At 42.7% G+C, this 70,638-nt stretch overlaps 4 protein-coding genes across 6 annotated transcripts in view; 2 read left to right on the top strand and 2 right to left on the bottom strand.

Annotated features, from left to right (window-relative positions):
- The window catches only part of SFXN4 (sideroflexin 4), a 14,802-nt gene extending 7,281 nt beyond the window's left edge, over window positions 1-7,521 (top strand). The window contains exons 8-14 of the mRNA XM_082222703.1: window positions 77-160; window positions 260-322; window positions 1,052-1,139; window positions 2,575-2,690; window positions 4,265-4,350; window positions 5,184-5,301; window positions 6,590-7,521. Of these exons, the coding sequence (XP_082078829.1) occupies window positions 77-160; window positions 260-322; window positions 1,052-1,139; window positions 2,575-2,690; window positions 4,265-4,350; window positions 5,184-5,301; window positions 6,590-6,667 (633 nt within the window). The 3' untranslated portion in view covers window positions 6,668-7,521. The remainder of the gene's footprint in view (window positions 1-76; window positions 161-259; window positions 323-1,051; window positions 1,140-2,574; window positions 2,691-4,264; window positions 4,351-5,183; window positions 5,302-6,589) is intronic.
- Window positions 7,522-12,433: 4,912 nt separating this feature from the next.
- Window positions 12,434-24,526, bottom strand: DENND10 (DENN domain containing 10). Of its 3 annotated transcripts, XM_082222702.1 has the most exons (10): window positions 24,378-24,492; window positions 23,534-23,651; window positions 22,688-22,884; window positions 20,712-20,791; window positions 19,420-19,568; window positions 18,005-18,116; window positions 16,862-16,962; window positions 16,019-16,126; window positions 15,174-15,268; window positions 12,434-14,567 (listed from the first exon to the last, which is right to left on the bottom strand). In XM_082222702.1, the coding sequence occupies exons 3-10, from the start codon at window positions 22,718-22,720 to the stop codon at window positions 14,391-14,393; spliced, it is 855 nt and encodes a 284-aa protein (XP_082078828.1). In that variant the 5' UTR covers window positions 22,721-22,884; window positions 23,534-23,651; window positions 24,378-24,492; the 3' UTR covers window positions 12,434-14,390. The 3 variants fall into 3 exon arrangements, with proteins under 3 accessions (XP_082078828.1, XP_082078826.1, XP_082078827.1); XM_082222700.1 differs by lacking the exon at window positions 23,534-23,651 and having other exon boundaries at window positions 24,378-24,526; XM_082222701.1 differs by lacking the exon at window positions 23,534-23,651 and having other exon boundaries at window positions 22,688-22,904; window positions 24,378-24,511.
- Window positions 24,527-27,348: 2,822 nt separating this feature from the next.
- On the top strand, window positions 27,349-53,751 carry EIF3A (eukaryotic translation initiation factor 3 subunit A). The gene is made up of 22 exons (XM_082222556.1): window positions 27,349-27,507; window positions 31,078-31,268; window positions 31,607-31,743; window positions 32,076-32,239; window positions 32,920-33,119; window positions 34,031-34,239; window positions 34,408-34,579; window positions 35,026-35,130; window positions 36,515-36,613; window positions 38,253-38,369; window positions 39,714-39,899; window positions 40,355-40,702; window positions 41,802-41,906; window positions 42,004-42,117; window positions 42,708-42,830; window positions 44,018-44,171; window positions 45,324-45,508; window positions 47,881-47,975; window positions 49,365-50,263; window positions 51,087-51,255; window positions 51,712-51,905; window positions 52,497-53,751. Exons 1-22 carry the CDS (start codon window positions 27,459-27,461, stop codon window positions 52,724-52,726), a joined length of 4,245 nt encoding a protein of 1,414 aa, XP_082078682.1. The 5' UTR covers window positions 27,349-27,458; the 3' UTR covers window positions 52,727-53,751.
- Window positions 53,752-61,016: 7,265 nt separating this feature from the next.
- NANOS1 (nanos C2HC-type zinc finger 1) lies at window positions 61,017-63,110 on the bottom strand. The gene has a single exon (XM_082222709.1). The coding sequence runs from the start codon at window positions 62,807-62,809 to the stop codon at window positions 61,949-61,951; it is 861 nt and encodes a 286-aa protein (XP_082078835.1). The 5' UTR covers window positions 62,810-63,110; the 3' UTR covers window positions 61,017-61,948.
- Between the last annotated feature and the right edge of the window lie 7,528 nt (window positions 63,111-70,638).

The following is a 70,638-nucleotide window of genomic DNA, read 5'->3' as shown; positions in this document are numbered from 1 at the left end:
TTAATTTGTCATATATTTATTAGTGGATGTGTTAAGTAACGTTGAGGTTGCGTGCTTGTCATCCTGAATGTTGCAGTTCCTTTTCCATTACTATATCGCTGGAGTCAGCTTGGCAAATGGGAATGCTCCAAGACAAGACGAGAAGAAAACTACAGAAATGGTAAAACATAGCTATGTATTTTTAAAAGGCCGTATGAGGTGAATTGTGCCAGCATTGTGGATAATGAATTTCTTCTGATTGTGCGTTTGTTTTTTATAGGTGTTTTCACGAAAGCAATTACTTCTCTCCTTTGGGGCAATCACATATGCCTCCTGCATGGGAGTACGTATTACCAAATTTTATACCATATTCCCTTCGGGGGGGGCATTTGCCTTTTTACAGTAGACTGCTTTCTGCACACACTTGCACCCCCCATCTTTCCTCCATTGAAGCAAGCAAAAGAAGCGTTATCACATTCCAGCCAGGCAAAAACATCTGAGGGTCTCAGAGCTGGTCTAGGGAGAGCAGGTGTGTCTGGGGGTGGTGTATGGCCTGGGAAGGCTGCCTTTGCCTCACATTTGCCCTTTGATGGGCAAAAGGTTCCTGCATTGTAAGCGATTGGACTAGGTGGCCCTTGTGGTCCCTTCTAACTCTACGACTCCCTCTCATGTTTTGAATCTGACTTGCTGTTATACAGCAGGAAATGCAAGGCCAGATCCACACCACACATTAAAGCACCACAATATCACTTTAAACGGTCATGGCTTCCCCCAAAGAATTCTGGGAGCTGTGATTTGCTAAGGGTGCTGAGAGTTGCTAGAAAACTTCTAGTCCCTGCCCCACCCCCCACTTCAAGCTACAATTCCCAGAGTGGTTTAACAGTCAATCCTTCTTCACAGAGAGAGTGGTATTAATCTAGGACCTTGGAGACCAGAGTTCAAATCTCCACTCAGCCATGAAGCGCACTGTGTGACCATGGGCCAGTCACAGTCTCTCTGCCTAAACTCCCTTGCAGGAAAGGTGGGATATATATGTTGTAATAAATAAAAGAATACAGCCTTTTGTCTCTAGGCTCTTCCTCACTACTTTGTAACTCGTTATAATCTGAGTCCTTCCGGGCAGCGCGCCTTCAGGAACTTCATGCCTGGCCCACTCACAGGTAAGAAAACAAGAAAATCATTCAAGAACCTTTCAGATGGAAAGCTGTTCTTTCGAACTCTCCATGGTTAAGACGGGGAATGGGCACTTGCTTGACTTGATGGTTTTACTTGCCTCCAAACAGGATAAAGCAGGCACGTCCAACAGGTAGATTGTGATCTACCAGTAGGTCACTGGACGTCAGTGGTAGATCACTGGCTTCCCCCACAGAAGCTCAACAACTTTGAGCTGAACCCCCCCCAAAATGGGTAGATCACTGCCAGATTTTAATTCAGAAAGTAGATCTCAGCCTCATGGGAGTTGGCCAGCCCTGGGATAAAGGATCTAAACCAGGGAAAGGCAACCTAAGGCCCGGGGGCCGGATGTGGCCCATTCGCCTTCTCAATCTGGCCCACGGACGGTCTGGGAATCAGCATGTAAGTAGAATGTGTCCTTTTATTTAAAATGCATCTCTGGGTTATTTGTGGGGCATAGAAATTCGTTCATTCCCCCCCTCTCAAATATAGACTGGCCCCCCACAAGTCTGAGGGACGGTGGACCAGCCCACAGCTGAAAAAAGGTTGCTGACCCCTGATCTAAACCATTCACTCGCTTTCTCGTGGGCCTGAGTGGTTGGATGGCAAACAGGAGTGGTGGCAGTTTACTACCTTGCAGCGCAGGGGTTTGGTTGGAAACTGGTCCCTGTCCCCTTGAGCTGGTGGCAGCATTGGGATATTAAATGTTCCAGGAAGTGTGCTGCAGATGAGTAACCATAAATTTTCAAGCTTCCCAGACATGGAAAGCCTGCACATGGTTGTCCTGCCTTGATAATGGACTGGATGAGAGCCAAAAAAACTGAGGCTCAATCCTGACAAGACTGAGGCACTGTTAGTGGGCAGTTCCCTATACTGGATGGGTGGGAGGTTGTCTGCTCTTCATGGGGTTACACTCCCTCTGAAGGAGCAGGTACATGGCTTGGGGGTACTCCTGGGTTCTTTGCTCTCTCTTGAGGCTCAGGTGGCCTCATGTTTTAAGGATACAGTCGTACCTTGGATCCCGAATACTTTGTGAGTCAAACGTTTTGGCTCCCGAACGATCAAATACCGGAAGTGAGTGCAACCGTTCTTTGGAACCTGAATGTCCGATGTGACTTCTGTGGCTTCCGATGGGCTGCAGGAGCTTCCTGCAGCCCATTTGAAGCCATGCCTTGGTTTTCGAACATTTTGGAAGTCGAATGGACTTCTGGAATGGATTCCCATCAGCTTCTGAGGTACCACTGTATTGCCATCAAGCCTGAAAGTAATCCTTTGGGAAGTCTAGCTTCTTGTGAGATAAATGGACTTGGCAGCAGCACTCAGAATTGCCTGAATATGCGATACAACGTGCATTCAGTGTGAACGTAAAAATCACCAGTGACCTGCTTTCAGACAAATGTTTGTGTTCCTTTTCTTTTGCAGCCCTCTTGTGTGCGTTGAATGTGATGGTAACTAGAAGCAGTGAGTATGAGAATGGGATTGAGGTCGTGGACAGCCAAGGCCAGGTCATTGGGATGTCTCAAAAAGCTGGAGAAAAGGTAAGAAAAGCGACAGGTATTTCATTCTTCCCCTTCTCAACCTCTCGTGGGGTGGGAAGCAATGTCCCCAAATCTGGCACCTGTGCTCATCAGCTGCCCCTGACCACTTTGACATAAAAGAGCCTGAACTGACTCAGTCCTTCCTTCTCCTTCTCCTGTCTGGTAACACTTAGGGATTCCTCCTTGATTGCCCACCACCAATGCCTCCTGCGGCTGTCTGCTCACTTTTCTCATATTTCATCCATTTCCCCAGCTGCCTTTTTCAGAGGGGTGCGTTCAGTATGCATCCCCAGTGGGGACAAAATCTTGTTTGTCTCTTTCTCTGTGGGACACCTGGGACATGGCTATTTGTGGTAGAACCAAGAAGGACTTGGCTGCTTGCTCCATAGCTGACTATGCTGCTGGCAAGACTGGCCTTGGAGATGGCTTGGTGGTAGAGCATCTGCTTTGCATGCAGAAGGTCCCCGGTTCAATCCCCAGCGTCTCCAGGTAGGGCTGGGGGAGACCCCTGTCTGAAATGCTGGAGAGCAACTGTCCAGACAAGGCAGTACTGAGCTAATGTCCCATATTGTGACTTTTTCACAACCCAATAATCCCCTACCCAACCAAACATTCATCACATGTTGTTCGTGTAATGGAAACCCCTAGCTGCAATGGGGAAACAGGTGCTTTAGATCCCAACTCCATCAGCCCCAGTCAGTATAGCCAATGATCACGGTCGACGAGGGTCGTAATCCATCTGGAGGGCTGCAAGTTCCCCAATCCTGACAAGCTTTTCCATATTCTAGTGCACCTCACTTTGACAAGGGAAGCTAAGGAGCATAGCTGTCAATTTTCCCTTTTCTTGCGAGGAATCCTATTCGGAATAAGGGAATTTCCCTTTAAAAAAGGGAAAAGTTGACAGCTATGCTAAGGGGGTGCCTTAGCAGATGACGTTGTGGTCTAAACCACTGAGCCTCTTGCACTTCGAAGGTTTGTGCTTCGAATCCCCGTTTTGGGGTGAGCTCCCGTTGCTCAGTCCCAGCTCCTGCCAACCTAGCAGTTTGAAAGCACACCAGTGCAAGTAGATAAATAGGTACCGCTGCAGCAGGAAGGTAAACAGTGTTTCCGTGCACTCTGGTTTCCATCACAGTGTTCTGTTGCACTAGTAGGGATTTAGTCATGCTGGCCACATGACCCAGAAAGCTGTCTGTGGACAAATGCCAGCTGCCTCGGCCTGAAAGCAAGATGAGCGCTGCAACCCCATAGTCGCCATTGACTGGACTTAACCGTCCAGGAGTCCTTTACCTTTTACCTTAGCAGATCTGCATTTAGGATAAATTTAGTAAAGTAATGAGAGAGAGAGTTCAGGTAAGTTCTGCCACCTTAACTCACTTCGTTGACTTTCGTTTTCTCTCCCGTTTTCCCTCCCACCCCCATTGTGCCACTTTGAGCCTCTTTTTAAACAAATGCACCTTCCTAATATTTTTGTATGTTAGAAAAAAGCAGGATTGTTAGACAGATTGCAGCATAAGTACACAAATCTGTATTGTGACATTTACTTACCTCTGTGTGTGTTTTCTCACTCTCCCTAGGCTGTGGAACAAACAGCGCTATCCCGAGCAGTAATGTTTGGTACAGCAATATTTTTGCCAGAGGTTGCTCTTCAGCTCTTAAAGCGGTAAGGCATCTTCAGCATAGGTCCCTTAAACAAAACTCTCATTGCCTTGCTACTGGGGTGGTCCGCAGCTATTCTTATTTCTGCCTCTTGCAAGTTTCTTCACATTTCTTGGATCAGAGAGAGAATGTGGCGTCATTCTCGAACATGAGTCCTGCCCCGACCTGTCGCCCTCCAGATATTGTCTTCCCCATCATCCTCAGACATCATGACCAGAGGTCAGGGATGATGGGCGTTGTAGTCCAGCAACACCTGGAGGGCCACAGATTCGGAGACAGAAGCAAGCCACTGACTTTTAGAAGTCTGCATCTTCTCACAGCAGTAGGCTAACCTCAGGGATTTTCTCACATTCTGCAGAAGGTATCGTGGGTCTCTAACCTGAACACTTTTACCTTGAGCATAACCATGGGAATGTTAACTCACAGGTGGTAAAAGCCTGAGATAATAGAACACTTTGTACTTTGACCCAGGAGAAAGACCATAATGTTCCCTTCAACTTAAATGCCTTGAAGGATGAGACAACTGTCCCTACAGTGTTGGATTAGCAGCAGCTCATAGCTGTCTTCCTGAGCTATTCTTCCAAATGTCTTCCAGCACTCCTGCTCCTCAGAAAGCTCAGTTGGTAGAGCATGAGACTCTTAATCACAGGGTTGTGGGTTTGAGCCCCGTGTTGGGCGAAAGATTCCTGCATTGCAGGGAGTTGAACTAGATGATATTCGTGTTCCCTTCCAACTCTACAATTCTGTGATTCCATACAAGAGAGCTTGTGACTGGTTATACAGACCCTATATGGTACCATGCTATATAATAATCTACCCATGCAATCTCTTTTGCAGCAGAAGCAGTTTACTTCGAAATCCATTTGTTTTGAATCCGCTGAGATATGTTTTGACAGCTGCAGTTCTTGGAGGAATGGTCCCCGTTTCGCTCAGTTGGATGCCACCGATTGGCAAGGTAGTTCTTGCGTTCTGTTCTCTTTGCAAATCTCTGCTGGCAGTCTTAAGGGCAAAAGGCATTGAAAGAATCAGAAAGGCAGAAATCTACCCAAGCTGGGTTTGCATGTGGCTCCTTGGAATTTTCCTTGTAGCAGCTCCCAGTGTCCCTAGAATGGCTGTGTTTTAAATATGAGTTGCTATGGGGAAAAGAGATAAGAAAACCTGGATGGAGCACAGGGCCTGATATGATGACTAAGTTTTCAAATACTTCCACATAAAAGGTGCAGATTTGGCATAGGGGGTGTTGTGTCTCCTGAAAGTCAGATACCTTAAAAGGGGGGGGGGAGGGACCTTTGAAATAAACATTTTGTGAATCTAAGTTTGGTCTCATTGAGGGGCAGTATTTCAATATGAGTAGGAAAATGAGAGTACCCCTAAACTTTTAGAAAAAAGCACTGCAAAGCACTATTATACCACTTTAAACAGTCATGGCTTCCCCCAAAGAAGTTTGTTAAAGCTGGAGTAGAGTCCCTAAGTCATTTGGATGGTGTCTTGCACCCTTCCTTCTGGCAACTCTTGCACCCAAGCTGGTGCCAAATGTATTGCTCTGCTTTCCTTTGGACCACTTCAGCAAAGCCAAGATGGGGGACATGTCATCTGGGCAGCCTAGGACCTCCATAGACACTGTGCAGGCCTGCTCCCCAGCGACGTCACTCTGGTATTGCTAATGCAGCAAAAACGTGGGAGGGCAACAGTTACAAGCTTCTGGTCTCTGCAGCCACAGCTCTGCACCCCCAGAGGCACACTCCATTGCCTCCCGAGACAGACAGCTACCAACAACAAGTTTGTTAAGGGTGCTGAGAGTTGTTAGGAGGCTCCTGTTTCCTCACAGAGCTACAATTCCCAGAGTTCCCTGGGAAGAGGGATTGTTAAAACACTCTGAGAATTGCTGATGGGGCCTACCTCTCAAGTTAATATAGGGGTTTGTCTCCTGTTCTAGAGACTGTATTTGCTAACCTGTAACTAGAAACAGCATTGAAATGTGGCACGTCAAACTGAAACCCTTTCCTCAGTACATTTATATGTATTTTCAAGAGGGATCGACTTCTGAGTAGTTCTGTTGTCTTCAGTGCTAATGCTTCAGAGATTCTAGCATAAGATTTGTGTTATACGATTCCTGTAACACACTTATTTTGTGTGATGATCCTAATGGAAATATATTGACTTATCCTTGTGCAGAGAGCTGTGGTGTACATAAGAACTGGTAATAAGTTTGAAATTGTGAGAATTTCATGTCTGTTTTCCAGATAAAAACAAGTGATCTTGAACCTGAAATAGCCGCTTCCACGGAAGAAACAGAAGTCTTCTACTACAAAGGACTTTAATGTGGGCACTTGATAATGACCAGGACTGCTGTTCCTGGTATATCGAAGTTGCATATTCAAACTTACAGAAGTGAACATTTTGGTATCTTTCACCTAGGAAGCTGATGATTATGTTGAAAGATATGAATCAACATTTGATCAGACCCATCTTCTGTATATCTGTTTAATGCAAAATATCTACCTTCTGATGCAATCATGTATGAAAAGAACAAACTACATTTTGTTGAGAAAACTCCCAACATATTACTAATGCCCTTCAATAGGGAAAAGGTTTAATTGTGTGAAATACCTGTGTGTATCCATTGAAAGCCTGTGGCAGAGAACAAAAGGACAATTTAAAGTCCCCCCAGGCACCCAGTGATGCTTTCAGTGACTGCCAACTTCAGAGGACCTCACTAAAGAGAACATTATGTGATCACTACCTTCTGGTGAAATTTAAGCTGCTTCCCTGATTGAGCTGGATCCTGGTTAAAGCTTCAGAAAGGCTATGCAAATTGTACTGTGGTTTACCCTATGGCAAGAATGTTGTAGCTTGTGGCGTGGGCCCCACAAACTTCCCTACCTCGTCACAAAACCGTTCACAGCTTGTGGCTTGGGAGCCGCTTTCAATAAGGGAAGTATTTTCTGCATAGAAGGAAGGTGCTTAAAGTGCTGTGAGAGGTGTTTGGGGTAGAGGAACTAGAGAAGTAGCAGCCAATATGGCACCTGCCAGCTGTTGCTGTACTACAACACCCATCACCCTAACCACTGGCCCTGCTGGCTGCAGCTGATGGGAGCTGGCATATGGAGAAACACTTGGGAGGGCAACAGGTCCCCCCCCCCATTCTTATCTATTAAATATTCATACATGTGCACTTTTTTTTTTATAATATTTTTTATTAGTTTTACAAAAGTTTTTATAACAGACAAACACAAAAAAGAAAACAAACAAACAAACAAGTATAATTTCATAATGTCATTTCATAAACTTCTTTCCTCGGACTTCCCCATACCTCCCCTTTCTGCATCCTCATGTCCAAGTTTTATAGCAACTTATAAATGTTTTTTCCAACTCTAATTCGTCATAGTCCTTTCTTATTCTAATCTTATATTACTGCAACCCTTTCTCTCTATAGAATCTCGACATTCTAAACTTCATCAAGTTTATAATAGTCCTTAAGATAAATCTTGAATTTCTTCCAATCTTCTTCCGCAGTCTCCTTTCCCTGGTCTCGAATTCTGCTCGTCATTTCCGCCAATGTCATATAGTCAATCACTTTCATCTGCCATTCTTCCACGGTGGGTAGATCTTGTGTCTTCCAATACTTTGCAATCAGTATTCTTGCTGCTGTTGTTGCATACATAAAGAAAATTCTGTCCTTTTTTTGCACCAATTGGCCGACAATGCCCAAGAGAAAGGCCTCTGGTTTCTTAAGAAAGGTATATTTAAATACCTTTTTCATTTCATTATATATCATCTCCCAGAAGACCTTAATCTTCGGGCATGTCCACCAAAGATGATAAAAAGTACCTTCAGTTTCCTTACATTTCCAGCATTTATTGTCAGGCAAATGGTAAATTTTTGCTAGCTTAACTGGGGTCATGTACCACCTGTATACCATTTTCATCACATTTTCCTTTAAGGCACTACATGCCGTAAATTTAATTCCAGTGTTCCACAACCTTTCCCAGTCAGCAGACATAATATTATGACCAATGTCCTGTGCCCACTTAATCATCGCTGATTTAACTATTTCATCTTGTGTGTTCCATTTCAGCAGCAAGTTATACATTTTTGACAAATTCTTGGTATTGGGTTCTAGCAGTTCTGTCTCGAGTTTTGATTTTTCCACCTGGAAGCCAATTTTCCTGTCTTGTTTAAAAACCTCCGTTATTTGATAATAGTGGAGCCAATCTTGTACTTTGGGTTTTAGTTTTTCATGGCTCTTTAATTTCAGTTTCTCTCCATCCTGTTCTAAAATCTCACAGTACTTTGGCCATCCGACCTCCATATTAACTTTCTTATGGGCCTTCGCCTCTAAGGGTGACAACCATCTAGGGGTTTTGTTTTCCAACAGATCTTTATATCTCATCCAAACATTGAACAACGCTTTCCTTACAATGTGATTTTTAAAGGCACTATGCACTTTGATTTTGTCATACCATAAATATGCATGCCAACCGAATGCGTTATTGAAACCTTCTAAGTCCAAGATATCTGTATTCTCGAGGAGCATCCACTCTTTCAGCCAGCAGAATGCTGCTGCCTCATAGTACAATTTTAAGTCCGGCAGGGCAAATCCCCCTCTTTCTCTTGCATCTGTTAATATTTTATATTTTATTCTGGGCTTTTTGCCCTGCCAGACAAATTTCGCAATATCTTTCTGCCACCTCTTGAAACAGTCCATCTTGTCAATAATCTGCAAAGTTTGAAACAAAAATAACATTCTAGGCAATACATTCATCTTAATTACTGCAATTCGGCCTAACATTGATAATCTCAAATTTAACCATATTTCTAAGTCTTTTTTAATTTCTAACCAACATTTTTCATAATTGTCCTTATATAAATTCAAATTTCTAGATGTTAAATTAACCCCTAGGTATTTCACCTTCTTAACCACCATCAAACCCGTCTCTTCTTGAAACTTATTCTTCTCCATATCTGTCAGGTTTTTCCCTAAGACTTTAGTTTTTTGTTTATTCAATTTAAATCCAGCTACCTGGCCAAATTGTTGAATTATCTCCAACACCTTTTTCGTGCTAGTGTATGGCTCTTGTAAAGTCAGAACTAAGTCATCTGCGAAAGCCCTTAACTTGTAATGTTTTGCTCCGACCTGTACACCTTTAACTTGCTGGTCCTCTCTAATCATATTCAGCAACACCTCCAGGACCGAAATAAAAAGCAATGGGGAAATTGGGCACCCCTGTCGTGTTCCTTTTTCTATCTTAAGTTCCTCAGTTATTACATTGTTTACAATCAACTTAGCTTTTTGTTCGGAATATATTGCACCCATACCATTCTCAAAACCTTGTCCTACCCCCATCCCATGAAGGTTCTTTTTCATAAAACTCCAAGAAATGTTGTCAAAAGCTTTCTCCGCATCCACAAATATCAAAACTGCTTTAGTATTTATGTTCACCTCTAACTTTTCCAAAATGTCTATTATATTCCTAACATTGTCTGAGAGGTGTCTCTTTGGGAGAAAGCCTGCTTGGTCTCTATGAATCTTTTCCATCAATACTCTCTTGAATCTTTTTGCTAAAATGTCTGCAAAAATTTTGTAATCCACATTGAGTAACGAGATTGGGCGGTAGTTCTTCAATTGAGTCTTTTCAGTCTCTGTCTTTGGTATGAGTGAAATATATGCTTCTTTCCACGATTCAGGTGCCTTTTTTCCCTCTAAGATCTCATTACAGACATCCTTTAACGGTTGTATCAACCATTCCTTTAACGATTTGTAATATCTGGAAGTCAGTCCATCTGGCCCTGGAGATTTGCCCAATTGCATGTCCTGAATGGCACCCTCTATCTCTTGTTCTGTTATTCTCTGGTTTAGATCCACCTTACTTTGAGGAGAGATTTTTTGTAATCCATGTTTATTAAGGAATTTATCTATATCTTCTTCATTTTGTAATCCTTGGGAATAAAGTTTTTTGAAATAACTCACAAAACAGTTTCTTATCTCATTTGGTTTAGATATGGTCCTTCCATCCGCTTCCAAACTTGAAACTGTATTTAATTTCTGTCTTTTCTTGAGTTGCCATGCCAAGAGTTTGCCACATTTGTCTGCCGACTCAAATGTCTTTTGTCTCATTTGCTTTATTTTCCACTCTATCTCTTGGTTCATCAATTCCATATATTGTGTTTGATACAATTTAATCTCCCTCAAAATCTCCTGGGACTTTGGTTTTGACCTTAATTTTTTCTCTCCTTCTTTTATCTTTTCCAAAAATTTTTCTCTTTTCTCCTTCTGCTTTCTCTTCTTTATTGAGTTTTGTTGAATCAAAAACCCTCGCATCACAGCTTTACTTGCGTCCCAGATCACTCTTCTTTCCACATCGCCCCTTAGATTGATTTCAAAATAGTCCTTTAAGGTTTTTTGGGCCTTCAAGTGGAACTCTCTATCTCGAAACAGGGTGTCATTCATTCTCCATCTAAACTGACCAGTTGTTGTAAGTTTCATTTCCATCTTCACGGCGTTATGGTCGGAGCAGGTTTTTGGGCAGATTTCTACCTTCTTAATCTTCGGAGCCATTCCACTAGTAATCCAGATTTGGTCGATTCTGGTCCAGGTCATCTTTGCTTGGGAGAAAAAGGTTCCCTCTCTTTCAAGAGGGTTCCTTGTTCTCCAAATGTCTATTAAGTCCATATTTTCAGCCATTTCAAAAAAAGTCTTCGGGAGTCTCCCTTCTTTAGTGGGTATCAGTCTTTGTGTCTTGTCCATGTTTGTAGAAACTACACCATTCATATCTCCCATGATTATCATGTTATATTCCAAATAGTCCATCAGGGTTTCTGTTACTTTCACAGGAATCTGAAGTCAGTTCAGTGTTCCTTTGTTTTATGAGCAGTTCGTACCAGGTTGGAGGCTGCAGAAAGTTTCCTTTTCCTTTAAATTAGTCATGCAGCTTATAAAGTCACTTTTTCCTCCCCTCTGCCCTGCAAGCTGGAGGGGATAGTCAAAGTCCAAATGTCGGGTTCAAGCATTTAAAAACGATTTTCCCTTACGGATGCAGCTTAGTAACTTTCGTTGCTTTGATTATCATGCAGTCGGGGGAAGGCAGACTTCCTTAATTTTTGCCTTTCCCGTTTTCAGCCTAATTTCAGGTAGTTTTAATTCGAGTAGAGGTTCAGTCTTACTCACGGGTCTTATTTGTCCAGATTATTCAGGAAGGGAATCGGCGCTCTCCACTAATGGCGACGCGGCTTCACTCTGCGGGCTGGGTAGCGATTCTCAGCACCGCGCTCCCCCGTTGTCGTTCCGGAGCCTTTAAAAAGGCTCTTTCTGCGGTAAAGAGGGGGCGCTTCGGTTGCCCACCGAATCTCCTTGTTCACAGGATCCGTTCCTGTGATTTTAGGGGTCCCCCGCTTGCCGAAGCGGGTCAGACCCGAACTCGCAGAGCCGTCCTCTCTCCGGAGCTCGGAGAGAGAGCAGCCATTAGCGCTGGCGCCGAACCGGAAGTCTATTCATACATGTGCACTTGTGCAAATGTTTCATTCAAAAGTTTCAACTGCTGTCAATCTGGTAAAGTTGTACTGAGCATTTTTTAAAGAGGTGGGAACAGAAGGTTATGCGTAGTTTTATTGCTGCCAAGGTAGCCTGTTTCATGCTGCTCACAGGACTGGCTTTATCGCTGTGTCTGCCCAAACAGGAGTCAGGTTTAATCCAGCAATACAGATGCAGGAAAATGCTCTTCTGCTTAATAATCTGGAACTAGTACTTGAAGAATCAGTGTGTACTCTTGCTGAGGTTGTACTCTGCTCTCCATGTAGGGTCTACTCCAGTTCATTAGTACAAATGTAAATAGTATGATTATCAACAGGATCCTGATTGTGTTCTGATTAGGCTTTGGTGTGTGTGTGAGATACACACACACATACACACATTTTTGTGTGTGTGTGTACACACTGTGTACACACACACACAGAGGCCTCTCTTACCTATGCAGACACTGCTGGTCCCAGAACATTTTATATACATGGAAACTGGAAGGCTAATTTTAAATGATACATAACTTGAAAAATCACAAAGCTACATTCTTTTTTACATGTCCAGAATCACATTTAAGTTGGGCCCAAGTTTTATGGGTGCTGCTTTGTATTAATAGAAAATGTACACACTATCTGCAAAAAGAAATGTGCAGTACTTCATCCGTATTAGCAAAATGACATTTACAGTCTTGAAATTTATGAGAGGAGAAGAATGGAGTCGCACCAAAACTGGAGAGGTAAACTTTTGTTCAGCGGGCTTTTTGATTTACACACAGTTAGCTCAAACATTTCTATACAAATGACGGGCCTCCTGAAAATAGAAGAGCTGTAGTCACACTTACAAACTTCCTAGGACTGATACGTATACATAGCTGTCTTATTTTCATTTTGTATCCTTCATATTACAACACCTAATTCAAGTTCCTTAGAGGTCATAGTACAAGTAGAAGACAAATGACTGAAATTGATATTGCTAGAACACAGTCGTGACTTAAATAATTGAATAGTATTTCAAAATATGATAGCAGTAGAAATAATAAGTACAAACTTTTAAAAATAACAGACGTATATAGGGTGGGATTCAGCGGATACCCTGTGCAAAAAATTCTGCAACAGGGCTTGCCCCTTGAAATTGGCTTAAGGGTAGAGGGGTCAGGATACCACCCCCTAAACTGTGCCGGAGAGAAAGGACTGTTCCTTCTGGCCTGTGCTGCAATGCTTGTGCAGACAGAAAGTTCACCATAGTGTGATGCTGAATTCCACCCTACACCCACCATGTGCTAAGGCATGTTTTTTTTTTACAAAGTCTAGGAACTTAAAGGATTATTTTTTTTGTACAGAAAGTGCAACTGCAGAGGCTCTTCAACAGTTCTCATATTTCTTGTTTTGTAATAATTAACTTTCTGGGATCGGGGCCAGACTACATACTACACACAGACACATATATTCAAACCTCAGTGGCAGCTGCTTTAAGGGGGGGGGACCAACTTTAATCAGGCTTATTTTTGCCAGATGATGGGTCCATCCTGCTAAGTTTCAGGTACGTGCTTACTCTTACAAACCTCTCTTGACACCCCATGGGGGAAGTAGTAGCAGGAAGAGGCAGTACCATCTTTCTTGCAGCTTCTTTTGCCTAACAGCCGCCGCCGTGGGTTTCAGATACACAGGTTTGTGTGTAATGTATAATTTAGCTCTTGTCTTCCCTCTTAAGACTGATGGTATAGCCCTTGACTCTAGCACAACCTCTGCCACCAAATGCATGAAGGGTTTCTTGGCGGGGGTGGGATCATGCTCACTGCCCCAAATGCTCAGCCCTCCCCATGCACCCAGAATTAATGAGGGGGGGGGGCTCTACAAACATGCACAGCTGTATATACACACAGGACTCTTCCTTGTAATCAGGAACCCTGAACTGATGGGTTCATAATCATCAGGAAAAGCTGTAAGTGCAAAGGGATCTATCAAGGCTAAAAGCCAAGCCACCAGACAGGCAGCTAGCAGGCAGATTAACATTCTGTGGCTAGTGTATGCAATCCTGCAGCCCCTCCCCAATAGGTATTTAAATAAAAAGAGGGCCCCACTCTTGTGCAGCTCTTTGGGCTGATTAGCGACTATAAATGGTTTACGTAAGACAGATGATTTGTCTATTTTAATGGCTTTCATATTTTCATTATCACTTTTGCAGCATCCTGTTTTTTTACACTAGGGTGCTGATAGGGTTTATCAAATTTTCCACTTTAATACAGAAAAACTTGTAGCCTTACGTCCTTTATGTAAGCTGTCTTTTCATTTTGTCTTAAAAAGAAGAAACCTGTCCCATTTTGTAGAAAACCCTAAATTAAAAAAATGGGGAAAAAGAAGTGTTTTCTGCTACACACTGCAGTGTTTTATCTCAAGCCTGCAACATCCTTACTCCCCCCTCCAGATAGAAATGCTCTTTCCTCTGCGGAATGTTCTATGTAGGTATGGGATGCTCAGAAAACATGGCGGCAGAGAGAGATCTTTGAATCGCTGTATGAAGTCCACCCATCAGATCTTAAGCATTTGTTCAGCGGCTGCCAAATGATAGAGGAAATTTTCTGTAGCTGGTGGAAATCTCTTCTGCTTCAGTGCTTCAAAGTTAAGTGACGGCTTCTCTCCATCATGCAAGACCTCTGTGAAGGAGGCTAGGTTTGTCAATATTTCTTTTGTCTTCAGTGAAATATCCTAGAGACATAAAGAGAAAATAAAAGAGAGTAAACAGGAAATGAGGGTGGCAACAACACTTCTTACTTTTCTTTGAGAGAACAGCAAACTTGGGACACCTCACTGCTCACCCCAGACTAGATCATTTATGAAAAAAAGTTTAAAAGCAGAGGTCGCAATACTAATCCTTGGGGGACTTCTCTACATCCCTGTCCTGTCCATTTATTCTGGCTTTCCATTTCCTGTTACCTAACTAATTCTTGATCCAGAAGAGGACCTCCTTTCCCCCCATTTTTGCTAACTCAGGAGTCTGGTGAGGGAGTTTGTCATAAGCTTTAAAAAAGTTTTTGAAGTTTTTGTTAGCACAAACTGCTGTTCCTAGTGTGGGATGCAATGTGCAACGGCGGTTTGTTCCAAAATTATGCTTTCACTTCCCTCTCCCATACAGAGGAGGAGTGTTTTGGTCCAATGTTCATCGCCCAGCAAATTCCCTGTCACCTAAACTCTGCTTTTAGCAGATTGTCTGAACCAGTGTTTTCTGACCTCAGGAAGAAAGGCAAAGGCACAACATCCTGGGCAACAGAAATGTATGAAAGGTTTGAACAGTCCAAAGATAAGAAACTTAACCTTAACAACTTGACTGTTTGATTTGTCAGGATCTTCTGCGGACTGAACGATGAGCTGACCAATTTCTTTGTGGAGTTTCCCCATCGTCATTGCCTCTGGGGAGAGAGAAAAAGCTTTGTCATTCATTCCCCGTCATCTAGTTCAGCGAAAATACTGTAACCTGCAGTTCCAGACTAAGTTATGGCTCTGGTCACAAGCACTGAGATCAGTGGATGCCAAAAGTTTCCTGACAGTGAGGCAGAGTAAATACAAATGAACTCTCACCTCCAGTATCACAGATTCTTCATACCAGTACTGAGTTAACATATTTTTGCTGCATATGTCGTAGTAACATTGCACAGACAGAATCCTTCTTACTACCCACTTTTAGAATCTAGATTTTTTTTTGCTTCTATTATGCTGTAAATTTCCTTTTCCAGTCAAGGCACGTCCTTGTGAGTATTACCATTTTATCCAGTTTCAATTCATTATCAATGAAAATCACAGGCTTGTCATACTCATTAAAAAATAATATTCCCCAGTTTTCTTTTAACCTTTCTTTATTATCATTATTTCATAGATGCCTGCCTTGGCATACCTTTTACAATTTTCACTTCTGTTCGATATTAGCTTTGGCAACCACAGCATCTCCCTTTGATTTTACTTTAATGCATGCCAATCAAAGCGTTTGGGACAAAGGAAACAACAGAACATATCATGGGACCCAGACTGCGTACAAGTGAGTTTGTGCAATATATTTTTTCAACATTATGAAGTTACACCAAATTCTTCCGAAATGTGCATCTATCATAGTGCAAACTGCAACTTGCAAGGGATGGGGGAGGCGTGTGATTCAGGCAACAAACCTTTCGCTTGCGGGGAAATGGTGATTTCACTTTCGGCCAGATTCACATATACATCATAGAGGTCTGGCCTGTTGCTCACTTCTGAGTCTATAAATCCAGCAACATAACCTGGTCAGGAAAATTTTTACCATGATTACTGAGCAAGTGCATTCCAATGTGAAGTGCTTTAATAATAATTTTTAAAAATGTTTTCACCACAGTTATTTCCTTGCCTTTTAACCATCTCAAACCTGCATACCAGTGTGGAATTGCTACCAATTCCATGGCAAATTGCTTTTTAAAAAAGGCATGTGCAGAATTCCATCTGCTATTCATTGAATCTACAGAAAAATCCCAACAGGGAGGCCAGCAACATGATATGTAACATGCATTAAATTAATTTACTTCAAAATAAAATAGAAAAGCTCTACACACAACACGATATATTTAGAGGGAATTTATTTGATCAATTCTTAAAGAGGGGGTTGTAAAAAAATAGACCAATTGATTACTCTTTAGAAAGAGAATTAAGGACTGCTTCAGAACAGCAATTTTGAGATGCTGGATTGGGACCTATTATTGGATCGCAGAAAAATAACTCAGTTAATATTTGTCAATGTGGCATTATGGGACAAAGAATGAGTAGTATCTCATTTGTGCTACTGACGTGTGACTTTGTGTGATTTGCCAACCAAAAAAAGAAACAACTATATTTGAAAAGTAGAATATCTGCAAACCACAGTTCTGAGAGAGGATTATTACAAGATTAATAGTATTCCATCCTTCGGTCCTATCCAGGTCAGCAAAGGAGAATTTAGTTACTGTGTACAACAGTTTATAGAACCCACCCTTCATTATCAATACCTGGACACGTCTTTAATGCTTCCAGTTCATCATCATTCAGATGTACGTGTGAATGAAGGATTGACCAGTCTTGGCGATGCCACACTAAGGCTGGTAGAGTCCTTAAGAAAACAAGCAAGTCACAATTGACATTGTACTCAATACAACAGTAGCTTTCAAGGAACACTGCTTAGCCTGTGCCTCAAAGTCTTTTGTAACCATGAAGACCAAAGCACATCACTGAAAGTTATAGATTGTTTAATGTTTGGGATACAAACAGAGAAAAAGAAAATGCTGCATATAAATCACAAGTTGGACCTGCAACAAAAAAATGTTGCAGCTGGAGTGCTCTTGCTTGTGGCTGGCTAGCTGAAACTCTGCCCACTAGCAAGATACTCTATTCCATTCTTCACCCATCTTTTCCCATCATCATCCCAGCTCCAAAAGCCAGTCAGCATTCCTGGGCTAGTGGGCATGCTCAGTCCTCATCAGGATGTTTTTGAGTGTCCCCATCCCCTCACAAAGGTTCCCCCTGCAAAAGAAATTATTTGAAGTTCTACAAACATTGCTGCTCCTCCAAGCCCTTTGGTATCTCCCTCATTTGTGTGAATGGTGCTGTTTTGAATATGTAGGAATTGGCACTAGAACATTACAGGTAGCTTGCATCTTATGTCAGGGTTTAGTTTTGGGGGTTCCACACATATAAGCAAAAACATGTAAAGCCAGGAACCTGTGGAACCAGCCCTACCACAAGGTGTATAGCTGCTTAGCCAACTTTGGAAAGGGGGATGTGAGGGCTCTGGCAGGGTCCTAGAGCTCTTCCTCCTCCTCCTCCTCCTCCCCAAAGTCCTGCGAGTGTTTGCCAACCTTTGGAAAGGGAGGGCTCTAGGACTCTGCCAGAGCCCTTGCATCTCCTCCTCAAAGTGAGTAATCTTGCAAATCTGCTCAGGTGATTGAGGGGAAATAAATGAATGGAGAGTGGGTTTAATTTGCCTCCATTTATTTATTTATCCCACCCCCTGTCTCCACAAAGCTGCCATCATGTAAGTTAAATAAGTATAAGATGCAAGTTACCTGTATTAATGAATATGACAATACTCATGATTAATGAAAACAAAATGAAGTATGCTTGGTGAACTTTTTTAGTTCACCTGGGTGCTGTACCTTGTAAATTCCTGGATGGCTTCTAATCTGGGGTGATATACTACAATTCTTTTCTTTAACATGAGTGCAGTATACAGGATGACTATTTCCATTCCAAATTGAGATACTATATCTAGAACAGGAGATGGAAAAATAGGATTTTAGTACTGAAAGGAAGCAGACTTCTATACAACTTGCGACAACCTAAGTATTAGGATTGGATGAGAGATCATGAGAAAGTTGTTTTATAATAGGAAATGGAGCTTACTTCTGTCAGGCACTACATTTGATGTTATTTTGCAAAGTGAGTCTGGTGTTGTGAATACGCTTGTGCATACAGTTATTCTTGCTATTTTTAATGTATTATAATGCAGTTATAACTTGTATGAATTAGAGGACGAGTGAATGTTTGGAAAGGTGGCCCAAGTCAGGAAAAGCAAGCTCCAGTGGTTGATGGATATAAACAGGGCATTGTTTTAAGTGAAACATCAGGTTGAAGAAAAACAACATTCCTTGGGAGATGAAACTGCATGTTCCAGGACATCTGTGTTCAATTGCCTAGACCCTAAAGGCACTGCGATAAGGACAGAGAGATAAGCACAGAGATTATGACCTTCGAGTCACATTGCTGAAAAAAGCCTTGCAATTCTAGAGGAATTCGGGGGGGGGGGGTCAGAAAAATAATGCAATGATCTTGCAATCCCCAAAACCTTCCAAGTTGGACTTGCAGTGCAGAGAATATCTGCCATCAAGACTAAGCTGTGCAATCCAAAGACTGAGCTGAGGATATAAGAACTGTGGAGGCAAGAACCGTGAAATCTTTGGGTGAAAACCTAAGGAGCAACATAGCGTTGCCACCTCGCCCCACTGCACTATTTCTCTGTGTGCTACTAAGCTGTCCACTTAGGCCACATTCACACCATACATTTAAAGCACCATGACACCATTTTAAACAGTCATGTCTTCTCCAAAAAGAATTATGCAAGTTGAAATTTTTTAAGGGTGCCAAGACTCCTATACTCCTCCCAGAGCTATACTTTGCAAAGTGGTTTAACAACCAATCCCTCTTCACTGGGAACTCTGGGAATTGTAGCTCTGGTGGAGGGGGACTAGGCATCTCCTAACAACTCAGCAGCCTTAACAAACTACAGCTCTCAGAATTGTTGGGGGGGAAGCCATGACTATTTAAAATGGTATCATAGTGCTTTAGAGGTATAGTGTGAATGTGGTTTTAGCCACAACATTATTGGGTAACTAGATTCCTGCAGAGAGTGAATGTGAATGTGCTTTATCAACTGAGTGCTCCTCAACAGATGAAACAAATAAATAACTTTTGAAAACTAGTACTCCCAGGTTGCATTCATGACACTTCCAAGAGTACATGTTTGGAACTGGGGCAAAATCATCCCCAAAGCTTTAGAAAAAATTCTTCCCACCTTTGATTGAGCCTGCAAGGTAAGCTTTTCTGACATCAAAATCTTTGCTCAGGAAAGATCCGTTTTCTTCACTCTGGCAGATCCCCTTTGTAAGGACAGAAATATAGCTCTCCATCATTTTCGCAGGACTCCCATATTTCAGGTATATTCTTGAAAAATAAACATAACGAAACAAGTTTTTTATGTCTTCACAAAAAAAACCCCAAAGAGAATTGAAAAAAGCAAGCCAGCACTTTCTAGGACAACAGCCCTAAGATACGTTCACTGTTAATTAAGATTAAAGACTCACACACAGGTTTGTCTTTCTCAATCTATGGTTGGCTTAATACACTATTTATTAAAATGTTTATATCCCACCTTTCCGCCAGCGACCCTCAAGGCAGCTTACAACACAAAATTTAAAAAGAATGAAAGAATTATTGACAACAGCTGCAAGAAAACAGCCAAAATGAAATTACAGCAATGAACAAAAGTGAATGCTATCTTTAAAAGCCATGTTTTAGCTGCTAAAAGGCAAATAAGGAGGTAGCCCAAAGGCCTAGCTGGGAGTCATACTAGAATCTAGCCCAGGGAGGGGGACTCTGCAGCACTTCACCTATTGTTGGATCACAACTCCCATCATCCTTGACCATTTGATACACTACCGCAGATTGATAGGAAATACCATCAAACAACTTGTTCAGGGCCACAGCTTCCCCATCCGTGGCTTGGCAATGCAGTCAAAAAGGCCCCACCGTGCTACCCAGTCTAATGGATCTTATAGGGTGGTGGTGGGGGGGGGGGAGGAAATCAACAAGTCTTCAACTGTTGAATGGAGGGCTTGAGTGGGCAGCTGGACCCAAACCAGCACTTTGAACTGAGCCTGGAAGCACAATGGGAGCCAGTGCTGCTGAAACAGTGTCATTATCGGGACACTTCCTGACCGTCTGACCAGCTGCGCTGTGAAGCTTCTACAGGCTCTTCAGAGGCAGTTCTGTGCAGTGCTTCAATTGATAAATCCCAAATAAATGCCCACCACAGATCATCAGTTCTGATGCAAAAATGATTCTTTCATTTAAGCTAGTGTCTGCACGCACAGCCTTCAAAGAGGCTACCCCTCCCGTGTGAGATAGCAAGCTGGATAGCATCTTCTAAGACAAATGATTGGCACTTTTAACAGGAAAATACACAATTAAATAGTCTATTAAAAACCTACTGCCTAATTCATAGGGAGCACTTTTCTAGTTAACCAAAAGTTTTTAAAAAAACCTATCTACCAAATCTGTAGTATAAAACACAGCAGTTATACACACCGACAGAGGATCCTAGTGAAGGCTGCGTATTCCTCTGGGTTAAAGTCTTTGGTAGTCAGGACAATGGAAAAATGGGTCACCTATCCAATACACAGGAAAAAGAAAAGGTTGCTTGATACTCCATTATAAACACCATACTGTAAACATGGACATTATAGCAACACCAGGAGGATCAGCTCACCAAATCTTATAGAAATACAGTAAATCGAGACAAAATTAAATCAGTTCAGTTGTTCATATGATCTGCCAAGTGCTAAGAAATGCCTTCTACCATTCCACTTCAAATCCCATAAGGGTAGTGGGGGAATAACTCAAAGAATCACCCATTAGATGGGAAAGCATGTCCATTTGCCCCTTGGCAACAAATAAGCAAGTTCAACACTGTTTTTGGAGCTCCCAACAAGACCTAAGAGTTTTGTTGCATTTCCAAAAATGAAGCAGTGAGGAGGATGCTTCACTCGACTGCAAAAGTGTGTTCAAGATTTGACCGTCTTATCTTTTTTCTTTCTCTTCCTTTTTTCAGAGCAAGGCGTTTGGCATTTGAAGCAGCACTTGCACAGCATCCAAAACACGTTCAACCACGTAAAGGTGCTGTAGATCACTCATGGTATTTATACCCCACCCTGACACCTTCAGGTGAAGCAGGGAATGCAGTTGCAGTGGTAGGAAGAAGCTAAACAAACATACGTTAAGTGTAAAAACAATTCTGCAGAGACATTTTTAAAAACGCAAATAGAGGTTTTTAAACCACAGCACTCTTTTCTATATTTCTCATTATTCCCATTCATCAGAATGCTTATTTTTGTTGCTTCCAGAACACTCTCCTAACTGCTACTTTATTCCTTCGCCTCCCATTCTTGCGTATGGAATAATCTGCTCAGAGTTTGGGAGTTGGCTTGGGGTTGGGTTTTTTTGCAGCTTTCTCAGGTACAGTGGTACCTCGGGTTACATACGCTTCAGGTTACAGACTCCGCTAACCCAGAAATAGTGCTTCAGGTTAAGAATTTTGCTTCAGGATGAGAACAGAAATCGTGCTCTGGCGGCGGCAGCAGGAGGCCCCATTAGCTGAAGTGGTGCATCAGGTTAAGAACAGTTTTAGGTTAAAAACGGACCTCCGGAACGAATCAAGTACTTAACCCGAGGTACCACTGTATTACTGAGCTGCAGCATGACATTGGTGACGGATTCATTTACAAGCCACCTTGAAATAGCCATCTGGTTTTGAATCCACTGATTTATGATCTACAGTGCAACACTATGCATGGTTGCTCTAAAGTAAGCCCCGTCTCAGCCTCAGTTGATCACCCAAGGCCTCAACATCCAGCTCAGTTGTTTGGGCCACAAACCCTACATGCTAGTACATAGGAACACTGCTATAAATGGCACAAGAATGGGCAGCTGGAAAGGGCAGGTTGATAATCTGTGCCTAAACCAGTTGTGTTATAATACTGGAAACCTACTCTTTGTTCCCCACCCTAATGACCATGAATTCTAGACAGATTTCCCATGCAGGTTTCAGCGGAGATGTGTATTAATGGGATAATATGGCTCTTAGTTTTCACTGTTTATTTATTTAAAGAATTTTTATTCTGCTTTTCAGCCAAAAAAATGCTCTCCGATCAACTAAAAAACAACAACAGCCAGGCTTACAGACTAAAAAGACACGAGTCAAAAAGAAAACGGATTGGGATGGAGGGAGGAAACTGTAAACATATGCATGGCCATGCAATTAGGCAATGTATTTGAAAAGTCTCCAGGGCCAGCTAAAATTAAGAGCAATAAGATATTTATTTATTTATATGTAAAACAAATTAAGAGCAATAAGATATTTATTTATTTATATGTAAAACAATGTAGACACTAAGGCATATAATATAGGCCATGCCTGGCAAGTTTATAGCAAGTGTTGAACAATGATAAGATGCAGGATAAGATATTTCTGTATCAAGCTCCTTTCTCCAATATTTCCATCCTACCTTTTTCAAGGCTGAAGAATCTGGTACTTCCATGGTTGTAACATAAAACCACGTCAGCCTGTATTGACCAAATGCGAAGGAGCGAAGCTGTTTGCTTTCATCTGTAAGGCAGCATTTTCTCAACAAGAGGTCCCTTAATTCAGTTGTTGTAGAAGGATAGCACCAGACCCAGAGAGTATCTCCATTGGTATCTTTTTCTATGGTGGAAAGATGTTCACTGTGAGAATGCCAACAGCAGCAAGGAAGTAAATTGATTGGTTAATCAGATCTGTTGGCTGCAATCACTTTTAACACCTGCATTTTGCACACACACTAAAGCTTTTGGTTTCCGCTAACATCTGTTACAACCTTAATTCACTTCTTCTGTTTTAGATGTATGCTGCAACATACACAAATGCCTTATTTGCATTAAAATATGAGTCATGACCTATGGTGCTCAGGATAGATATTCTGAAAATTACGAACCATTCCCCTGCCCTGCTGCAACTAATAGGGCATTCTAAACCCCAGTCAGGCAGGTGGTCAAATATGACAAGAGTCAGTTCCACACCCACAGCCCTGTTACTCATGCTGGCTGCAATGGAAAGGGGGGGGGCAGGTAAAATTGGATCAAATGCCATCAAGTGATAGCAGTGGGGCTGGCTCAGGATCCAGTGGATCCTGGGCTGCTTTAGCTCCTCCCCCACCAAATGTCGCTTGTCTTGATACTGCTGGCGGGCATAGGCAAAAGGACACCACTGCCAAATTCTAAACCCACCCACACCCAGACTGGCACAAATGACTTTTGGACTGGAGCCTAAGCCTGTAATTGTAGTCTAAGCACTTGCAGCTAAAACAATTGTACACCTCTGCCCTGTATTTCCCTTCCTCTGTGCACCCCTTGTACTGAATTTTAGACTGTACGCTCCTCAGGGCAGGGACCTGCCCTCTTGAACTCTGAAGAGCAACAGACACACCGATGGCACTAAAAGAAAGAAAGAAAAGCAAATGAAACTACTGACTCATTTCCTAACTTTCAGAAGCACTCTCAAGCAGATGACTTAAAAAAAATATGGAGTGCACCATTACACACAGTGACTTTAATAAACCGCATTTATGTTGACAAGTCAAGGAATATGCACATACAGTATGGGTCATTTAGAAAGATATGTCAGTTGCTGGATCTTCATAATCACAGGACTATGGAGAAGACTGCAAGTTCACATGCCTAGATCTTTAAGGTCTTCTTTTGTACATCAGCACAGGGGAGGGATCTATAAGTGACAGGCGACATTACAGGCAAGGCTGATGGAAAGCAAGTCCTGATAGGGTCTACGAACTCCTTATACACGCTAAGGGAGCAAACACGAACTCCCCAGCCTTAAATTAATCCGGAATAGCTTCCCCTTCACAAATAGCCGTGCACTGAAGAAGCGGGAACACCCACCCTCTGATCATTCGCCCATACTCCCGATTTGGCACACGGGGGTTATTCCAAAAGGCTTATGAATCCAGTGGCACTAACCAGGCAGGAAAGGAAGAGGAAACTGCCCCCCATCTCCATCAGCGCACAAACTACCGCCTATTCTCGGGGGGGGGGAGCGGGGATTTGTGGAGCGGGGGCCGGAGAGAGAGAGAGGCAGCGGGGCGCGATCCTGCTCCCTCCCAGCTGTTTCCCTGCAATGCGCAGCAGGGGCGCGGGCGCGCTTACCAATCAGCCCCACACTCAGCAGCAGCTGAGCCTCGGTCTCTGCCATCTTCCTCCTCCCTTCTCCAGGACCCCGCCTATTTCCTGAGAGCCTTCCCCGGCCCCATCCTGGGCCTCCAGGAGCGAGAGAAAGCCAGTCCTCCCCGCCTCCTGGCTTCCGGTTCTACTGGGGAACTCCATTTTACGCGCAAAGAGCGGGAGGAGGAGAAAGTGCCCGCGTGCAAACGAGGGGAAGCGTCTGCTTTCCGTTTAGCTTTGGCTTGAAACCTCTCTGCCTCTCGACCTATCAGTCCAAAGGAGCGGTGGAGATGGCAATTTCACTAGATATAAATTTGCTGGAAAGTTGTTTTCCGATAGGGTATTGTCTTTTAAAGCTGTACTGCCTCTTGATTATAGAAGCCTATTTTAGTATAAAGCAGCATATTGTTTATTTGTTTAAAGGTTTTAATTACTTACATAAAGCAGGACACGAATTTATGTAATTTTATTTATTTCACGAATAAAAAAAACACAGTAAGTTAATGCAGTTCAGTATTTTCTGACAAATGCCTTGGTAAAGGTAAGGGTACCCCTGACCATTAGGTCCAGTCGCGAACGACTTTGGGGTTGCGGCGCTCATCTCGCTCTATAGGGCAAAGGAGCCGGCGTTTGTCCGCAGACAACTTCTGGGTCATGTGGCCAGCATGACTAAGCCACCTCTGGTGAACTAGAGCAGCACACAGAAACGCAGTTTACCTTCCCACCATAGTGGTACCTATTTATCTACTTGCACTTTGACATGCTTTCGAACTGCTAGGTGGGCAGGAGCAGGGACCGAACAACGGGAGCTCACCTGCCGACATTCTGATCAGCAAACCCAAGGCTAAGTGGTTCAGACCACAGCGCTACCTCTTGACACATGCCTTAAAGGTAAAGGTAAAGGTACCCCTGCCCGAACGGGCCAGTCTTGACAGACTGTGGGGTTTGTGCGCCCATCTCACATTTATTGGCCGGGGGCCAGCGCTGTCCGGGGACACTTCCGGGTCACGTGGCCAGCGTGACATCGCTGCTCTGGCGAGCCAGAGCCGCACACGGAACGCCGTTTACCTTCCCGCTGGTAAGCGGTACCTATTTATCTACTTGCACCCGGGGGTGCTTTCGAACTGCTAGGTGGGCAGGCGCTGGGACCGAACAGCGGGAGCGCACCCCGCCGCGGGGATTCGAACCGCCGACCTTTCGATCGGCAAGCCCTAGGCGTTGAGGCTTTAGCCCACAGCGCCACCCGCGTCCCTATGACACATGCCTTAGCACATCTTAATTCTGTTATAGCACAACACAAAAGTCTCCAACTGGCCATAGTTGTCTGTTGTCCTGGTCTTCTAAAGGGGGGCTGTTATTGTCAAAGTTTTTGCCAAGCACTCTTAGTCATCCATTGCTGGTGAAATTGATTTTCTCAATAAGCATCAATATTTTTTTAAAAAACAAACTCCCATTGTTTCAGCTGATTTTAAGAGATGGCCACTGTTAGCGCAATGATTTTATTTGCAATGTTGATGTATTATATCTTACTTTCCATCTGCACTGACCCATACATAATTCACTTTTTTTAATCCTCACAACCCTGTAAAGTGGGATAAGCTGACACTGTGTGACAGGGCTACAGGACTGGGTGGGGATTTGAACCCTGGTCTCCCCAGTCCTGGTCTCCCTCTTTTAATCACACCAGTAGACACCACAATCAACTTCAGCTCTTATCTAAAATGTGTAGGTCATAATACATAGTGGTTTCAATCTTCAGGTAATTAGCAATGTGGCAGTAACAACACTACTACCTTGCAGGATTGTCATAAAACATCATCACTTGTCTCAGGCCCTGCATGTATGTGCAGGGCAGAGGGGATTCTTACTGGAAAGGCAGTGTGCAATGCAGGGAGGTTTATCTCTTCACCCTCCCCTTGTAATCCAAAATGGAGATCTCCCATGCAGCTAGAAATCTTAGAAAAATTCAGTTCCAGTGATCTCAGTTCCAACCACATGCATGGCCTTCATTAGTGCTATGGTGAATTCCAGGCTGGATTATTACAATGAGCTCTCTGTGAAGCTGCCTTGAAGAGTGGTTTGGACACTTCAGCTAGTGCAGATGTTGTTTCTTGCCTATTGACATATTTGAGTTGGCTTGCTAGTGTGTCACATGTTCTGAAGCAGCTGCACTGGCTGCCAGTAGACTTTTAACCCTAACCAAAGGCAGTTGCTCAGTCTCACTTAATGAAGTATAGGAATGGAATGGTGTAGGAGAAAATTATTTATGAATTAAATGTACACCCCCCACTTTCCCCCTCCAATGGGCTCAAGATGTTATAATGTGAATGTCACAACAATGTAAGCTATGCTATAACAGTGACTGGCTTAAAGTCACTGTGTGAGCTCCATAGCTGGAATGGGGATCTGAACCTGGGTCTTTTAGGTCTAAAAGACGAACACATTAATGCAGCACAGCACACCATATTACGCACACTGGCTCTCAATGTCAAAGAATTCAGCAAGGAGTGCTCTAATCTTAAACACAACAGGCCACAAGAACATAATCCTTTTTTAAAGTCATCCAGATTGATGGCAATCCCTTGCTTCCAGTGGAAGTGAGTTCCACAGTATAACTGTGGAAGAAACCCTTTCTTTTAATCTGTCCTGAACCTTCCACTATTCAGCTTCATCGGATGCCCTCGAGTTCTACCATCCCGCGACGGGGAGAAAATCTTCTTATCCGTGCCGCGCGCAGTTTTATAAACTTCTATCACGGAACCCGCTGCGTAGCCCACAAACAAGCGCAGGATCATTCAAACCGCCGCCTAACCCGCTGAGCAGCGCTGGCCTCGAACTCCACACCACCGGACCCGCTCTAAGCAGAGCCTCCTCGCGCATGCGCCCTTCGAACGTTTGGCGCCTCGAAAGCTCGGGGCTGACCCCGCCCCCTCCACCCGCCTTCGCTTCCGGACACGTCCGTGCGCTGGGCGCGTCACGTGACGCGCTCCATTTCCGGCCTCGCTTTGCTGCCTGGTTGGGCGCTCCTTGGGGCTCGTTGCCGTGTGAGGAGAAGCCGTCGCCATCATGCCGGTCTACTTCCAGCGGCCCGAGAACGCCCTAAAGCGGGCGAACGGTGAGTGCGGAGCTCGGGGGCCGCTCGCCAGCGGGGCCGGGGGAGGGCCCGCCTCCGCGCCCCGCCCGCGCCCCCATTATGCTTAGTAATGGAGGCCGAGGCCTAGGCTCCCGCCACACTTGGGAGGCCCAGGCACCCGCCACGCTGACCGCAGCACGGCCTCGCCCTCCTCCCCGCGCTCTCCGTCTAGCCGGCCCCGTCAGGCACGCAGCCGAGGTGGAAGGAGGGGTGGTGGTGAAAGGGACGGGCCGCCCTATTCGCTCTTTAGACACGAGGCCTCCGCTCCTCGTGGCGGCTCTCTCGACTCACTTCCTCCCGTTTGAGCCCAGGCTTCCGCGCGAGGGGGTGTGAGCGGGGAGAGGGATGCGGCTGGTTTTTCCTTCCCCTCTTTCGTCAGTAAATAAAACACATTTTTAAAGAGTGCCTCTCTGGGCAGCGCTTGTCTTCAATGGCTGTTGCGTTATACCTGTTCACAGTTGATTATCCCACCCCCACCCCCCCGAATCAATAAACAAAGGGCGGCATTTATCTCGCGGGGGCATCTTTGGGTTTCGAAATCTCTCTCGCCCTTAAAACTCGCACCTTCCCTACGTTTCGTTAGAAATTATGGCCTACACCAGAATCCTGGTTTAGCTCAGTTTCCCAGAGGCGTCGATGACAAATCTAGCCACAGCGCTGCAGGAAATGGGCGCTCATTCTCTGCCTCTACCTTCCCCCTCCCCCGTTCCCCATTTTTTTTAACCATTAAATTAATATTGTTCATTTTGAGACCCCCATAGCAGGGGTGCCCAAACTTTTCAAAGAGGGCCAGATCTGATGAAGTGAACATGCGTGAGGGCAAACCAAAGTTGTTGACCTTTTTTAGGATTGAATTTGTTGAGCCTTTTAGGGCTTTACCCCAGGATTAAATTGACCAGCGGGCCAGATTAGGGCCCCCAAATGGACTTTGGACATGCCTACCCCAGAGCATGCACTGCCTGGTATGATGTGAAAGTAAATGTTTTGTCTTTCTCAGAGTTCACATCACATCTGATGACACAGAACTAAGCATATGGAACAAAGGTTACAATTTGGATGAGAATTTTGACCTGTTTTTGCTTTCCAGTGTAACTTGGAAAGTCTACTGTTAAGCAGCTGCAGTAAACAAAGAGCCATTATTTAAAGGAGTTACTTATCGTAGTTACTTTTATTTGTAACACCATGTGAAATATCATTGTGAAAACTTAAGACAACTGAACAAGATGGAATTTCATAATAGATTATAAAGTTTTTAAGCAATATTCTGGAAGTTTGTTGTTACTGTTCTTGATACATCTCATTCCTCCCCTCATCCTTTTCTTTGTCTTTTATGTAGTGCACTGAAAATTCCAGTAACACAGCTCACTGTATTAATATGTAGGGCAGCAAACACACCCACTTTAAAAGCTAACTTAATAACCAAAATGCTGGTAAGAACCAGTTTTAAATAGTAGGGCTGCCTGTTACAGTAGACTCAAGCCAAATATGTGTGAGCATATTATAATTTAATTAAAGCAGGTTATATGTACCTAATAAATACAAGTAAAGTCTGATAAAAACCATTACTGTCAAATGGAATTAAGTCTTGAAATTTCAGTTAAGTTTTTTAAAAAGTTTTTTTTAATCATTAACATGCATATTACCATTATGCGAATTATTCAAATCTTCTTACTTGATTTTTCCATTTCCTGCATTCAGGCCATTCAGATTTAACACCAAATTATGGTTTTATTTCTAATGCCTGTCTTGCACACTTACTCCCCTCACACACTTCACTCAGTAAATGCCTAATCCTTGTTTGTGGCAAACTAGGGTTTGTTGCTATGTGCAAACAATAATTTGTCTGTTGGAGAAAAGTAAAAATGATGGTTTGCTGTGGACAAGGATAGGAAGTTACTAATCATGGCATGCAAATTAAGTGGGAATGTACAATGGTGGTTCTTGTAATATCTAGCCATGGGGTTTGCTGTCATGTTGGAACACATACTTCATCTATCATCTGGTAATTACTTAAAAATATTGACAGAATACATATTTTTAAAAAGCTTACTTGTATTGGATTCTATATGTTACTAGCATATGAATAGTGAATGGCCAGGAGTAAGTGGCCAGGATCTTAACATTGACATTGTTTTGGGATTCATAATTTTTATTGTTTTTTTAGAGCCAAGAATCTCTCAAACAAGAAACTTGAAAATGTATTAATTTCAAAAGTCAAAATGTGATTTAAATAATTTAAAAATCTATTGATTGAAATCAGGTTTCTTACGTTGAAAATAATACATTTCTTTAACAAACATACCATATTTACTGGTATTTATAGCAATAAATAGTCATTTGCCACTAAAGATGGAGTTTATACAACCAAAGAGCATAATTCAGAAGCTTTGGCCATACAGCCCACATGCCTTTTGTGCTGCAAATTTATTTTGGCTTGGAGAGGAGTCAGATTTCTGTTTGTCTGTAAACATACAAGAATAGTAAGCAAGATTGTGTACTGGCTGTACTTGCACTTCATGATAACCCAGGTTTTTTGGGCTTACTGTGTTCTACTGAGAATAAACAGCATGTTGGTGCATCCTGCTCAGTTGCTTCCACCTTGCCTCCCTAGTGCAAGTGCAAGTCTTGGCTTTGTGTTACATACAAACCCAGGGATCATGGTTTGTTTCTCCATTGCAAGCCATGATTGCCAGCCATCATGAACCTCCTTGTTTGTTTAGCCATTTACAGCCAGGGAAGAGTGCAGCAGGAGCAATCAGGCAGCAGGCACCAGCTCATTGTTCATTCTCTGTTAACCATGATAAACCAGAATGTCATTTAGCAGATTGGGGTTGACTTTTAATTCCACATGCGTGGCATCAGACTGTAATAAGTATTTGTAACTTGCCATAAGCAAGGTATGGTAGTTCTTGGAGTGTCCTCGTGAGATGGAATATAAGTGTTCATCCATTTTAGTTTGTAGAGTCATAGCTATTCATATTTGAAACTGAAGATATTGCAGAACTCCTATAGCTGAAGGACAGAAATGACAACAGTTTGTAACTACAAATTGTATCACTTCTCTCGTTATTCTAGAACACACAACAATGCTTACTAAAGGTTTAGCCAATCTGTTGCAACCTTTCCTTTTAAAGTGAAACAGTTTTACAAAGAACTGTTGCCACTTTACCATATTTCTGTTTTTCTTCCCTAGAGACTTAAATAGCTAGTTTGAGCTATCAGAAATGGCTGACTCAAATCGTTTATAGTATTAATTTCCTGAAATCCTTTGACAATTTGTGGGCAAGTTCACAAAAGCTGGTGGTCCACAAAAATGTTTACTAGTATGCTGATGCACATTTTTTAAAAATTTTTGGCTGTCAGTATTCTGCAAAGTTAGTCTAAAATTAGACTGCTCCCCCTATTTTACAGTTGTTGCTCAATCTGATTCCCTGGAGGTGGAAATGGCTCTTTATAGCAACTTTCCTCTGTTCCACTCTGAAGCAATATATTTATTAAAATGAAAGTACCTTATTGCAGTTTGTATTAAGAGTCATAATTTATTTTTCTCAGAATTTCTTGAGGTTGGGAAGAAGCAACCTGCTCTTGATGTTCTCTATGATGTTATGAAAAGTAAAAAACACCGAACATGGCAAAAGATCCACGAACCGATTATGCTGAAGTACTTGGAGCTCTGTGTGGACCTCCGCAAGAGCCACCTGGCTAAAGAAGGCCTATATCAGTACAAGAATATCTGCCAACAGGTAAAGGCTCTGAAAAGTGTTATCATATTAATAGTATGTTGTTAAAAACAAGCCTTATAATAAAGTATATATTTCTAGATGTTTTAGAAAAATGTACGTGATGCTTCTGTGCTATAAATGTGACTTTATAAAAGCTTGATAGGATTAGAGATAAGGAGCATATATCACCAATAGAACACTTTTGAATGAATTGTAACTGCAGAAGTCAATTGTTCTCAGATGCATTGCTACACTTCATTATACTGTCATAGTTTTATATTTATATCTCTATACTTATATAAATAACTTCATCTCATGTCTAAGCAAAGTTATTTATAGCCATGCTAATTCTGATACAGGTGAACATCAAATCCTTGGAGGATGTAGTTCGGGCTTACTTAAAATTAGCAGAAGAAAAAACTGAATCTGCTAAAGAAGAGTCTCAGCAGATGGTGCTAGATATTGAAGACTTAGATAATATTCAGACTCCAGAGAGGTAGGTAACAGTGCTATGATACTTTTTGTATGAAGCTTAATTTTGTATTATGCATACATATTGAAAAACACTGATGAACTAATTTATGATTTTGGATGCAAGCTGAGTTCTTTTGGCAGACTTATGTCTGACTCAGTCAAATCAACTTTCACCTTGATGTGGAAGACTAAAACAAGAATTGCATTCCTGTGACTTTGAAAGATGCTTTCAAAGAATGCTGTTGTTGTGTCATTAGAATTTCATTGTGCTGCCTGATATGCATCTTGGCAAGTGAGAGGACGTGATAAAAAGATTGTGTAGAATAACATATTCCTTTTGTTTCTTAATTCTAGTGTTCTCCTAAGTGCTGTGAGTGGGGAAGACACTCAAGATCGTACTGATCGGTTACTTTTGACTCCCTGGGTTAAATTTCTATGGGAATCCTACAGGCAGTGTTTGGACCTTCTCAGAAACAATTCTAGAGTGGAGCGGCTTTATCATGATATTGCACAACAAGGTAAAATCTGTTTTTTGGGTGTGTGTTTTTTTTGTAAGACCTATTCAGTCACTTTTTAAAGTTCTGGAATCTCTTATTGATTGCCTACTTCCAGCAGGTGCAGGGGTGAGCATTTTGTTCTTTAAAAAGAAAATTAGAAATTTTGGTTAAAATATTTTTTATAGTAATGATTCAACTATTACCTGACTTTTTATTAAGGACAGTAAAAAACGTCTTTTAAAAGATAAGAAAACAAAGTGTAAATTTGAGTGTTAGAAAATATTGTCAGTTTGAACTGCTGGTCTGGTTAGTGCAGTCAACCTATGTCTTGCCAGGGCTGCATGAAACAGGGTCCCAGAGAGGTGTTTGCTTTGCTGTTCCCTGGTCTTTTTACCTCTGTGCCATTCTGAACAAAATTAAGATTTGATTTAGTGTCTGCACCTAGCTCATGGTTAAGTGGTTAGTGAGTAGAGAGCTTAACCATGAGCTCAGATTTGAATAGCATGCTAATCCAAACCTGCATGGTTCAATGTAGTGAGGAGTAAAAATGACTGGTGAGGAGCAAAGCGGCCGCAAGTTAATCTCCAGTAACTCACATTTGCACATGGTCCCAGTAAACCATACTTCAGTTTATTCTGTTGTGTGAACAAGGCCAAACTGACTTTTTAACTGCTTCCAAATGCCATAATTTTATCTTGCAGCTTTCAGGTTCTGTTTGCAATATACTCGTAAAGCTGAGTTTCGCAAACTCTGTGACAATTTGAGAATGCATTTGGGTCAGATCCAGCGTCATCACAATCAGAGTACGGCTATCAATCTCAATAACCCAGAGAGTCAGTCAATGCATTTGGAAACCAGGCTTGTACAGTTGGACAGTGCTATAAGCATGGAACTGTGGCAGGTATGTAATTACACAGTTATTGAGGTACTGACAGTCTCTCTTTCTGTTGCCAAATTCTTTTAAGCTTTACCTACTGTTTTGTGCTTTAAGGGATCTGGTAATTTAGAGAGTTGTACATAAATAACTTAACACAAATTTATTTATTAATAAAGTTTTCTGGTAAAAGTGTGCTTAGGCTCAGAACTTGGGATAATGAGTATACCAGGACTGGGGAACTGTTTCTGGTCAGTGGACCAGATTTTAATCTCCCCTGCAAGCCAAATTTGACAGGTATCTGAAGCCTGTCAGTCACCTGGCATCATAGTGACATCAGGTGTCTGGTTGATGAGACTTCAAAGCACAGTTGGGTATTTTAAGCAGCCCTTTGTAAAAAAACCACAAAACCCTGTGCTGCTGTTTACAAAGGTCAATCAAAGAGCCCCCATCCTGTTCCTTTGAAACTAAACAAAATGGAGGTTTTAAGGAGCAGTGCAAGGCTGTGTACAAATGGTGGTCAAACAGCTCCCATAATATTGCTTCAAAGCTTTACAGACAGAGGGCTTGAGTGCAGTGCTGAGAGGGGGAAGGCTCAATTGAACAGAAACTATTTCAAGCTCCCAGTTGTTCCTTTGAAGCCTACCGTTACCTGATCCACAATTGATATAATATGGGTGGGCGTAGCTTCCCCAAGATGTCCTGGCAGGCAATGCTTGGTTTGTGGGCTGGAAATTCCCCGCTTAGATCTATCTATCTATTTATCTCTCTATCTAATAACATGTATTTATTAATATGCCACTATTCCGGCGGACCTCACAAGCTAGGCCTGTTACTTTACATTGTATGTGGTTTCTATATATCCCTACCCTCCAACTTGTTTGACATACAGTTGTAGTGTAACATGATTTTTTTTTTTAAAAAAAAACTCCTTTCAGGAAGCCTTCAAAGCTGTGGAAGACATACATGGATTATTCTCCTTGTCCAAGAAACCACCAAAGCCCCAGCTGATGGCAAACTATTATCACAAAGTTTCTACTGTCTTCTGGAAATCAGGAAATGCGCTCTTTCATGCATCCACACTTCACCGTCTTTATCATCTCTCAAGGGAAATGCGAAAGAACCTCACACAGGAGGAGATGCAGAGGTAGGAAAACTTTTGTTTGTGGGTGCATTTTTAAACTTAGAAATAGCATCAATAGTGTATTGCAAATGGTTGGAAGCTGGATTTAAAGCTTGTCAGGCCATTTTATGTCAGTCTGGCATCTAGAATGGAGGCTAATGCAGTTCAACTGCTTAAATCTTCTGTCTATAGGATGTCAACGAGAGTCCTTTTGGCCACACTGTCCATTCCTATAACACCTGAACGAACTGACATTGCTCGTCTTCTAGACATGGATGGCATCATTGTTGAAAAGCAACGGCGATTGGCAACTCTGTTGGGCCTCCAGGCCCCACCGACACGAATTTCTCTCATTAATGATATGGTAAGCAACATTTCACAAAACATTTCTTTGTAGTTTGCATCCTTGATTAAAAGGAACTTTAGTAAAACTTCAGAATGATGTGAATAGTAAACAATGTGATTGAAAATTAAAAGTTTCATTTGTTACCTACTTTCTCCCTCCATTCCCAGTCTAGCTGCAGACTACAGCAGCAACTGGAACTCTTTAGTGCTGTCCATCTACAGTGGGGCATATTTCATGACTCTGGCCTTGCTTCTCCATAAGATGTGTAAATGTGACATTCTAGGTGTTTCAGCAGTTGGAGATGTATGCTCCGTCACATTAATTGCACATGAAGAGTATGTTTCTTATCTATCACATTTTGATTACTTTTTTGGAAATTGTATTTTAGCTAATCCTTGAGATGAAGCAATAGGTGTTACAGCTTGTTTTATATTTACCGTTAAAACATTCATAATGTCTTATAGGTGAGATTTAATGTTGTACAACATGTTGTCCCAGAAGTAAAGGAACTTTATAACTGGCTTGAAGTAGATTTTCATCCACTGAAGTTATGTGGCCGTGTATGCAAGGTAAGTCCTGAAATTTTATTCAGAAGTATGTAATTTCTGTGTAGTTGACAAAATCCACACAAATGTTGATATATAGTAGATGCATGGTATTTTTAAAGTGCTTTTTTGTCCAGGTTTTTTATGTCACTATTAATAGCATTCCAATCTGTTTCTAGAATTTCTAATTGCATGAGAATGCTGCTTGAATTTCCATTCATATAAATACTACACATTTAAAAGCAAAACCTGGTCATGCAAATGGAAAATGCCCTTTTGCAAGAGTAGGTTCCTAGTTTGTATTTTAAGTGACTAATGGATGCTTCTGATTTGAAATGTCATTGTACAGCTAGAAAACAGCATTAACTGTTGCTTGCAGTGTATTCCTGTACATGTTTACAGGGAAGTAAATCCCACAGTATTCAAGGGGACTTTTTGCCTAATACGTGTGTGCTTAAGGTTGTAGGCTTAGCTGACATATATGTAATTCTCCAGAGTTGTACAGGGTGAAGCACGTTTCATTGTCTTTCTCTTACTATTTATAAGAACAAAGATATTTCTGATGTGCTAGATAATAGGTGAAGGTAAATTAGCAGTGTGGCACACATTGCCACCACTGTCAGTCACCTTCAAACATAACTTAATACACATTGTGTTAGAAACACTTTAGTGATTGAACTAAGTAATGATTTTGTGGCCTTAAAACAGGAGGAGGTATATTGGATTAGAGAATATATTGGGTTGAAAAAGTTTAAGGACTTGCCTTAATTTTCGCTCCCTGTGTATTCCTGAGTGTACCCTCCTGTGTTCATGTTGAGCCCAAAAGTCCCTAGTTTTTGGCTTTAGGCATTCCCATTATCTTGCTAATTGGAAAAATATACCTCTTAATATTGGAGAAGATTAGCATGTTTCTGACATGTTATGGAAGCTCTTTAAAGTGCACTTTGCTATGCAGAATTGGCTAAGCTAACAGACAAACTATGAGAGAAGGACAAAAAGGACTTCAAATGAGTCTGGGAACTATTTACAGTTTATTTGGAGAAACAACAGAATGGACTGGATTCACTGACAGGATTTGAATAAACTCACAACTTCATTGGAGTAACAGATATTTTAAAGAAATGATAAGGGATTTTATTTTTCTGTAAGAAAAGCAGGATACGATAAATAAAACTAAATAACTCAGCAGAGGGGGAGTTGAGGGAAGTCCAGAGGAGGGGAGGGAGAATAATTGTAAATAACATGATGAATGAGATTTGTATCAATAATTGTTATAAAATTCAATAAATATTATAAAAAAATAAAGTGCACTACTGTGAAAAATTGGAGGGTTGATACAATTTAGTGAGGAAAAGGTATTGTCTGAACCAGCCATGCTATCTTACAATCTCTAAATAATTCTGTACAGGTGTTGAACTGGGTAAGAGACCAATCTGAGAAGGAACCAGAACTGCAACTGTATATCCCCCATCTTCAAAATAACACCATACTCAGGCTGCTTCAGCAGGTATGATTGCAAAACAAGAATCTTCAAAGTGGAATGTGCAGTTGGAGTGAATGTTGCAGAATTCCTAAATCCATCAAGATTCACTCAACTGCACAAGTGAGGAGCTTGGTTGTGACTTAGGGTATTCTTAATGTCATATTTTTATAAGTTTTGTTGAGCAATATGCCCTGCTCAAGAACTTCTACTTGGTCAATGGTTTTTTCCACCCCTCTCTTCACCCTACACATTCTCCACGCTCCCTGAAACCAACTTGAGGTGCTGATGGTGAGGAGAACCACTAGATTAGCATGCAGAGGGAGGAGAGGAGAGGAAAGGATCATTGTAATGTTTCTGAAGATGGTATATTCATCAGAGTGCATTGTTGAATTCTACCATATAAGTTGTGTGTTTTACTGTTTTGTTGTAATTCAAACTATCCTGGTATGACTGGCAGGTTAGTGTTTCTTTTAAATAGAATGTTTTGTTCCTATGTGTCTCTTAAGGATCACTTAGTGAAAGATATAAGGGGCATCCTTAATTTAGTTACAGCTGTATGTAGTAGATATTGGACGTGTTCCTTGATTGAACTCTGAAATCTCTTATATTTGTCAGTTGCCTTTGACTCAGAGCTTATCTGTATCATAAGGAACATGGTTCTCATACGCTGTCTTCTGTAATGTCTTCAAGTTCTGTCCATGTGATTAAAGCTTATCATATAGGGAATGTATTACACTTGTAATTCTTGTTTAATTAAGGAGACATTACTAATGCGACACATAACCATGTGGTCTGCTGTAACTTGACAAGAAGGTGTAGTTACCAAAGAGTGGTGTTGGTGCCATGCCATTTTGAATAATGTATGAAACAGCACCAAAGAACCACATGCAGCAAACTACTTTTTTTTCATATGCCCTATGGCCCTGCTCATTCAAGTGAGCGTGTGTAGGGGGTGGGATTATTTCCATGTAGAGAACCCCCACTTCCAGTTATATTGTTTGTATAGTCACTACCAATGCACAAATATGCACAGGCTTTGTATACGTGGCCTCCTAATGGTGTTTACTATTAGTACACGTGTGTAAAGACTACACAGGTGACTGAGCATAAGTTGGGGCTGGGCTTATTGCTTGACTTCTTCTGCATGATGGCTGCCTGGATTAGGCTTCTGATGCTTAACAGAAAACACAGACAATGTTGCTGTGCTCTGAACAAGCTACATGAGACAAACATTGCCTGGGTTACAGAGGTACAAGGCGTGGGTGATGGATCTACCTAGTTAAATAATAAATTCTTAACATGAGGGATTTTTAGTGCTTGATGTTTCAGTTTTCCAAATGCACATGTCATTGACCTGTTTCCTTTACAGTGGTAAGCAGTGTTATTTCTGATGTGCTAAAGGAACAGTTGAAGGCTAATTAGCAGCTTTACTCCGTTGAGAGACTGCTGCCAGTCTCCTTCACACATAGTTGCTGCTTGGGAGAGTGAGTAATTCCTTTGAATAAACGCTTGACAGAAAATGTGAAGTGTTTCTTAAATGTGAATGATTATTCACTATTGTTGGCGGTTAAGCTGTTGACTTAAGTTAATTGAGCTCTTTAAAATGCTTGTACAATATTAGGATGAATAATTGGAAAGAGTTGAATATTCATGTGTTACGCAGGTGGCCCAAATTTATCAAAGCATCGAATTTTCTCGCCTGACTACTCTGGTTCCTTTTGTTGATGCTTTCCAACTGGAACGTGCAATAGTAGATGCTGCCAGACACTGTGATTTGCAAGTAAGTGCAGTAGCGAAAACGTCAAATGTTTATACACATTTCTGTATTTAGATAAATCTGATTAAAGCTTGTTTAGTCAAACATAACAGTCACTTTTGTTTTTTAAATTCCAAGAAATGAGTTTCAGCACATTCTTCAGTGGTGGGGTAACCCACTCTAGAATAACCTCTGGCCGGTGAAGAGAATGAACTTTTTCACAAGAAGTCCGACAAAATTTCCTTCACCTGTGCAACCTTGAATGGTTGGAGTGAGCAAAGATTGAGCCATACAGCAGGCTTTCCTGACTTCTCTGTACAGCTTGGTAGTAGTCCAGCTGCTCCTGACTCCTGGAACAGCATTCCCAGAACAGTGCAGAACAGAAAAGTCCACAAAGAATTAGGCGGGGCTGCCATATGCAAGTGAAAGTGCTTGGCTTCTCAAGCAAGACTTCTCTGATTCCCAGTCAATATGTTTTCTTGTAAAATGGTTGATTTTTAGAATTCAAAAGCTACCTTTCTGGAAATATAGTTAGAAACTGCAGCAGTTACAGAGCAGTTACAGCTGGCGTGTCTGTGGAAACAAAGACAAAGGAACTGAAGCTTCTAAAGCCATGCCAGGTTTAGGCAGAAGGAAGGGTAGAAGGAATGTCCCTCCCCCCTTTCTGACTTTCTCTCTTTTATGATTTATGGAAATAAGCTAAACTAGCTCCAGGGCTGACATACTTTGTCCCTGTTCTATGGTTTTATTGGGGAAACGCAATGTGTTTATGTAAGGGGCACAGGGGTTTCTATGGTGACAGGGGCAGGACCTTACAAAATCTGATCTCCCTCTCCGAAGGCAGACATCTCTTTCTGCCATTGGAGAGGAAGATTTGAAAAATCCTATAGACCCTGGGACACCATTAGTTTAGATGCATCAGTTAAATCATGGTTCTAATCATGTAGCATTGTTTCTAGTTGAAGTACTTGGAGCTTGCCAACTGCAGTTTTTATATCTTAGGAGAGGTATTCCCTCTGTGTGTAAAATAATTAAGGATTCTGCCTCTTAGAAAATGCTTGCTTAGCTACATGTGTACGTAATCTAATAACATATTTTTTAGATTTTCTTTCATCATATCATATGCACATTTAATTGATTACTGAACTAAATCATATGATAATTTAGCTAAGATTTCTTTAATCAAGAAGTAATTTCAGTTTTTAAGTTTACCATTTGATTTGAGTACAGTTCAGAAGTCTGTTGTATCTCAATGTTAAATGGCAGTAATATAAGAAAAAGAGCTGGTAAGACAAAATTTATAAACAGCTGTGAGAAACTATCCTAAACATGCCCTTAATAATGAATTTCTGAATTACTCCATCGTAGGTTCGCATTGATCATACCACTCGAACACTGAGTTTTGGGTCAGATTTGAACTATTGCACCCGGGAAGATGCACCTCTTGGCCCTCAGCTGCAGAACATGCCATCTGAGCAGATCAGGAGCCAGTTGACAGCTATGTCATCTGCCCTTGCAAAGGCTCTTGAAGTGATTAAGCCACCTCACATATTGGTAAGTTGTCAGCTTTTGATACATCTTTAAAAGAATACTGATGCTTTATGGGAAACTTGGTATGCTCAGTCATGGTTTGAATATTTCTTCTCTTCCCTCCAACGCATGTTTGACTCCCGTGTTGCCTGTGTTCAAGGCACATGTCACTGCTGATGCACACTGCTTTCAGCCCTGGAAGAGTGCAGGGTGGGTTTACACTCTTGGTGCCTCGGAACACACACACACACACACCGTGTACATGGGGCGTTGCCTGTACTTACATGTATTACTTAAAAATATTTAGTGCTGGCATATTTATTCCAATACATATGTTTTTGAAGAATCTGTTCTGAGATGCCAATGGGGGAAAAACACAAAAGAACCTGCATTAATAATTCTGCAGAATTCAGCAGTGCTTTACTCTCCCATTTGTATTTAAATGAGTTTTTGTTGTTCTGCCTTTAACCATTATGCAGCTAGAGAAGGAAGAGCAACACCAGCTGGCTGTTACAGCTTATTTAAAAAATTCAAGGAAAGAACATCAGCGTATCCTTGCTCGCCGTCAGACTATTGAGGAAAGAAAGGAACGTCTTGAGAGCTTGAACATTCAGCGTGAAAAAGAAGAGTTGGAGCAGCGTGAAGCAGAACTCCAAAAGGTTCGCAAAGCCGAAGAGGAGAGATTGCGTCAGGAGGCGAAAGAGCGGGAAAAGGAGCGCATTCTGCAGGAACATGAGCAAATTAAAAAGAAAACTGTTCGTGAGCGTTTGGAGCAGATCAAGAAAACTGAGCTGGGAGCCAAGGCCTTCAAAGATATTGATATTGAAGTAAGAAGCTTGTTGTTTCCCCCTGACAACTTTTTTATTGTAACCACTAGTGACCATTCATGAATGGGAAGTTTATATTGTAGAAAATATTGTATATTGAGTTAGACTTTTAGCCCATTTCTACATTCTTCTGAGAGACAGAAACCCTATTTGAATACCCTACCAGTAGCATCTCCCACTTCCCTTGACTAGGTTTCCTAACCTTAATCAAACAATTTGATTACAAATAATGTACAGTGGTGCCCTGCAAGACGAATGCCTCGCAAGAGGGAAAACTCGCTAGACGAAAGAGTTTTCCGTTTTGGAGGTGCTTCGCAAAACGAATCTCCTATGGGCTTGCTTCGCAAGACGAAAATGTCTTGCGAGTTCCTGCGGGTTTTTTTCCCTTCCCCCCTTTTTCTAAGCCGCTTATCAGCTGATCCGATAAGCCGCTAAAAGCCGCTAATAGCGCTAATCCGCTAATCCGTCAATGGGCTTGCTTCGCAAGACAAAAAAACCGCTAGACGAAGAGAATCACAGAACGGATTCTTTTCGTCTTGCGAGGCACCACTGTAGTCTATTTCTGAATCGTAAAGGTAAAGGGACCCCTGACCATTAGGTCCAGTCGTGATTGACTCTGGGGTTGCGGTGCTCATCTCGCTTCATTGGCCGAGGGAGCTGGTGTACAGCTTCCGGGTCATGTGGCCAGCATGACGAAGCCGCTTCTGGTGAACCAGAGCAGCACACGGAAACGCCGTTTACCTTCCCGCCAGAGCGGTACCTATTTATCTACTTGCACTTTGATGTGCTTTCGGACTGCTAGGGTGGCAGGAGCAGGGACTGAGCAATGGGAGCTCACCCCGTCATGGGGATTTGAACTGCCAACCTTCTGATTGGCAAGTCCTAGGCTCTGTGGTTTAACCCACAGCGCCACCCACGTCCCTTATATCTGAACATTAGAATATTTTAATAAAATGGATTAAAGGACTAAAAATGAAATAAAATCGTAGATAATTTATCAAATGGGGAAGCTGCATTAAAATTAAAAACAAGAATGTGTGTTTTTCTCAGAAATGGTAGTTTGATTTTTATTCTTTAACATCTAATGTCTTGACTATAGGATCTTGAAGAATTGGATCCAGACTTCATTATGGCAAAACAAGTTGAACAGCTGGAGAAAGAAAAGAAGGAATTGCAAGAGCGTCTGAAAAATCAGGAGAAAAAGGTATAAGAAAAAGATGTATGGTGGAGAAACAGCATTTATTGATGACGTGTGTGTATGTTCCTTTTACGCTTAAACCTAAACAATCACATTTCTTTAGATTGACCATTTTGAAAGGGCAAAACGCTTGGAAGAAATCCCACTGATTAAGAGTGCATATGAAGAGCAAAGAGTCAGAGACATGGAGCTTTGGGAACAGCAAGAAGAAGAAAGGGTGAGGTTTCTGAGAGTACTCTGGTGTGACGTAGTTACTTAATATTTTTTCTCTGTTAGTTTCTAGAAATTAACTTCTCAGCTGATTATATAATTTATGCAGTAGTAGACAGTGTTTTAGAAATCTTTGTCACATGAGTGATGAAGAATGAATGATGTTTGGATATATTGCAATTAAAGAATCTCAGTCTGTGCTAGAACTCCAATTTTGCCATAAAAGAATGCAAATCTTCTGACTGGAATAAATTGTGTAGCTACACCAAGTTCTAATGTAAATCATTAGAATGCTTTGCAGCTTGCAATCGTGTAATAGTTAGAATCTATTTGAGAACAATGAAAGCCATCATTTTAACTGTAATAAAAGTGATCATAGGGTTTATATAGGCTTTGTACCCAAGCTCTTTTTCAGTATACCATTGCTTAACAATAATAGGCCTACTGGGGTTTTCCTTTAACTGGTCTGCTAAATTTTATTGGCATCTAGACAGTTAGAAAAAAAAGAGGCATGTGGTGCCCATAAATTCACAAAAGACATTTGAAACAAATTGTATGCATCACTCCACTACTGATTTGGTTTTGTGTATGTCACAGATCTCAACTATGCAGTTGGAACGTGAGAAAGCCCTTGAACATAAGAACAGGATGTCCAGGATGTTGGAGGACAGTGATTTCTTTGTAACTAGGCTCAAAGAAGCGAGAAGATCAGTGTATGAGGTAAATCTGATTTTTGTGTTCTGACACATATGAGATTACTCCTGATCAGAACTTTATAGAAAATGGAGTGAGGGATGGCACTGGTATCCTCTCTCCTTTGTCATTTTAGCATGTTAGTGTCTGTGCCTGTTTTGATAGGAGAGGCAACAAGATTACGCTTCGCATCAGCAGAGAGGTGTCCTTTCTGATAAAAAAATCTCATATAAAAAGCTTTATGTGTATCTTCCTCTTTGTTTATTTCATTTGTATCCTCCCCTTCCTCCAAAGACATCGGAGAATTCTCCCATTTTATAAGTTGTTTCTAAACTTCTCAAAACAGTTGTTTTACATCTCTGCTCTTAATGTGGATTCCAGAACTGTTTAGAATCATAGAGTTGGAAGGAACCCAAGGGTTATCTAGTCCAACCCCCTGCAATGCAGGGATCTCAGCTGAAGCATCCATGACAGATGGCCATCCAACCTCTACTTAAAGCCTTCAAGGAAAGAGAGTCCACAACCTCCCAAGGGAAACTGCTCCACTGTCAAACAGCTCTTACTGTCAGAAAGTTTTAACATACGTTTAGTCTAAATCTCCTTTCTTGTAAGTTAAAACCATTGGTTTGAGTCCTACCTTCCAGAGCAGGAGAAAACAGGCTTGTTCCATCTTCCATGTGACAGCCCTTTAAATATTTGAAGATGGCTATCATATCTCCTCTTAGTCTCTTTTCCGGGTTAACTATACACTGTTGACTCATGTTAAGCTTGTGGTCCTCCAGGGCCCCTAGATCCTTTTCATATGTACTGTTAGTAAGCCAGGTGTCCCCCATCCTATATTTGTGCATCTGGTTCTTCCTCCCTAAGTGCAGAGCCTTACATTTGTTCCTATTGAAATTCATTTTGTTAGCTTGTGCCCAGTTAGTCCAATCTGTTAAGGTTATTTTGAATTTTGATTCTGTCTTCGGCATTATCTACCCTTCCCAGTTTCATGTCATCTACAGATTTGATGAGCATCCCTTCAATTCCTTCATCCAAGTTGCTTAGAAAGACGTTGAGCAACGGGCCTAAGAGTTGACTTTATGTATAGCTGCCAAGCTACAATTAGTCATTAACACATGTGAACACCAGATAGTTGGAGTTCATGTTTGAGCATTCATCCTGTAGGTTGCCTGTAACATGTCTGGAGTTCAATGTATTAATATGTATTTTAGGAAAAACTTAAACAATTTGAAGAAAGATTAGCAGAGGAAAGGCATAAACGCTTAGAGGAACGCAAAAGGCAGCGCAAAGAGGGAAGACGCATTGCTTATTATCAGGAGAAAGAGGAAGAAGAACAAAGATTGCAAGAAGAGAAGATGCTTAAAGGTAAACACTAAATAAAAGGCTATTGCTGAAAAAACACCCTTGATCTTTGCTGTGTTTCCAGCAGTATTTATTTTACTTATCTATATATAGATGTGCCATGGTTGCCATTACAGTGGTACCCCGCAAGACGAATGCCTCGCTCAACGAAAAACGCGCAAGACGAAAGGGTTTTCTGATTTTTTAGCCGCTTCGCAAGACAAATTTTCCTATGGGCCTTTCTCGCAAAATGATTTTTTTTTTTTTGAGTTTTTCCCCACAGGCTCCCTCTAAACTTCAGCGGAGCGGGGCGGGCTGGGAGGGAATCCCTTGGACCCCCGCCGGACTTCCCGAAGCTCTTTTGAAGTCCGGCGGGGGTCCAAGGGATTCCTTCCCAGCCGCCCGCCTTTAAAAGCACTCCGGGGAAAGCAGCACGCTTCGCTGCTTTCCCCAGAGTGCTTTTAAAGTCGGGCGGCGGTGAGGGAATCCCTTGGACCCCCGCCGGACTTCCCGCAGCTCTTTTGAAGTCCGGTGGGGGGAGAAGGGCTTTTCTTCCCACCGCCAGCCTTCAGAACAGCCTTCTGAAGGCTGGCGGTGGGAAGAAAAGCCGTTCTCCCCCCGCCTGCCTACAGAAGAGGTTCGAGGAAAGAGGCGAAGGACCTCTGTCCCCGGAGCTTGCTGTTCTCCCCGGACCTGGTCTGAAGGCAGTCTCCATAGGAACGCATTAATTGATTTTCAATGCATTCCTATGGGAAACCATGCTTCGCAAGACAAAAAACTTGCAAGAAGAAAAAACTCGTGGAACGAATTAATTTCGTCTTGCGGTGCACCACTGTAATTGAATTTGAATTTCATTACTTGTAAAAATAATAATGGGTAATATTCAGTGTTGTCCGTCCACTAGTAGACTAGACATTGTTTGTGTAATAGATTCCCTCTACTAGGCCCACCCAATATGATCTGGAGAGTTTGGAGACGGCATGGGGGGCTGTGGGACAGGAAAGAAAAATGAATTCCCATCATACGACCAGAAATCTGCTTGCACAACATTGGCCCATTAAATTTTAAGCAGACATGAAATGCTGTGCAAACAAAATTGGTAAATGAGAGGACATATGATAGACATTTCAAATATATGATGGAAAGTCACTCTATCTGCATTAATATTTTGGGCAGAACAAGAAGAAAAAGAACGTGCAGAACGTGAAAAACGTGAGGAAGAAATGCGTGAATATCAGGAACGCGTCAAAAAACTAGAAGAGGTAGAGAGAAAGAAACGGCAAAGAGAACTGGAGATTGAAGAAAGGGAACGTCGTCGAGAAGAAGAGAGGAGGAATCTTGAAGATCCGCTTTCAAGGAAGGTAAATTCTATTTCTGATAAACTGACATTTCTAAGCAGAATCCAGTGTTGCATGAGCAGAAGTCCTGTGCAAACAACAGGACTTCACTTCTCTCTTTTCCCCTCTGCAGACCACCACAAGTCTGCAAAATCATCTGTGGAGAGTCCCTCAATCCTTTGAAGTATATTTTGAAATGTGGAGGCCTGCTGGGTGGGGGGAGGACAGGAAGGTGAAGTCTGTTGCATGAGGAGAGTTTTGTTCTGCTTCTGCACAGATAGCATTGGATACAACCCTCCAAATGCCTCTGCTCTTAAATAGAGAATAATTTACGTCAATAAAAAGTATATGTGAAAGAACTCTTCAAATTCAAGAATTCATATTTAAGGGGGAAGCTTTCAACGTACTGCTTTTGAGTGGACTTCAGTTTTGTGCCTTGGTGCTATGGAAGAGAAAGTGATTCCACCTTCTTGCAGCTTTCTATGGCACCTTCCAGCATGTTCTGGAGGGTCCCCTGACTCACTGCAGCTGAATTCAGCAAGTGCTGGGAGGCTACCAGGGTTGGGGGGTGTATCCGAAAAAAATCGGTCCCCTTTTCTGTTAGCAGATGCACAAGGGCACCAATAAATTAACTGTCAACTGGCCTTTTAGTATCTCTATGATCAAATGATGACTATGAAATAATGTAGTATGAAGTTGATCAGGAGGGGGAAGAAGGATCAGGATCTGTTGGTTGGTGCTTGAGTAGTTTGCAATAGATCGAGTTTTTGACCGCTGTTTGTCTTAACAATAGCAGCAGCTTAAAAGTTTATTTTACCTAAATTAGCTGGCTGAGAAAGAATGCCCAAGGATGTGGTGGAAAACAGGAGTGGATTCTTGTATGAAGAGATTCCCAAGCTTTCTTCTGTTACTTATCAAAAAAATCCTGGGATAAGCATGTGCTCAGAGACAGTCTATTCCTTAAATCTTTTTGTATGTCTGCCCAGTTGAGCCACTATTTTGCACCAGTCTCTAGTTGGCGGAACTTGTGGTATTACAGTCATCCTCGTGTTGTGTTTGCTTCAGGTCGAGTGTTTTCAGGTCCCACAGTGACCTGGAAGTACCAGAAAGGGTTACTTCCGGGTTTCACTGCTCGCGTATGTGCAGACGCTCAAAATGACACCACGTGCATGCGCAGAAGCAGCGAATCACGACCTGCGCAGACTCGGGTTGCGTTCTGCTCAGGTTGTGAACGGGGCTCCGGAACGGATCCCGTTCACAACCAGAGGTACCACTGTAGTAAAAAAAAACAAAGTAGAAGAGCCTGCATGCTTGAAATCTTCCCACTGCTCAACTACAAAGAGTGTTTCCAGAGCCGTAGCATGTTGGTTTGTTGCAGCAAAGTGAACTCTGGTCTACAAAAGCTCATGTCATCATCAATTCATTAGCCTTTATGGTGCCCCAGGAGTCTTCATTGTTTTTGTCTTAAGTATTGCTTTATATTAATACTATCTTCGGCTCAATCATTGCTAATCTTTTCAGTGGGTAAACTTTGCACCAGAAAATACATGCATTTTGAAATTTTATAATGGTGAAAATGTGTGTATTAATTTGGATAATCTGCAGCCCTAGTAATTTCTCATTCTTACTCTATTTGTAATTTTTCCAGTGGAGTATTAGAGGTGATCCTCAGTTTACATATTGTAGTTGTCATGTCTGAAGGGTCCATTTGTATATGAAATTTGGGATCTATTCCTTTTCTCCTGCTTTTTAGGAGTAGGAAAAATGACAGAAGACGTTGCTGCCTTTTTTGAATGGATTGACTATTGTTTCCAGTTCACTTCTGTCATTTCTTCCTCTGCCATATTTTATTCTAATTTGAACTGTCATCGCCTTAGCTGTTCATTTGCTATGCTCTACAAAACATAGTGGTGGTTTCTCTTGTGGCTGCATTTTGCATTTGTATGCCATTTCTCAAGTTAGTATTCAGTACTGAACATGTCACATGGAGATATGTGAATAATTCTTATTAATAACTGAGCAATTTGTTTGGGTCATGTTGGGACAATTTTACTACCTATTCCCCATCCCTTTTGTTGAGTTGTAACTAATAGATCAGGTCCAGTATAATGCAGTACTTTGCACTTGTCCATGCTGAATATCCATCCATATATTTATCCCATGAGGTCTCATTAAATTTGTAATGCCACAGAATTCAATACATACTTTTGTTTTTAATAACTAGTCAAAAAACAAGTTTCACTGACAGATTAGTTCACAGGTTCTCAGTTCGTTATTCCAAGTCAAAATAACGTCCTGCCTATACTATTCTATTGAAATAAAAACATGTGATATATACAAAACCACATTGGTTGGGTTATTAGTAACGGTGCTTTTTATTTTTGATTGAAATGTAGGACTCTCGTTGGAGTGACCGAGAACCTGGTGAAAGCACCTGGAGGAGAAGTGCTGAGCCAGACTCAGAATGGAGGCGACCAGCCCCACCAGAAAGGTATTTATTGGAATAATGCTTAAAGTGTCTACAACTTGTTCATGTTTCCTTTGTGATCCTGATGTCCTCTGCAAAGGTGAGTATTGTTGTAGACTGCGTACAAATAAAATGGGTTGCATCCAACTAAATCATTGCATGCACAGAATGCAATAAAATTGCATTAGAATAGCAAAATTACTTAATTGTTTATTTTGACAATTTATACACAGCTTAATGCAATAGTCTCTAAGGAGTGTACAAGGTTGATTTGATAAAGATAACTATCTGTTAAAAGGATAAAATCAGAATTCTAGAATAAAGTCTTCAGTACATGCTGGACATTCAACAGGCAGAGGGCCAATCTGAACTTAACTGGATGGGAGTTCTATAAAATTGGGTCCACAGTATTGAATGTACATCTCCTGGTGGATGCAAGTTGTGTGTCTAAGCCATGAGGGGATACTAACAGTGACTCACCTGAAGACCTCAGGGATTAGGCAGTCCCTAAATATCCTTGATCCAAGTTGTTAAGGGCTTTGCAAATTAATACAAGAACCCTGTATTACATTGAGAAAGCAACCAGCCATTTAAATAAGAACCTTAGGTGTGCAGTTTTTCACCCCAAGTGAAGATTTGGCCTCTTAACCTTTCTCCAATTCATTTGGTTATCAAACAGAATTTATAAGTTCAATGACGTATACCAATTTCTTATGTTTCCTAGCATACGTAGACTTTTGGATAAAAGTTTGTAAGTTCCCGGCTAAAGTTGGAAGAGAGCACCTGAAATACAGTTGGATAGGCAGCAGCAAGGAAAGAAAAAAGATTATTTGTACATCTTTTACATTGATCAGAACTCTAACAGAATTGTCTATTTTTTAATATTTCAGCAACATCCATGCATCCTGACATTTCCTTTGAAACATTTCAACAGTGGGCAATCCCCAATGATGTAGTTTTGTTTTGTTAGTGCAAGGACTTCCTATCCCTGTACCTCCCAACAGCGCCCTCCCCCAAATGGTGGGTTGACAAAAAACCCATAACAGATGTAGGGTGCACAGGGGAAGAAGAGGGAGGGGAAGTCCTGTTGCGCAGCCAGAAGTACTTGTGCTAACAGAACTACTTTGCTGGATAAAGCTCTCTTTTTATAATTATCCATCCCTTGTGACACCATTGTTCTTTAGTATTTTGTTACATATGATATTTTATTTATCCTCACCACTCCAAAATGTCAAGCTGACTACTCACAGGTTGTATGTTATTTCCTACATGGAACAGATTTCTTTATGGGAAATAACATGTGATGTGGTGTAATTAGTACTACTGTGTAGGAGTAAATATACCAAATGGCTTTCCATACAACTGAAGGCAAAACTTTTATATTCAAAATGCACGATTTTTCTATTTGAACAGAGAGTGGCGGCGTGGAGACGCACGTGAGGATGAAAAACCTTTACGAAGAGATGATTTGCCTCGGCGTGGTATCTCAGCAGACAGAGTAGATTCTCCTCGTGAAGCACTAGAAGACAAAGTGCCGAAGCAGGATGCTGATGAAGACAAAGGTCCTAAGAAAGTTCTGGATGATGACAGAACAAGTTGGCGCTCAGCAGAAGACAAGGGCCCCATGCGTGGCTTAGATGATGACAGGGGCCCCAGGCGCGGGCTGGATGACGACAGGGGCCCCAGGCGCGGGCTGGATGATGACAGGGGCCCCAGGCGCGGGCTGGATGACGACAGGGGCCCCAGGCGCGGGCTGGATGATGACAGGGCCCCCAGGCGCGGTCTGGATGATGACAGGGGCCCCAGGCGTGGGCTGGATGATGACAGGGGCCCCAGGCGTGGCTTAGATGATGACAGGGGCCCCAGGCGCGGTCTGGATGATGACAGGCCAAGTTGGCGCAACACAGATGATGACAGGGGCCCCAGGCGTGGTCTGGATGATGACAGGGGCCCCAGGCGTGGTCTGGATGAAGACAGGGGCCCCAGGCGTGGTCTGGATGAAGACAGGGGCCCCAGGCGGGGTTTGGATGATGACAGAGGCCCTAGGCGGGGTTTAGATGATGACAGACCAAGTTGGAGAGCTGCAGACGAAGATCGGCCTCCCCGGCGTGGGCTGGATGATGACAGAATGTCAAGGCGTGATGAAGATAGGGGACCATGGCGTAACACAGATGAAGATAGAATTTCAAGGCGTGATGATGATCGTGGACCTAGACGTGCTGGTGATGATGACAGAGGTCCTAGACGTGGAGATGATTCTAGGCGTGGAGAGGATTCCAGAACTGGACCTTGGAGACCATATGGGAAACCAGGTAAACATACAAATTGGAGCCATTCATTTTGCGTTCTGAGAATAGCTAGCATACATTCTGTTTTAAGTTTGCACAGAAAACACTTTTGCATTCTGAGATCACTGCAGCAAACTGAAAAGTACCTCATAATGTTTCTATTGAACATTGTCTGAAAAGTAATGACGGTAATATAAGAATCTAAAGGGTTGCATATTTGCAAGTCCAAAGCCAACAAGTGCCAAAAGGGCATAGAAATTATATCCATTTGTTTGCACTTCTTTTACATTGTTGCCACTGCAGTGTAAAAAAATTGATTCCTTTGCTGATTAATTGAAGGTATCCCAAAGTGCAGTTCTTGTACTTTGATTGCTAGATACATTTAAACAAATGACTAAAAAATGTAGATGATCTAATAGGTAACACTGGTTCCAGAATTAGTTGGGTGCAAGTGTACTGGATAATTACAAGGAAAAGACCACATTCTCTTTTCCTTATTCAAGGAAATCATAATAAAGCACATGTAAACATGAAACAAGTTATTCCACATTGTATTCCATTTATGCCAGATGTGTTCCCATCTCAGATATCCATAATAGAATGGGATTTTGCATGTGGAAACCTCAGTTGTGGTGTGGAATCATAAGAAATAGAATACAAACTTCTTGCATGCATGCATGCCTGAATCTTTATTTGTCTCAGCTATCAGCCATAGCAATAAAACAACAATACAATATACAAGGAATAGAAATAAAAAGTCAATTATATAAAATGCATGAATGGAAGCTCCACATTCTTACACTATTGAGATTAGTACACCCAAATTCAGATATTTCGCTGTCAATAGGTGGTTGGAGAGAACGAGAAAAGGCTCGTGAAGATAGTTGGGGCCCTCCACGGGATTCCAGACCTTCGGAAGATAATGAATGGGATAAAGATCGTGATGAGAATGAGAAGGACCGTGAACCTGACAAGGACCGTGACTTTGATCGGGAAGATCGTTTCAGGCGTCCTAGGTTTGATTGCATTACTTTTAAATTGTGTGTAGCTTGGGTTTCTCCTCCCCAAACCTTATGAACTGGGGTAAGGCCCCACCACAAAAGTCTTTGGGATATTGGGCATCACACTTTGGGGCACTTGAACAATTTTGAAGTGGTAGTAAGTAGCCAAAAGCAGGGTTGTTGTTTTTTGTTAATTTGATGAGTTTTATGTCACCAAAATGTGCACTTGAGTGCTATGAGCATTAGCTGGAGAATAGTTTGCAATGTTTATACCCACAAATGTTTAGAAATGCTTGTTTCTTGGGAAAAATGATTTTGAATAGTGCTTTTTTTAAAAAAAAAAGTTGTTTTGTTCCAGTAACAGTTTGCATAAGAGTAGCTTCTGGGTCGTATGGTTGATTTTAATTCATTCCCTGGAATGTGGAGTTAAATGCTTTTTCTTATTACTAAAATATATTTTTATAACTAAAGAGATGACGCTGGCTGGAGAAGAGGACCAGCTGAGGAAACCTCTAGCTGGAGAGAGTCAGGCCGTCGTGATGAATGGGACAGAGGTGGCCGTGATTCTAGAGATGACCGGGGTGGCCGTGATCTTCGAGATCGGCGTGTTGAAGACAGGGAAAGGAGAGGGCCAGGGCCCCTTCCCAGAACAGATCGGGAAGAAGGTAGACTTGTTTTCTGTAGTTGGGTACCCTAAATACAGCTCCCTTTCAGGAAAACACAAAGGAAGCACACTTACGGTATATGTCATTGCATAATTGTGCAAATAGGGTCACAGTTGAGAACACTTGAATATATTTTTTAAAAGAAATGAAATTTGATGGTGTAGCAAGACATGATTTAAACAGGTAAATACAAAAGCCGTATCACTTTTAAAATGTTTTTTGTACTTGAAAGACTTGCAAAGTACTTGCCCTTAGCTTTGAACATTGTTGGTTACAATAAGTATTTTTTTTCTATTCTGGGTCTTCAAATCCATAGCTTATCAGTTAATCAGACCACCTATAAATCATGTTAACTTCTCATTCCAAAGCTATGTAGAAAGATTCATACAAGATCCCTCCCCCTTTTCTTTTTTTAAAAAAGTTCTATTTTTGGACATTCTCATCACGAGTTTATGGGTGTCTCTTGCGAATTGCTATAAAGCTGTTTTGGATGGCCTGGATTCCAATGTCATCAAACATTTTCTCGGAATTTGATGATAGTAAAACTTAGTGAAGGAAGCATAGCCATAATACTGTCTTTCCCCCATTTAGTGAGCTCATGGAGACGTGGCGATGACAAAAAGGAGGAGCATGAAGAACGGGAAATTGTTCGGAGACCACCTGCTGCTGCTCCTGCTGCTCCAGCGCCCTCTGTGTCAAAAGAACGAGAAAAAGATGGTGAGAAAGAGAAGGGGGCCTGGAGAACAGAAAAAGACCGGGACTCCCTTCGCCGCACTAAACTTGAAGCTGATGAAGATGGGTGGACCACTGTGCGACGTTAAGTTCAAAACCTAAACATGGTTTTTATGTTGGTGTTTAGCATTGATTGGTAACAAATTATAATATTGGTGCTTTAACACTCTGAATTGGAATTCTTTAACAAAATTTTCTAGGTAATGTGAAAGCATGAAACTCTTACACGTGTGAAAACTGATCATGCACAGAACTTGCAACTAAAAGTCAGAAATTGAATACTGGTTACCTGAAATTTCAAATGTTGTATATGTCACAGATCACTTGGTGGTAAGAAATAAAAAATATGAACCCAGTAGGTATCTTTGAGTGGCATGTATATCTCAATCAAAAAGAAATCAATTTTTATTTTAAGTAGTTCTTCACCTGGAAAATCGGTATGGTCTGCAAAGTGTACATTTAAAACAACATTTCTAGTTACATGAAGTGATGGCTTTGTAAGACTACTGCCTAAAATAGATATAAGCAAACACTTTCTATTTGGGTATTTTGATGGCAAGAGGTGTTTTTTTCTGATGGTATTATACAAAGTCAGTATGTTTTGAGTTGCATACGATAAATGTTATGGACCTTTAACCACACTGGGTTTTTTTTGGGTAGATTTTTCTTGAATGCATATACTTATCAAGCCATTTTGCAGTCTTTGTTCTCACAATGAATGCCAGCACAGCAGTCTCAAAACAACAAATAAGGCTTTTAAAATGAAAGCGTTTGAGAACAATCATACTGCTGAAGTTTCCGACCCTTGGCATATAGACTTTGCTTTTTCTGTTCATGGATAATTCATGCCTTTTGAAGCATTTATATATAGTATCCTATTTCAAGTATGTGGTCTGGAGGAACTGCTCACTCTTCCCTTCCTTCCTTCCTTCCCTCCCAATTTCTTGTCTTCTGGGTAAGTGCTTTACCTTAAACCAAGTGCTTTGTAGTATGGGCTGGGTTGACTTCAATTTTGAGGGCAAAGTAGTAATGTTTATGATTGTTTTTAATTGAAGCCAACACAGAACTTGCTACTATGTGTTAACTTCAGTGATAAATAAACTTAACAAAATAAGGTGCTTTTTTGGTGTGGCTTCTTAATCGTTGCAGCTTGTGCACTCAGTCTGCCTAGAGTCAAGGTCCTTTCACCATACTGGTGAAACGATTCAACACACATGACTTGCAGAAGCTGAGATGTAAAAGCATCATATCAAACCTTTGGGCTCCATCCAAAGGATCAGATCCCTATTTTAATACTCGAGTGAATCTCTCCCCAAAAATGCTCAAGTATAAAATGTACCGTATTTTTCGCTCTATAAGACGCACCAGACCACAAGACGCACCTAGTTTTTGGAGGAGGAAAACAAGAAAACAAATATTCTGAATCTCAGAAGCCAGAACAGCAAGAGGGATCACTGCACAGTGAAAGCAGCAATCCCTCTTGCTATTCTGGCTTCTGGGATAGCTGCGCAGCCTGCATTCGGTCCATAAGACGCACACACATTTCCCCTTACTTTTTAGGAGGGAAAAAGTGAGTCTTATAGAGCAAAAAATACGGTAGGCAATTTCCATGCCCTGATTTCAATCATGTTTTAAAATGATAGGTTCACTTGCTTGTTTTGTAGAAGAAAAGTTGAATCACCTGCATGATGTGTTTTGAGAAAGGAGTTTGGAATTGGATTAAGCCAGAGGTGGGGAAAACATTCTTTAGCTCAAAGACTACATTTCCTTCCTAGGACTGTATGGCAGTGATGGGCAGGACTTAAGCCACATGCAGACTTATGAATATGCCATTCACACACTTGTCCATAACCCATCCCGGCTCCCTAGTGAGCTATTTCTTTTACAAAATAGCTCCAACCCTGTAGCCTTACTCAACTTCCCCTCCACCTCAACAAAGAGAATAAAGAAGTTCATTTCTCTTTGGATTTTTTACTTGATTTTTAATTCCTTCTCTCCCTCTACAGATTGTGGTTAAATTTCTGAGTGACTACAAAGAGTTTCAAATCATTTTTGCCATTTTCTGCTAGTCTCCTCCATGTTTTCTCAGTCTGCTCTCTCTTCCTGTTGCCTCTTCCTGCTGGCCACCTCCACTTTCAGCCAGATCCCTACATGTTATGTTCTTCACACTTCTCACACAATTAGGAAGAGTAACAGGCAGAACAATGAGCCTTTAATGATCAGACAGGAGGCAAAAAGTTCCCAGCTGTAGATTGATTGAAGAACAGCAGTAGGCCTTCTGGAAAAGGGTTGTGGCTCTGTGGGCCTGAACAAGTCAAGCAGTTCCTTTGCCCTGTGTTAAGCACAGATATTTTTCTGTTCCCATGTTTTTAGATTGCTAAACAAGTTTAGACATGGTGTAGTTAAATAGAAGACTCCGGGAAACTTCTTTCCCTTATTTTTCCAGTCAGTTTCTCATTTTTTGCATTCCTAAAATAGAATTCTTCTCCCATAGTTTATTTGAAGGTGTGGGGGCAGAGGGAAATACGGGCAATTCAAGATGCAGACACTTGTTTCAACTAGGGGCTTGCAATGAGAAGATCTGCCTTGTAGCTTGTTCCATTTGTGCCTTCCAATTCATTATTCAGATCTGCATCTGATCAGTTAAATCTGAAGCTCTGTTTCATCCCTATTGCCTAAGTGGGAAACTAAAAATTGCTAAAACACTCTTCCTTTTCACCTTTGGTAAGAAATTTCCTAAACCTCCCAAAGCTCAGGCAAATCATTCCAGGGGCTATTGCATGAGGTGATCTTACCTTTGCTATACTTACTTTATTAGATCTAAGTGTGGTCCACAACATAAAATTGCAATATAAAAACAAACCAAAAAACATAATTTTTTTCCTTGCTCCCCCCCCTTCTCCATGAAGAAAAAAGCTTATTTTTAATTTTTAGGAAAAAGAACACTTGAGAAAAAAGCAGGCCACACAATTTCTCTAGTTTGCTGGTTCTGCTCTGCTCTCACACTCAGAAAATAGACTGGAGTGCACTGCAAAAATAATTCACTGATTAAATGCTAGACCTGTCTGTCAAAATGAAGTATCACCTTCCCCAATCCAGCTTGGTTTTACTACTCAGAAATGAGGAGGGGAAAGTCATGCATTTAATTATTTTTTGGAGGGGGAGGGAACGAGGACAATGAAGCTACTAAAAAAGTTGGAGACTTCCTGATCTGCTCACGTGTATCTGTCCTGAACCACTGGCTTTGCCTTGTTTGAAGGTACACAGACCTGATGCACGTTTAATGTAGTTTAAACCATACAATTACACAGAGAACAGGTGAAATTCTTAGGAATGAAAACGGTAGCTTGAGACGTAGTCCTTAATACTGTCATTTATTTAGACACCGAAATTGTTTCAGGGTTTTATCCAGTACTCCATGTATACAGTTCTGCTGGTGCAAGGGGACTTGAGTTTCTTCTTTCCTGTGCTTCTCCCCATCTGCTCTGGAGCACCCCCAACTGTCCAGAGCTAGTTTTGAGGGCACACGGGGCTGGAAAAGAAGTGACACTCAATTGCACGCAGAATTAACTGCATTAGCAAAGCAGCAGTGTTGGATTCGGCCCATGAAGTGCATAACCTACAAGATACTGGGTTACTTCTCTCTACAACCTTTTAATACACTCGCCACAGAAAGGGTCTAGTAGCTGAATAATAGCTTTTGCTGAGATAAACACATCAGTAGTAGTACAACCGGCATGGTTCCTCAAGCATCTTAACTTGTAAGTGAGAAAGCCATTTCCGACTATGGGGAGGAGAGGGGGTTGCGGTCTAGCCCCTCCTCCCCAAGCGCGGGGGCTAACCTTGGCCCCCGCGAGAGTTGGGGGAATCCCTGGGCGTGCTCGCGACCCCGCCCGCCTATCGGCGGGTCGGGGGGAGGCGTAGCTTAAGGTATTTTAAGCCGGGCACGCCCAGGGTCCGCCCTCTTCACTCCCGACCAGCTGAGAGGTTTTCCCATCCCACCCACCCTTAGACGTTTAGGTAGCCGTAGGTAGTCATGACCTTGCTATGGACTTCGGTTGGTCGCCGCAAGGGGCCTGGTAGGAATTTTTCCAAGTTGGCGATCTTCCGCCAGTTGGTTTTTTCGCCTACCTCGTAGCAAACCGTCACAACTTTCCCTGTATTGGCGGTTAGGCATTGGCTGGGGTTCAATTGTTATGCAAATGGATGGGGGGGGGGAAGGAACGCCATCACCTTCCCCCAGGAAATGGGGTAGTCCGGTACAGGACTCCGAGGGGCGTTGTCTTGTCCGAAGCCTACCTAGGTAAGGGCCCCCGGCACGCCCCAAGCGGTGACACCCGTGGGATCCTAGTTGGCGTACTCCAACGGGGGCCTCCCACGGTTAGTGTTAACCCTTCCCGGACATCATGCCGGGTAGCGGATAGGAGCCAATGCCTAGGGCCAATACCTTCAATTCTCTAATCAATAAAGTTGTGGCCATTTCATGCCCATTAAACTTAAACATTGTGTCCTGTGTCTTTCTTTCTGGGGGAGGGGTTTTGACACGCAACTCTGGTGTTTTGCTCATATCCTAAAGATTGGTCAAATATCCATCTCGTGCACAGTTCCAACGTTTCAGTGCAAAGTGACAAAACCCCAAAGAAGGCACAGAAACCAGAAGGAATGCAAGAGGGAGAAACACGTTCTCAGAAGTACCAGCTGAATGTAACACAACCATCAAATAGCCACTTGACCTCATAGTCATAGTTCAGAGCACAGTAGCTATAGGAAAAAACCTTTTAAGACCTGTGGACCTTTCCACTAGGTGTGTTGGTAGCAACCACTTTGTTTTCTTCAGAATAAAATTATTCTGATGGTACACTGCACATTCAACTCTTACTGACAATAGATACTTTAGGTATTTGCATACGAGTCAGAATGATAGTTAAGAGTCAACTCAAAGTAGCAGCAATAAGTTTGCTTAAAGCAAATTTCTAGGTGGCATTTCCCCTGCCCAGCATACAATTATCAGGAATTTCTTCAAACTGGAACACAGCTTGCAAGTTCTACTAGCCACATCCCTCAGTCCCTGTCTTCCTTCTTGGTCTCTTCTTGCCCCACAAAACGTAAGTCTTAATATGCCAATTCTCCAGAATGTAAGCTGGTTTGTTTAATGCATGGCTAGAAAACCAGCCCTCCAGCTCTTGACTATAACTTCCGCCATCATTGGCTCTGCTGGTTGAACCCAATGGAGTCTGGGCAACAGCTTCCCCAGCCCTGGCAAATGTATTTGACCTCCACAGGTCAGCAGGCCCAGAGCCCCGTGTTACTTTTGCTAAAGCTACAATTCTATGCATCACTACATGAGAGTAAGTCCTCTTGAATTTAAAGGGGCTTATCTTCCTGCAAACGCAGCTTAGGACCATGCTACATCTTTCTTTCTTTTTAAAACACCTTTTCCCTTAGGTTCTAATCCCATGCTAGTGCAACTATTATTTTAGAGGTGCAAATACTCTCAACCACATGCCTGCAACAAGTGTATTTTTTAAAAGAGCTTCTGGGATTTCTTATTTGCATAAAGTAGGAAAGTAGTTTTAAAAACAGCAACTCATTCCCTAAGATCTGAAATGTGAATGGAACCTTACATCGAGTAAAATAAGGGAAGTTGGAAAAGGCAAGAAAGCAGCTTAACAAAACGAAAGTTAATGAATTTGCATTGGATGCAGTGGTGCTGACACAGGATTCTGATCTACCGGTGGCTTCTACTAGTGGAAATGGGCAAAGCCTTGCAATTTCCAGATATTCACCCATCTGCAGTCCCCCTCTCCCAATCTTCTCGAAGAGCACTGTGAGACCCTTTGTGTGGTCGGTGGGGCAGCGGACTAAGGGAAAATTGGCAACTGCCACCCTTTCCTTTGACTCTTGGGAACTTTTACAGGATCAAAGAGCCTTCCATCAAAAGGAGACACAACTAGATGCAACCCACTCTCCTTTTGCATTTGCCCTACACATGCTCTGGCCCCGTTAACTTCCTTAGTCCAGCTCATACTGTGAGCTTTCAACATCCTCTAATCTTGGTTGCTTTTGCAAAAAGTACACGAAGCCTAGCATTTTCTCTTCAAGGGAATAAACCCATGTTTAGTTGTTACCTCTCCATTTAAAAACAAAACAAAACATTCCACACTGCAAAACAGAAAATATTAGGCTTGTTCAATTTAAAGGCAGGCCTACAATACATTTTAGAATCCTCATCAGACTCGGTGAACTTTTAAGAAAACATGCAAGTATACTTTGAATGTTGCTTCAGTGTGCACAGAATTTTAAGCCCGCAAAGGCATTCATCTATACACCAAGAACTAGGTTGCTGTCCATTTTGTCAGAAAATGTGTTTTGGAAGGTTCTGCACACCATGGCTTCCAGACACATTCAACCAGGGCAAACAGCTTAGGACCTAATTATCTCTGGGACTGTGTCATCTTGTGGGGTTTCCGCTGCCACTCCAAATCTTCAAACGAGGCTCTGCTTTCAGTCCTATTTTATGCAGTGCCTAGATTCATCTCCACCTGTTGCAGCCAGGGCCTTGTTAGGAAAAACAACCCATATACGGGGCCACTTCCTGCAGAAATTTTAAGAACTTTTCAGAGAGGCTTTGGACATTCCAAATGAGATTCGTAGCTGTGCTCCACTGCAAATGCTGTCTCTCAGATGTTGCTGTTTTAGGCTGCTGTCTGACACTCACTGGGAGAGGGTTTCAGGGATCATAGTACAGATTGCATCTACCCCTCCCTCCCACACACTTTGGAGACTGAATGCCAATTTGGGAGAGGGAGATTTGACACTGGGATATCCAACAGGGATGGCTCTTCCAGCCCAACTGATGTAAAAAGCATGAGGAAGGGGGCGTACCAGGAAGCAGCTGAGATTAGAAGCTCTGCATGTCTCATGCCCTCAAGCCAGCAGGAGGGGGAACTGACATGTTTCTGCATGCGTCTAAATAAATCTCTATGGAATAATAATGAAAGGCATTTAAAAAGAAAGAAACCCAGAAATAGAGGAATGCAGACAATTCTTCCACTCTCACTCCATTACTACTGTCAGAGTACTGGATAGGTGGTTTAAAGGTACCATCATGTTTTGCTGCTAGGCAGCGATGGAATATAGTCTTGCTGGTTTTCATGCCAATTTTAAACTTTGACGGGTTTGTAACAACCTATTGAGGATTTATTGAACTGCTATATTCATCTGAATAGCAGCACATATGTTTCTTAAAATAAAATACACATGCTGTTTAGACATTGTAAACATTGGGAGAACTAAAATATGAAACAGACTCACTAGGAGGCCCGTGAAGGACCTGCAAGTATTAACTTAATACTTAAAAGCTGCAGGGGTTTTTTTTGACACCTTTGTAATATTAACAGGAAAGTCTTAGACATTAGGAAGTTTTAAAACAAAGGCTTTGTTGCTCTTATTTGCAAGTATCGGGAAACCAGAGTAAGGCCTACTCCCTCCAAATTATATTTGAATCATTTTACCTTTCAGGGATGGCTGTTAAGTGAGAAACCATGAGTCACACCAATTCCTCACCATTACAATTCTTTCCCCAGTCTTGTTTGGGATATTACAAGCTTGCTTTATGTGCTTGAAAGTCTATGCAACTTTCTAGGAAGCGTGTCTTTAAATTTTTAGTATTTATGCATGAACAATAACCACCCTTCATTTTCTCCTCTCCCAATTTATTAATTGCAATCTTTTTTTTAGTTTTGGGTGGAAATTGTCATGACTGTTGCTGTTGACTTATCTTATTTTTGCTACATGACCTTAATAAGGGGAAGCCTGGTCACCTGAAAGCCAGCTGAAGTGGATTAGAATGGTTCCTTGCTTTTATATGGCTCTATGGCTCTATGGGTGGCGCTGTGGGCTAAAGCCTCAGCGCCTAGGGCTTGCCGATCGAAAGGTCGGCGGTTCGAATCCCCGCGGCGGGGTGCGCTCCCGCTGCTCGGTCCCAGCGCCTGCCCACCTAGCAGTTCGAAAGCACCCCCGGGGGCAAGTAGATAAATAGGTACCGCTTACCAGCGGGAAGGTAAATGGCGTTCCGTGTGCTGCGCTGGCTCGCCAGATGCAGCTTTGTCACGCTGGCCACGTGACCCGGAAGTGTCTCCGGACAGCGCTGGCCCCCGGCCTATAGATGTGAGATGGGCGCACAAACCCCAGAGTCTGTCAAGACTGGCCCGTTCGGGCAGGGGTACCTTTACCTTTACCTTTTATGGTAAAATTAAAGCACATCTACCCTTTCTGCTCAGTGTTGTGCCCCAGTATCATTGGTTTGAATTTGGGAGGCTCAAGTTAGCCTAGTGGGTGGAAGGGAGAAGAGCCAAGAGGAAAGAACAGGCTGTGAAATCCAGTCTCTCAGACACCTTTACTTCCACACTTCATAAAGAGCAACCAAGTCACCCTAGCTGGGCTACAGGGAAATAAACGGCATTTAAAGAAACAAAAAAGGGGCCAAAGTGGATTAAGCATTCAATTTTGGAATGGCAAACAAAGAACATGCACTGAAAATATGAAGTTTGACTCAGGGGTGGGGGAGAAAGTTTAACGCAAAGTGGTTCTAGACCACAAGAAATCTCTCAGACATACATAGCCTGTAACCCCTGGCTCCAACTTCTACAACCAAGTATTGCTTGTAAAACAGTCAAGACATCAATAGGAACAAATCTGCCAGTCCAATACAAAGAATTCATCAGTACCATTTCAGCCCCACTTCTTCACCAAGGTGGGGGCCACCAGTTTAAATGCACACCTAGAAAACCCCAATAACCTTCACTGGGGTTAATGTCACCATAGTTCATGCTGGTTAGCTCCTCTGAAGCTGTTAAGAGTGGTTTGTTTTTTTAATTAAAAAAAAAAGAGTGCTCCCTTCCCAGCCAAGAATTAATATTAAAGATAGCTACATCAGTTGGGAGCACACTTATAAATGATATCCTTAATTCCATTTAAAAATTAGATATATTCTTACAATAAACAAATACAGTACCTCTAAACGGCATGTTATAATTCTTAAGAGTTAATTCATAGGCCGGCGTCCCCGGCTACTAAGTATACAAACTAGAACCTATACTTCGATTATCTGATACATAGATCAAGAACATTTCTCTGTACATTCTACCGTCTCCGTGTTTAAATATATTAAGAAGGGGAACATCATTCGATTAAAGAACATTTAAAAAAAACCCGAAGAAATGTCTTTGTCCTGCAGAGGGCACACACGCGCAAGGAAAAAGAAGAAGAAGATGGGTTGTTTGTGTTTGGAGCCACGCGGGCAGCGCCCCTTAGCGGAGCTTCTTGCCCAGGATGTGGCGGGCGCTTTTGAGCGGCTGTTTGGGGGCGCTGCCGCCGCCGTGCATTTTGGACAAGGGGCAGTACTTGATGGTGTGCGCGTTGTCCCCGCTCGCCCCGCACAGCGGGCACGTGTATCTGCGCAGCACCGGGCACAAGACCCGGCCGTCGGGGCCCTTGAGGATGTGCGTGGTGTAGAGCGCCACGGCTTCCTTGTTATTCCGGCAGAAGACGCACACTTGCAGCTCGGGCTTGAGCAGCCGAGAGCCCGTCTTGGGCACCGCCGCCGGGTGCAGCCGCCCGTCCACCACCAGGCGGCCGCCGCCGGGCCAGGCGTGCGCCGCCGAGCGATCCTTCTCCAGCGGGTCGGAAGAGCAGCTGAAGACGACCGACGAGGGCGGGCTGGCCCGGCCCGAGAAGGGGCTGAAGTCGGCGAAGCGCTCCTCCAGCAGGCTCCCGCCGGGACTCAGGTGGTGGTGGCTGCACAAGTCGAAGTCGCGCAAATCCAGGGCGCTCTCGAAATAAGGCGCGCCGCCGCCGCCGCCTTCCTCGTCGTCTTCCTCCTCCTCCTCCTCCTCCTCCTCGTCGTCGTCGTCCTCTTCGTCCTCCTCCTCGACCTGCTGCACGGTGGCCGCCACCACCACCGACGAGGCCCCCCCGCGGAAGCCCTTCTCCTGCTGGCTCACGGCCTTGGTGATCAGCGTGGCCAGACCCAGGTAGTCGTTCCACGAGTTGAAGGCGTTCCCGGAGGCGCCGTGGCTCTTGGCGCCGTAGCGGGCGCCCCCGGGCAAAAACTCCACGGGCGGGTGGTGGTGGTGGTGGTGGTCCAGCTTGGCGGGGTGGAAAGCCTCCATGGGACCCGAGACGGCTCCGCGCTTGGCCTCGCTCGCTCTTCCGAGGGGACTGGCGGCGCCAAGAAGCCGCCCGCTCGCCGAAACAGCAGCCGGGCAAACACCTCCCTCCTCCTCCTCTTCGGCGAGCCTTTTAGCGCTCGCGCGGCTGAAATAGATACATTCGCGAGGGAGGGACGGACCGAGGAGGAGGAGGAGGAGGAGGAGGCGCAGCCCCGGGGCTGCTCTCTAATTGGACAGCCGCCAAAGCGGCCCCGCCGCCCCGCCTCCTGTCATTGGCTGATTACCCTGAGCACCCTTTCATCTCTTGCAGCTGGGCGTAGACGCCGGCGAGGCTTCCTAAGGCTTTTGATCCGGAGCAGATACCCTTATCCAGGTCCAGGTCCGTCGCCAGGCTAGCAAAAGCAGGGGTCGCTCGGACTCTCCGTCTCTCTCGCTGATGTTCAGCACTGTAGAGAGGAGAGAGGATGGTCCTCTTCAAATATCTGAAGGGCTGTCGCGTGGAGGATGGAGCAAGGTTGTTTTCTCCAGCTCTGGAGAGTAGGACCCGCACAAACGACTTCAAGTTACAAGAGATTCCAACTAAAGATAAGGAAGAACTTTCTGACAGCGAGAACTGTTCGGCAGTGGAACAGACGCCCACGAGAGGTGGTGGACTCTTCTTCTTCCTTGGAGGCTTTTAAGCAGAGAGAGGATGGCCATACTAGATGTATGATCTAGTTGAGATTTCTGCATTGCAGGGGCTCAAACTAGCTGTTATGGTTCTATGTACTACAGGACTTGGCCCTGGAACGACGTTTCCCCCTCCTTCTTCCAAAAGCTCAGCTTTTAGGGAAGATGTAATGAGATGAACATATTTGCTCTTGAATAACCACAAACCTCTTGCTCTTGAATAACCACAAACCAGCTTCCCATCTCTGGATTGTGCCCACTGAAATCAACGGGATTGGCTAACCTAAGCCCATTGATTTCAGTGAGTTTTCTCTGAGTATGACTTAGCTGGGTGCCAACCTCTTAGATATGGTATTGCTCACACCTACCACTCTATGGGAGGTTGTTACCTGTTTACACCCTAATGGCGCATATCAATAAAATGGCTAATATTGTCACTTTCCTTTTTTCATGGTAGGACATGTCATTTCCACAGTTATGGGTAGGAATCAACAAACGAAACTTCCCAGCATGGAAATTCAGGGATGGAAAAAAGCATCACCTGTTCATCTCTGCTTGTTATGCTCCTGTTAAAGGCACACTGCTTCTGTTCATTAAGAAAAGGAATGGGCCCTAATGAGGGCTTTCTGTCTTCATGGTTCAATTGTCTAGTGTTAAAGGTGCACCCCCACACCAGGGGTGTTTCTTCCCCCTGTATTCTGTGTGCACAAGTTGTTGCTGATTCTCCCTGTGGGCAGTTGGGAGCCCCTCTGTGGGCTGAGCAGAAGAGCTGCATGTCTTGCAGGGATTGGGGGTGCTCAGAATGGTCAGCTGTTTGCCCAACCCCAAGGGTTGTTCCCTCCCCCCATCCAGTGTGAATTAAAATGTTTTCTCCTGTCTTCCTCCTCATATGCTAAGCAGCATAACAATAGCACACTTTCATTTTTAGCATCTGTGCCACATAACTGCATTTATGCCCTAGGCAGCAGGTGAAGACAATCAGAAGGCTCTTGATCATATCCCCTGGAATGCAGGATATGTTACCCAGCTGATGAGCTACTCAGCTGCATCTCTGTACATCCTTCTTGCAAGCAGCATCTCTCTCTCTCTCTCTCTTGGATATTTACATAGCTCTGGAATTTAGACACCCCAGGCAGTTGCATAGTTTGAGGCTGACCCTGCTCTCCCAGGGAATAGCTGTATTTCACAGGCAAAACAGGAATCCAGTTGGGAAAAAACATGGCAACACATAAAGTGTAAATTCACCTGCATGCATATGAAGAGATCCATTTTTGGCTGTATTGCCCATTGCCTGCGCTGTGCAATATCACTAATGCGTGGCTTCAGGAGTCACTGGCTACAACTGGAATGGCATGCAGGGAATAAGGTAAAGGTAAAGGGACCCCTGACCATTAGGTCCAGTCGTGACAGACTCTGGGGTTGCGGCGCTCATCTCGCTTTATTGGCTGAGGGAGCCGGCATACAGCTTCCGAGTCATGTGGCCAGCATGACTAGCCGCTTCTGGTGAACCAGAGCAGCGCACAGAAACGCCGTTTACCTTCCGGCCGGAGCGGTACCTATTTATCTACTTGCACTTTGACGTGCTTTCGAACTGTTAGGTTGGCAGGAGCAGGGACCAAGCAAATACAGGGAATACATTAGCTCAAAAGATATTCCCAATGCATTATTTCTCTCCATCTTACAGAGTATATAATAATGACAATATGTGTGGAGTTATTTACTGCAGACAATTATGCCACTACACTTTTTTGAACATAGAGATGCCACCTCGCTCCCCTCACCACAGTCAAATGATAGGTAGGGTTATGTTTAAGTTTCCTCTTACTTTAGTTAAGGCAGATATGGGGAACCTGTGGCCCTCTAGAGATTGCTGGATTCCAACTCTGGGCCAGTCACATAGCTCAGTGGTAAGGCATCTGCTGTGTATAGGCCATCCCAGGTTCAACCCTCAGTGGCATCTCCAGGTCGGGCTAGGAGAGGATGCTGCCTAAAATCCTAGAGCCAGCCAGTATAGACAGTGCTCAATGGTCTGACTCCATAAAAGGCAGCTTCCTATGTTTCCATGATGATGGGAGTTCAATAACCAGTTCCCCATTTCCAAATAAGCCTTAACCCCAAATCACTATACATATCAGTCTTACTTTTAGTTGCACAATGTGCTTTTTCTCACATATATACACCATGACCTTTCTCAACTTACCGTATTTAACTCTCCTGCCCGGCTTCAATGGATGCAGACTATCTTAATTTACCCTAAAGGAAGAAGACGAGGAGCATGAGATGGTTCTATATTCAAGATGAGTCCTCCAATAAGGAGGACTAAGGCCAGTGAAACTGAGGGGGCAGATGAACCCAGAGGTCATGTTTGTGCTTTTCCCATAATCATCCCAGTTAGGTCGCTTATGAAACATGCACCCTATCCATAAACTGGAAGCAAAGGCCAGGGGAAGGGGAAATGTAAACATAGGCTCCCACTGGGAAGATATTGCTATGAATAAACAAATTGGGAAGCATAGTTATATATTCCTGTTTTAAATGGAAATTGCAAACCTCCAATCCCAGGCGGGAATAAATGCAAGTTTAAGAGCGTGGTAAAGAAAGGCACAAGCATGGCTTTTAGGAACATAGCAAGGTGCCTTATACCAAGTTGGTCCATCTAGCCTGGCATTGCCTGTACTGACTGGGAGCATCTCTCCAGGATTTTAGGTCAGGATCTTTTGCAGCCCAAGTGGAGATGCCAGGGATTGAATCACAAGTGAAGGTGGTTTGTGGCATGGCACCTATGCTAAAGTTACCAGACCTCCCCGTTTCCCGGGGACAGTCCCCTGATTTACAAATCAGTCCCCTGACAAAATCCATCTATTTAGTAGGAAATTGAAAAGTGTCCTCGGATTCATTGAGAAAAAAATCTGGTAACCTTAACCTATGCTGTGTCTTAGCCCCAGGGTCAAAAAGGGTTTGCTAGGATCCTGTGAGAACATATGGGTGAGGAGTTGTCCCAGAAAGCACTTAGCCCCTTCTGATAGGCACGGCTATTTACCCAGTAGTTCCACCTCCTCTTTAGTCAGCCTACAAAAGTTCCACTATCCCATGCTTCACAAGCAAAATGCAGGTGCAGTAAAGAAAGACACAAGCAGGCATTTCAGAAGCCTCATGCAAGCAGCCAGTCAGGTATAGTAGAAGAGAAGGCAATTCTGCCCTGTCCTTCATCTCCTGGGGGCCATCAGCCTGAGCAGCAGAAAGGTTCCTCCCAAATATGCCAATTAGTCATCCAGTGAGCACTGCAAAAACAAATTACAGAATAACCCCAAGGGACATTTAATCAGCTGCAGTGCCATGCCTCCCACCATCCAGTCTCTGGTTGGGACAGCTATGTGAAGTTGTGACATTGTTTCTGCCTGGTTGACCAACCCTTTCTCTGAAAGCTGGCAAAGTGGTGGTCCAAATCAATGGAATTACTTTAATAAACCAGGGAGTACAGAATACTGCTGTGGGTATGTTAGATGGAGCTAATCTTGGTCTTGCAGTAGAGACTTCTGGAATGGTCTATAACTGTAAATAAATATTTCTACAAGGTTATCAAATATATACTTTAACACACACACACACACACACACACACACACACGTTTATAATGCTTACTAATCACTGCCCTGTTAAATCATTCATGCGATGCAAAGTATAATAAAAAAGAGTAAAATAACACAATGTAAGTACAATTATGCAAGATAACTCAAGATGACCAGTTATCATAGCACTGTAGAATCATACAATTGTAGAGTCGGAATGGGCTTCAAGTCATCTAGTCCAGCTCCCTTCAATGCAGAAATCACAGCTAAAGAATCTCTGACATCCAGCCATCCAATCTTGGTTTAAAAACCTTCAATGAAGGAAAGTCTACCACATTCTGAGGTAGTCTGTTTCGCTGTCAGACAGCTCTTACCAATAGTTATCAGTTAAGGTTTCATGGCAGTGGCCAAGAATACATACTGCAAGACCAATACAGTTCTGAAACACTCTATCACATTTTTGAAACACTTGCTAAACACACACACACACACACACACTTATTGCTTTTCATGTCAACTGGTTGGCTAAGCTTGCTGAGGGAGCTGGGCTCGGTTTCCTCATTCAGAGGTGAGATTTCCTTCACTGTTGCTAGGACAACCTTGATTCCTAGGCATGACACAAGTGGTCCTTGTAATTAAATACAGATTACTGTGTATTATGGGGCTTTAATCAGCTGAAATATCAAACGATGTCAAGGAAAAAAAGAACCGTGTAGAGGAGAGAGAATAACATGAAACTAAAGTCATCACGGCTGCTGAAACTAAGCAGAGTTTTGCAGTGAAGTCACTAAAACTAGTCCACAACCACGTTTGCTGTATAAGCTAAGAACACAAGAATGTAAAAGGAGCCCTGCTTGATCTGGTCAAGGGCCCATTTTAGTCCAGCACCCTTCACTCTCAGTGGCCAGCCAGAATGCCTATGGGAAGCCCACCAACAGGATCTAAGTGCAACAGTGCTCTCCTCACTAGGGATTCCCAGCAGAGGAAAAACATGGTCAATGGAGATGGCAGACCATGGCCGTCATGGTGAGTAGCCATTGATAGACTTATCCTCCTTGATAAATGGGTGTGTTTATGTGTGCACATTCACATGTGTCTCAGGGCAAACCTCCATTTCTGGAGTGCCTCAGTTAACAAGCTGGTTTCTAAACCCAGTTGTTCAAAGAAGTCAAGCCATGATTTCAAACAATGCCCACCAACATGCTCAAATTAAAATTAGAACAGCTCAAGGCTACAAATGGGACACTGGACCATAGCTCTTTCCCATCCAGATGCCTCTGGATCTCTTTTCTGCCAGCAAGGTATAGTCCATAATTTGTGATATTGTCTCCTCCAATCAAAACGTTTACATTTTTGCCAACAGATGCTTCCTTCTCAGGGTCCTAAGTTATGTTTCCCTATGTGGAGCTGTGCTGGAGCTCACTTGCTGAGGGTAGGAACCTGCCTTCACTCATTAGGTATAACAGGTAGCATTGCATGTATGTCTATAGAAAACTATTTCTCCAAATTGATAACTTCTCTTATGGAGCTGCATAGGTGTTGCTTCTTTCAACATTCTGAGGTTTGGAGACGATCATCACTCACAATTGCCAATGTAAACAAAAGCCACACTGACTGATTGCCATTCCTTTGTAAACCTGGATGTATCAAAGCCACGATTCTCACCCTGTCTTTTCCCATTTGCACAGTCAGTGCAGGTATTGATTTACAGTCAGTTTGGGGAAGTGTATGATCTTAGACACAAGAGTAAATAATTTTTTAAAGGGGATATCTGTCACTGACTCTTGGCCAATGTATGAGGAGCAACATAAAGACATAACCATGATAAAATATTTGCTTTAGAAATATATATCGCTCATTCATACTGACAGATGTGGGAGTGCTAGTGTACAGACAGGGCAGGTATTTGGGGGAAAATAGTATTTCACTGATTTTCTCTGCCTCTTTTTCAATTTAATAAGCTATAGTGGGGAATGAAACACCCAAGAGCATGCATGTAAGAAGAGAAGAGCCCTGCTGGATCAGACCATAGGCCTATCTAGTTCAACACCCTTACTCCCATAGTGGCCAATCAGATACAGAGAAACCCAGAGGCAGAAGATGAGCAAGGTAGCCATATCCCACGGTTGTTCCCTAGCAACTGGTACTCAGAGGCATGGTGCCTCTGATTATGGAAGGCAAATCTTCGAGACAAACAACACATGGTTGAGTTGGACACACCAGAGAGGTCAGACCTAGCCACCGGCAGAGTCTCTATCCCGGCTCAAGGATGTCTTACTTCAACAACAGTTGTGTTTGGTAAATGACTCCATGCAGAAAGGCCTACCTGCTCTTACTTGCTTTGTTTAAGATGGGGGTGCATGGTGCAATTTTTGGCTGCTCCCATGGAGTGTACCTCATGCCAACGCCATCAAATGCCAACCAGGAACAGCAGGGGGAGGACGAAATGTTTAGTGCATCTATGCTGAACCTGCATTGAGGCAAGTCACTAAAGCAGGGATGGGGGGGGGACGACCAATGTCCCTCCATATTGTATGATGTGTCTGCTGCTGATATTGGCTAAGACTGGTGGGAGATGGAGTTCAATAACATCTGGAAGGACTCAGGTTCCCCACCCCAACATTATTAAAGTCTTCTGTACTGGTCCTGTGGCGCCAGTGGGGTGCTTATTGTTGTGCGACCAATCACCTCATACCTTTCACTTCCTTCTTGACTGATGTTCAGCAATTAGACTTTGGTTTTCTCCATGAATTTCAAAACATTGTTTAAAATGTTTAGCTCTTTCCAAAACTTCCCAATCTTTGTTTCCAACAACCTGGAAGACTAGGCTGGCAAGCTTTGTGCCATCCAATTCCTAATGTGAAATTTAGTTAACTTTTAATAAGCTTTCTGGCAAATCTAGGTAGCAACAAACATCCTAGAAAGACGATGTATTTTTGTCAACAAGCAGCTAGTGTGTCATTTTATCGTATATTCAGCTTGCTGTGAAATGAAAGACACAAACATAAGTTTTGAAAGGGTAATAGAATTTCATCTTATTGGATGGAGCTACATTGCTATGAATATGACTGCAGCCGAGGAGCTAATGTTTGTCATGAAAACACTTTTTTAAAAATCCTAGAGGATATTATAACTCAGATAGCTTGGGGGGGGGGTAAAGTGAAAATGTCATAGATATTCATATATTCTTTTTAGATGAAAACTAAGCAGCTTTTCAAAAATTGAAAATCCAAAGGCATCTTTTATTTAAGAGCAGTTTGTGTGGATCTATTTTGCGACTATAGCAGAAGAGCAGCTAGATGACAAATTCTATATGGATGTCAGTCCCCAAATCAGGAAATGGATTGTCCTTTTTACCAGAAAACCGATTAGAGCATCTGACACAAAGATGTGATAAGAACTCCCCATTAGAGGCCCATTTGTTCTGAGTTGAGGCTGCTGTGTTTTTGAAAACACATTGAGATCCCACCTTCCCTCCAAAGAGATCAAAGCAGTGTACATGGTTCTCACCCCTCTTACCCTCACAAGAACCCTTTGATGGTAACTTAGGTTGAGAGATCAAGACTGGTTCAGTAAGCTTCATGGCTGAGT

This window comes from Podarcis vaucheri, assembly GCF_965113315.1.
Source record: "Podarcis vaucheri genome assembly, chromosome: 5".
Taxonomy (NCBI): Eukaryota; Metazoa; Chordata; class Lepidosauria; order Squamata; family Lacertidae; genus Podarcis; species Podarcis vaucheri.
The sequence above is the reverse complement of the archived record's forward strand: the minus strand, read 5'-3'. Positions and strand labels throughout refer to the sequence as shown.

Excerpts from the sequence above, each read along its gene's own strand:
- EIF3A (XM_082222556.1), top strand. The coding sequence starts at position 27,459 with ATGCCGGTCTACTTCCAGCGGCCCGAGAACGCCCTAAAGCGGGCGAAC. Across the intron at positions 34,240-34,407 it reads ACACAGGAGGAGATGCAGAG|GATGTCAACGAGAGTCCTTT; the intron begins GTAGGAAAACTT and ends TTCTGTCTATAG. Across the intron at positions 42,118-42,707 it reads AACAGCAAGAAGAAGAAAGG|ATCTCAACTATGCAGTTGGA; the intron begins GTGAGGTTTCTG and ends TGTATGTCACAG.
- NANOS1 (XM_082222709.1), bottom strand. The coding sequence starts at position 62,809 with ATGGAGGCTTTCCACCCCGCCAAGCTGGACCACCACCACCACCACCAC.
- DENND10 (XM_082222700.1), bottom strand. The coding sequence starts at position 24,423 with ATGGCAGAGACCGAGGCTCAGCTGCTGCTGAGTGTGGGGCTGATTG. Across the intron at positions 22,885-24,377 it reads GCTGAGTGTGGGGCTGATTG|AAAAAGATACCAATGGAGAT; the intron begins GTAAGCGCGCCC and ends TTTCCACCATAG. Across the intron at positions 20,792-22,687 it reads ATTCTTCAGCCTTGAAAAAG|GTGACCCATTTTTCCATTGT; the intron begins GTAGGATGGAAA and ends TGTATTGGATAG.